The 60,948-nt window shown below is 44.9% G+C and overlaps 1 protein-coding gene across 1 annotated transcript; it reads right to left on the bottom strand.

Annotated features, from left to right (window-relative positions):
* Positions 1–1,047: 1,047 nt before the first annotated feature.
* On the bottom strand, positions 1,048–24,134 carry SLC5A9 (solute carrier family 5 member 9). Its single transcript, XM_010119536.2, has 14 exons — positions 24,006–24,134; positions 22,971–23,042; positions 20,405–20,509; positions 18,376–18,540; positions 16,090–16,195; positions 15,422–15,502; positions 14,453–14,658; positions 13,516–13,651; positions 12,535–12,642; positions 12,200–12,350; positions 10,902–11,070; positions 10,154–10,369; positions 3,913–4,060; positions 1,048–1,978 (listed from the first exon to the last, which is right to left on the bottom strand). The coding sequence occupies exons 1-14, from the start codon at positions 24,132–24,134 to the stop codon at positions 1,770–1,772; spliced, it is 2,001 nt and encodes a 666-aa protein (XP_010117838.2). The 3' UTR covers positions 1,048–1,769.
* Positions 24,135–60,948: the final 36,814 nt, after the last annotated feature.

Below are 60,948 nucleotides of genomic sequence, written 5' to 3'. Positions count from 1 at the left end.
AATTTTTCTTAGGGGAGAAAAATATTCTCAAACATTTAAAAAACTGCCCCAGGTTTCCTCATCCTGCTCCACATTGCTTTTCCTATGGCTTTAGTGGATGCGTGGTCTGCAAAAGCCAATAAATCCATTGAGCTAAGTGCTGCGGAGGGGCCGTGTGGCTCAGGAGCACTCGGCACCTCACTGCTGTAAGAGAGGAGGCGAGAGCCCTGCTATTTCTAAATACATTAGAAATGTGCCCGTTATTATTAGACATTTGTATTAATCACAGTTGGCAACTTGATTTCCGCTAAATGTTTTGAGGCACCCTCTGATCTGGGCACCACCTGCTCGCAATTGAACAGTGGAAGAGCAAGGCAGGAGCTGCAGCGTATGCCTCTTCCCATGGGGATGCACAGGCGACTGGTGAGGCTCAGATCTCCGTTAATCAAAGGAAATCTACTTTTTCCTCTTAGAAAAAGCAAATGCTTGTGTTGACTTGCATGAGCACAGTGCACACCCTGTCCTGCACGGCTGAGTCAGTCTTGTCCATCCAAACTGAGGATGAGCAGGGAAACCATGAACTGGGCTCCCTGTGCCAGGTAGGCACAGAGCCTTGTTTCTCTTCTCCTTACTGGATGATGACTCATTTTCTTCATCTTTATGGTGTTGTGCTTCACCACTTGCCCACACAGCCCATGCCTGGTGGTTTGGACTTGCCCCTTGGATGATGGAGTGGAGGAGTCAGTCTCTGTGGTCCTTCTCCAGATGACCATCGTAACCACTAGACAGCAATCCTAACAGCGAATACTGCCACCTCTCCCTGCAGAGGTGGTTTAAAAGGTCATGTCATCATGTCCATGCCACATTTCATGGTGGATCAGAGGGACCTGGACTTGCCCACAGAGGGCAACGTCCAGCCTTGGACCTGACTCAAGGAGGGATATTTCTTTTCCCTACCACAGCCAGGACAGCATGGTCCCAGGGAGACCTTTGTGCGTCAGTGGAGGATATATAATCGCAATAACCCAAAGTCAAAATTGGCTTTGTTACTAAGGCACCTTTATTGCTGGTAATGCTGTTAAGGGGCAGGATTGGCCCCATGAGTCAATAGCTCAGGCTGTTGCAAGACCCACTGTCACACAGCAGAGTGGGCAGGGTTGGGGGGCTTGGGGAATTGGGGGGAGGAAGCCCCTGTCCCCACTGCCAACATCAACTGCAGGGTAGGGGTGTCCAACACCAGTCCTGGGGTGGCTGTGGGAGCCAGGGGTGTTACTGCTGTGATCCCACACTAACCCCATCTGAATTTTGGCCATATATAAAAAAAAAAAAAACCAACCTGCAAGTAGTGCTTAAGTCTCCTTTCCCACACCAGTGTGAACCAGCACATCCTTCCCCTAAGAGCAGTGGTGCAAAGTCAGCCCTGACCCGGTGCGTGAGGGGAGTGCGGACCCAGCCATACCACAGTTGGGCTTTCCAAAGCCTTTGCTCCTGCTGGGCTCAGCTCTGCACCTTTAAAATTGAGCCCAGGTCTCCTGATTTGACCCACACGCTGTCCCACACATCCCCTGCATCCTGGATGTGACCAGTTTTGAGTCTTGGCCACACCTTATGGAGAAACCGAGCCCCACAGTCATTTCCAGCAAGCAGTGCCTCCGGGAAAGGGCTGTGCCAAGGCGTGCCGGTGCCTCCAGGGACCATCACGAGGGTCTCTGTCACCCGAGGCCTCCAGCTGAGGCGTGAAGATGAGGACCCCTGAGAGAAACCAAAGCCACATGATGCCTTACCCCACCTCAGCCGAAATATGCCCACAGAAAAACATTAATGGTCAGCAGGAGAATAGCATTAATATTGCAAACAGTCTTCCACAGGGGCTTTTCCTCGATGCTGGTGAGTCTCCGCTCCAGGGCAGCTCTCTCCTCCTGGGACAGGGTGGGCGCGGGGCCAGTGGACAGACCGCAGAACCACAAGTACAGCATTTTCCAGCAGGGAGGTTTGACTGCTGCAAGAGACAGACCAAAAAACAGGTGTTACCATCTGGCCAGGACTCTTCCCTCCCTCCTTGCACTAGTTTGGAGGTGCATTGACCAATCTGGAGTGGGGCTTGGGATGGGAGATGGGAAGGAAAGGGAAGAGAAAGCTCTGCCTTGGCCATGTAGAGTACAGCCTGATTACAGTTGGTTGATTGCAACACCAATCATTCATTAGTTAATTAACAGACCTCTTCCCCCTCCTCCCCAACCCAGCTTCCATCCACTTTCACAAATTCCTGACAGCATGATGGTCCATTTAGACATCTCCTCGCTTATTTCTCACACGTGACATGCCAGGTGAAGGATGTGTTTTAATTGTCAGCCCTGTGCTGTGTGTATTTCACTGGCTGTTCTTTCCAAATATAACCTTTTTTTGAAATACAGAATGTCATAAGGCCTTGAAAAAGGTGTTACCTGGAAAAAAAAAACAAAAAACCTCATTAAACTGTCAACTGCTGTGTTTCGCATTTCCTTTCCCATCATTACTAATTACCAAAATACCAAGACATTTGTTTATAAAAATCTGAGCTACTTGAGTGAACCAGGAATTGATAAGAAATAATAAATAATGATGAATGGCTACATTCAAGTGAAACCCAAACTTACTCTATTGGGAAAAAAAAAATTAAGAGATTTCTGCAGTTGTTCACTTCTCTTTAGCTTGGCTGTAATTGGAACCAGTGCCCTTTGGACGGACCAGCAAAAGGAGTGAAGAAATCCTGTGTTTGTGCCTCTCTTTTGAGTTTTTCTCCTCTGTAACCTTGGGAGGTTAAGCTCAAAACCAGAAAGCTGCATTTTTTAATGGATTTGCAGAATAAACCCTTGTCCACTCTGAAAAGAACTTGCCTATGCAGCATCTCCTGCTCCTGTTCTACCTCCTGATAGCTCTTTAATTTCATTTGACTCTTCGCCTTCCTTCTTATTAAATACCCTTCGTAGGATACAAAGCTACTTAAGCAATTTGGATCTGAGATTTAACCATGGCTTACATCCTATACTATTGGCATAATGCAAATGAGAAAACGGAGGCTTGCAGATTTATCCTAGGACATCCACAAAGTGCACACATCTGCTCCCAATGTCGTGGTGCCTTTGCACTGTGATGCTATTTTGATACAGTATGTTACAGCATCACTGAGTGAGTTTGGCCAGCAGAGCCCACGCAGGAGAAAGAAGAAGGCATCTCTACACATACACAGGGGTTTTACCTGCTAGCAATGATAAGGACAGGAAGGGATGCCACTTTTATGTGTTGAAAGTTGAAATTAGAGAGCCTGCTGTGACTTTCATAGCACTAGCAGTAGCTGCTCCTTTGGTTATGCCTGCAACAATGCCATGGAGCTTCTCCAGAGCATCTTGGTGAGACACACAAACAGACACAGGGTCATGGCACAAAGCCCCAGTGTCAATGGGGCGAGGAGCAGTGTCCCAACAGCACAAACCTCCACCCCCCAAGGGATGTTCATGTGTGACTGTTCACTCCCATCTAAGGAGTCCAGAACACCATTGAGCATCCAGGCCTGAACTGCTGAAATAACACTGTGGCTTTGGCAGGGCTGGACCAGAGTAGTTTGCATTGGTAAAGAACTTGTTGTAGGGAGGAGGAGGAAAAACTTTTAACTGAATGATGACTTTTCTTTGGGTTTTTTTAGGAATGGCAGCTCTTCTGAGCCATTCAGAGGATTGTGACATAAAGGTAGATGCTAGAAGGTATATTGGGAGGACCAAGAACCACAACACTTTTATTTGTCTCATCCTCATAACTGGTATATGTGTAAATACAAGCCCTAGCTCCAGTGAATGCAACAGATGGCCTCTCCCAAGCTTTAGAGGGACTTGCATGAGATCTTGGCTGTGCAGTTGCATGCACATGAGCGTGCCTGTTCACAGCCAGCCACCCTACCTGTCTCCTCCGTATTGCCCAAATCTGCGCTTTCGACCAAGTCACTTTCTCCGTTGGCTGGATTGATCTGTGCTGCTTCACTCTTGCAATTTTTCAGGTCAATGGCAGGTGCTTTTCTGTGTCTCGTCCACCACGTCAGGCAAGCGAGCTGCAAAGTGGGACACAGAGCAAACAGGTTATTGCCTGCCAGTCCCAAACTGGCATGCCACTCATCTGCCTCTTTGGGGAGGACAGATCCAAGATGGTACTGAGAGACCTGTTCTGGGGCGATGGTTGTTCTCCCACTTCCTCTCACCTCCCTTCTGCACTGATGCCCACACCTTGGGAAAGAAGGGTTACCATCCAGTTGAGGCTGAAAAGCTGAGAAAAAGCTAATTAATCTAGTTTCTTTCCTTCTATTTTTTTTTAATTAATCTGTTCCATCCTTGTCTCTTTTAGTAGACATTGAAGAAGCAGCTTCCTATTTGTGAGGCTAACTTGATTGACATGAAATAATGATGATCTGTGTCCAGCATGGCAGGCCTCCAACAGAGAAGGGTAATAAAGTCAATTAAAAAAAAAAAATTGCAGCCAAGATAACCCTGTCTGGATACAGTCAATCACAGACAGCAATTGTACCCTCAGCAAAGAAAGATCTGTTGGGTGTTGGCATGCTGATATGTGGCCATAGGGGCACAATGCAGATATGTGGCCACGGGAACACTGGTATCAGAGCAGCTCCTTCTCTGGGACATGGGGAGGGACTGGAGAATCTTCTGTCTCATCTCGGTTGTATTTTTATGAGAAAAGACAACCCAGTGTGAATATTAAACCCCACAGTTAGGACAAGCTCATATCAAAGCAGCAACCTGCACTTCCAAATGAGCTCAGCTCCGGGCTCTTTGTGAGAAAAGCAGCAGTTATTGTGTCTCTGCTCTGCGACTGCGAGTATGTGCTCAAGAAGCGCAACTGTGTGGACAGACAGAGCCAAGACAGTAAACATCAAGTCAAAATTTGGAGGGAGGACAATACCATACATTAGACCAACAGGTGTAGTTACAAGTAGAAAAAAAATGAGCTCTGGGCATACACTGTAAGACTTGCCCATCCAAACACCTTTTCTCTTTTGTGTTTGTTTGTTGATTTGTCTTTTTTAAATTTGTTTTTTAATTCCAGTTTTCTCTGTTGGGCCAATACAAGACATTACCTCTCTCTGCTGTCTTTCAGTGAAAGGACCATCGACAGCCATGAAGGATGATCAGTCCTGGAGAGACTGCTGTGGCTGCAATCTGCCCTGCTTTACCAAAGCAGGAGGTCTGAAAGTCTTGTCCACCCTGGGACATGAGTGCACAGGAGGCATTAATCTTGCAAATCTCACAAGTGGCCATTTCGCAGCTGTGGGGTTGGGTTAACCATCACAGGGTCTCAGGTCTTTGATTTTAAGCCAGGCCTGCTGTTTCTTTGCCTGACCATGGCATACCAAACAGCTCGGTGGCATCGGCACTTCCTAACCTCCACGTGCTCTGGCTGAGCCAGGCAGCAAGGACCAGGCTCATCAATCCCACTCAAGAGCAGCTGCCCAGGTCCACAGGCTGCCCTCCCGCTCCAGCCCGTCGGCTGCCCCGCAGAGCCGCAGGATGGGATGGCAGCAGCGAAGCCGCAGAGGTGACAACAGGTCAGGCAAAGTCACGCATTTGCTTGACGAGCGACTGCCTCCCTGCTCTGCCCGTATGGAAATGAACGTCTCAAACGGGTCACTTACAAAGTAACGTGAGTTTAATTTTTGAATTTTACGCACACAAATCTAGGCAGGAGTTTCCAGGTGACACAAAATGTTGCATAATTTCCAGAAGATTTATAGCTTTATTTAAATCATTTTCAACCAAGATGAGCATTGGGCAGGGCTAATCTTTCTTGTCACGATGTGCTAAATTGCTTTGATTTGATGATCCTCATCTTTCTCAAGGATTTTTTTTTTTTAATCACTTAAGAAATGTCACTGGAACATAGTGAAGTTTCAGAGTACTAAAAGATTTTCAAAACTTTTTTTTTCTTTTTCCTTCTCTCCACATGTGTCAGTGAATGACTGTCTCTTCACATTGCAGCAAAATCTGCAAGGGATGGACTCTACCTGGGGCTCAGACTCTGCCAGACAGGAGCAATTCCCACTTGAAAGCAGCATAGACACACAGGTAACCTCATCACATATCATCCCACTGACCCACCCAGGAGCTGGTGCTTTGACCATGGCCACATAAAGCAAACCAGAGCCCCTCAGTGAAGCATCATACCCATGCTCCAGCTTCAAGCTCCCCTGCGGTGGCTTTTGACTGGCTGAATTCCTTGAGGTCCCCCTTTCTCCTCTTTGCCATCGCCAGAGGACACGTGCTGGGGCAGACCAGCAGCATTTTGTGGCTGTGGAGGCCACCACGGGCTGTCTACAGACTCACAAAGGGATGGGGATGGAGGAGGCAGATGTTGGCACATGTTTTGCATGCCTGGAGAAAGCAAGCATAAATAAGGAGAACTGCTGATGAGGGAGCTGTGTTAGCGTAATTGACTTGGACCTTGCAAATGCTGCCTGAGGCTGCTGTGCCCAGGAGCAGGGGAGCAGGGAGTAGGTGCTTGGTGGGTCCCAAAGAGCCCTGTGGCTCTGGTTCCCATGGGAGCTGAGCACACTTTGCTGTCAGTGGCACTAAATGATGCTGCAAGAGCTTCACTGCAGCACCTCAGAATTGCACAGTGTGGGTTCAGGCCAGCCAAAGCGGGCTTGGCGCTCCTCCTTGGCTGTGCACCTAAAGAAGCCACTGAAGCCAGACCTCAGGACACAGGGAAAACACCCCCCGCTCCAGAGAACACCCAGTGAAATTGCCAATCCATCATCCTGTCTGTCTGGGTGAGTCCTGACCCCCGGGGAGGTGACTTGCTCGTGGAGCACCCCTGCTTGTGTGGGCTGCTCCTCTCCCTTTTCACCCTCGCATTCACCTTGGACAAGGGAGTTTGCAAGAACTCAGCAAAGTTTTCCTTTTGTGGTTTGTAAACTAGAATAAATCCTTCTGTTCCAAAATGCCATCTGGCACCTGACAGTTGTGTTTCAGCTTCACAGTCTCAAATTTAATTGTAAGCTCTTTTGCAGGATTTTCAAGGACGGCGTGACACAATATGGACTACCTACAATGAAGACATATGAACTCTGGAGCATACCAAACAAATTCCTTGCATACTTGTTTTCCAGCACAGCATCAATCACCACAGGGATGGGAGGGTGTCCAAAACAGCAGGAGAAAATGCTACAGCTTGCAGTTCTTGGATTGTAATTCATTTAAAGCCAGGCACTTTAGCTGTGCCACTGTAACATCAGATACAAAACTCTTCTCTCCTTTTGCCCATTTACTATCTGAAAGGCATTGAGATTCAATATTTAAAGTTGTCCGCTGTAGATCCTCAGCTGGTGTAAAGCAGCATAACTGTGCTCAACAGCTGCTCCTGGTCTTTGAAGGCAGTGGAGCTGTGCTGATTTACATCTGCTGAAGTGTGATCTATCACTGTATTTCCTTGGCTTTTTCTTTGGTGGCTTGTTTTTCTTTTCCTTTTGCTTGACAAAATAAATGGCGTAATTCCTAATCTTATATGGTGTGTTTCATCATTACATCTCAAAGCACTGCACAGCTAAGGGCTGGCAGAATGAGCCTCATGCGGTTTTTATGGGGAAAATATCTGAGGCTCATAAAGTGAATTGACTAACCCGTGGGGCTGGGAAGCATGAGAGCTTCAGAGATCCTCAGCCAGGACATCTTCTACCAGCCTCCCCCTCTCAGCCACTATCATGGGGACATACAGGCTCTTCACCATAGGTTTGCCCACTTGCATGCCAAAACCCAGAAATCTGAGATTGCTAATGGCCAAACACAAAGTTCAGGTGCTAGTTTCTACCCAGAGGGTTAAAGCCTGATATGTCCATCCTGATTTCTACCTCCTTCCCTTCCTTTCCCAAACCCTTCTGTCCTTGAGCCATCTCAGCACAGCCACAGACTATCTTGAGATAAGGAGACAAGCCCTGCTTGCAGGACACCATGAGAAACCATGCCACCAGGAGTGATGGTCCAAACCTACACCTGTGCTCATGTCTAGGGCATAAGTTGGGCTGAGTCTCACTGAGGAAAATTAAAAATTTTTGTTTTATTGCTGCCCACTCAGGTTCATGCCAGACAGGCAGCAACCCAGCAATGTTGGCATCTACCTCAGCTTAAAAGCCATGCCTTCGCTTTGGCTGTTCTCTGAAGAACAAGGTCAGACCTTTCCTGTTGAAATTACAGATAAATAGTAGAAACTGAATGGAAATCAGACTAAAACCAAATAGGGGCAGACACTCCCATTCCTACCAAGCTATGGGAAGAAGGAATTAGCTACCACTTACTGGCACAAATTTCCTGGCAGCCTATCTCATTTTCATTGTGGTGGGAACATACTGAGGGTGGAGGGGGCACATGGGAGTGGATGGCCATCACTGTCACCAGGTAGCTGATCCAGGTCTCTGTGTCCAGCCTCTCATCACCACAGTGAATATCATTAATTCATATTAATTTTCTTCAACAGAATCTCTTATACAGAGGTCAGCACTATGTGGGGTCCATAGCCTACGAAAAGGTTATTCTGAGCATCCCTCTTCAGAAAACTTACCCCCAAAAGCCCAGCCTGTGGCCAAAAGGCCAGCACTTCATGGAGCTCTCCTCCCTTGCTGGCTCTCCAGATGTACCTGGGGAGCCAACCACTACCCCTTGTCTTTTGTTCCCCTGACATAACTACACATAGTTGTTTCAGACAAAATCCTGTACTCCCTGACCATCCCATTGGCTTTCCTTCCTGGACCGCTTCCAGTCTGAATCCACCTTTTCTTTGAAGAGTGTGTCAAATCAGGTCCCTTAAGTCCAGCACCTATAAACTCACCTATTTTTACTGAAAATCTCCTCTAAGGAATTTCTTATGATCACAACCTCTCTTTCCCTGATGCTATTGTAGCAGGTCTTCATCCTGAACTTCCCCCTTAAAACATGCTTTCAATGTTTTTGTATCTCTGAGGTCAGACTAAAAAGCCTGCGGGCGCTGTGGCCAGTTTCTTCATTTCCTGAACTGTTGGTATGATGTTCGCTATTTACCAGTGCTACGTTAACGTATCTTATCTTGCTATTGCTGTGAGCAGGGAGCACTGCACATGTTTAGTTATCACAGGTCAGATGATGAGTGGGAACTCATTAAACCACAGTAATTAATTGCTGGCAACCATCTGGCCACCCCTGAGCAGTAGCGAACAACGTAAGCAGCAGAACTAATGGTGCCTCCTTGCCAGTATTTCTCTCTCCCATGTGGATCCTCTGATAGCTAATAAAAGCTGAGACTTTATCTCAAAGCAGACACAAAGGCAGCCTCTCTCTCTCCCTCTCCTCTATCTGAGCACCTGCTTTCACGTAATCTTTAGGAGCTCGGTATCTTTGACACCACTAACATTTAATCAAACATTGATGGAACTGGTTAATGCTTTACAAGTTATGAGGAAGCAACAGAAAGAAAATGCTATGATGGCATCACCCTCATTTCCTCATGCAGGAGGACAGGACAAAATAGGTCTTTTAAATCTACCCAGTAACTTTTGTCTGGAGGTAGATGGCAGGGTTTTATACTGACAGCTGCTTTAAAACTTGGGACTGGGAAAAGGTGCTTTAAGGTTTTATTATATAAAGCCTCCCAGCTCTGCACAATTTTAATGTGTTAAGTAAAAGAAAGTTGTGCCCGACTCACAGTTATTAAATGTAATTGAGATCACATTGGGACAAAATGTTATTTTCCTAAATGCCCATGTTGCAAAAGATATTAATCTTGTTTGCCTGCAAGATTGATGATGGCTCTGCTGAAAGAGGGTAGCTGTTACAATTAGATATATTTAATTCCTCCTCAGCAGTGCTCTGTAATATGATTTCACCTCCTTCCCCTCCTTTTCTTTCTATTCCAGTTACGATGGGCTGTGGTGTCTGCCCAGCTCTAGGCACAGCATGGGAACTCACACTCAATTTGAAGCACTCAGTGCCACAGGAAGCATTAACACTATGTGACCTGGGGAATAGAAAGCTGAGGAGCAAGGATTTGTTTGCAGCATATACATTACACTATTTCTGAAACATGGGAGGAAAATAAAAGGACAGATTTCTGAGATTTTTGGAAACCAAATGGGGGCTCTGAGAAAGGGTTACCCCTGCAAGTCACTTACCTTTTCTTCAGGGATCGGTGTGGTGCAGAGACTGATAACGACAATGACAATCGCAGTGAGGACACAGAGGATGAGGGCAAAGTAGAGGTAGTGCAAGTCCTTTAGCACAGCTGGTCTTCTGTCCTCCTCACCACAAGACGGTGTGCTATAAACAAATTCGATGATCATCCGAACAAGACCAACAGCTAGCCCAACCATGAGGCCCCAGAAAGCACCCTGAGAAAAGGCAAGCATAAAGAAAATGTTACTCCATGTTACCTTTGGTTAAAGTTTTCTCTTTTCTTTTCTGCTCTTTCTTAGACCAAGACCTTTTATGCCTGATGCAAACCCACACTGATATGCATCAAAGGAGGACGTTTTCAGGTAAAAAATCCTCATTTTCTCTTTCTATCCCTGCACATGGAACAGATAGCACACAGACAATGCAAAAGTCTCTTCCTAGCAACATGCCTCCAACTAGACTTCAATATATCATCTCGAAAACACAGAACAACTTTGCCTTTGGTGCTTTCAAATGAGACTGCCAACAAGTACCACTTGCAGTGGATTCTTGGAAGCAATCACACACACTAGAGACCGGGCTAAGATCCACTAATGCATGCCAGGGAAAGGCTGTCTAATCGTCACACTTTAGCTGGACTGGCTTTAAGTTTAAAGAGTCTCAAAGGCTGGGTAGCGAAGGGAGAATTTTTTATTTATTTTATCAAATTGAATGCATATATCAATTGGCTGTTGACACTCCACTTACAGGCTCATTAATCCTCTTGCAGAAGATTGCCAGGATGAAGAGAGCTGTGATCGGTGGGGCTAGATAGCTGGTTATGGACTGAATGTAGTCAAAGAGCTTGCCGCTGTTGGCTGACTGAATGATCGGGATCCAGAGAATACTGATGACTACAAGGATGAGGATAAAGACTCTGGAAGATGAGGATAAAATTAGATTAGCTCTGCAGGTGGTGGAGTCCACCTGAAAATCAAGTTTTACAGCAAAACACACTTCCAATTGCTCTCATAATTTCCTGAGAGAAAAATCCACAGATCACTCTCAAAAATAACCTTTTTCCTGTACACACAGAAAAAGAAAATGTTTATCTTCTAGAAAATCAATTCAACCAATGCCCAGAGCTAGCTTCACAAATTTCAGAGTGAGCTGAGCTAGGACTTGTCAGTCAACATGCATGAGAGATCCACAAGGGCATGGTGGCTGCCACCATGAACTGGATCAGTGCAAGCCCTTCAACTTGGCGTGTCCTTAAGAGTGATACATTCTTTGAAGGACTAGCTCTTGGATGCAGCAGAGAGACAGATCTTGTGGAAGTAATCTTTCTGCCACCTTTCCAAGCAGATGACACGCTCAGCCTCCTGCCTTTGCCAAATTCCGTTTCATTTGCTGCTTACTAAAACTGCTTCTGGGGTCTCAGGTGCATACCAAAACCCTCCTTCATCTTTACACTGCATAATGCTGAACAAGAGGTACGTTCCCTCTTGCTACTTTACAGTGGTAGAGTATGAGATCGCCCACAGCCTTCACCCATGCCACAACAAAGTTTAGAAACTTAATGCTTATGACTGGAGAGGAGAAGCACCACAAACAGGCAGAGTGCAGCTTAAATTCTGCTATAAGGAGGAGAACTTTATATGCCCCTGATATAATGCAGTACCAAAGCTTGCTGGCAAAGGGCACTGTAACTTATCAGAGAGATAGAGAGCTGGGTGGCCCTGAAAAAAAAAAAAAAAAAAAGGAGTAATTGCAATGTATCGCTCTTGTCTGATGCAAAACCAACATATTCTTAAAGACCTCCAGTGACAGTGACTCCAGAGCCCCTTTGATTTTTCTAAAAGTTACATTTAATGCAGTATTTATGTTAAGTTTAAAGAAGAGAGGGCTCAGGGATGAAGCTGGAAAATGTAATGCTCTTTCCCAGGATGCATTCCTGTTCTGTATTTTAAGCACCAGATTTTTCTTAGTGAGTTCAGACTGAAGGATGTAAATGCTGCCCTCAAAACAGATGATGAGAGCAATGAGACATAAAGAAATGTAAGGACCTGCCCACAATCATCAGCTCCTGCTCCGAAGCCTTTCTGCGAATCCGCTGCCAGATGTCTATAACGAAGAGAGTGCTGCTGCTGTTGAAAATTGAAGTGAGGGAACTCATCAAGGCTGCCATCATCACAGCGATCATCAAACCCCGGAGCCCTGGAGGAGCAAAAAAAAAATGAAGGAAAATCAGGAATAGATGTTTGGCCTTTCAGCAGTTGTTTTTCAACCCAATTTCTGGTAATGGCAGTGAGATTTCCTCATCCTTAGGGTGGATAAGAGCAGCCTGATCCCCCCATGCAGAGCATGGCTCAAGCCCAGCTCCACAATAAAGGTTTCTCACCATCAGGCATGAGTTCTATCACAAGTTTGGGGTAGGCAATGTTGGAACAACCCACTGCAGCTCCACAGACCCTTTTACAGATGTCTGGGTCCACACAGCCCACTTCATCTGTAGAAGACAGGAAAATGACAAGAAGTCAGTGTAAACCTCATTGAGTCATAGGTTGTTCAATTCAAAAGAACCAATTTTGATGCCGTGCCATATAAATTCAAAGGTGCAGCTGGAATACAGCTACAATGACTGGAGCTGAACATTTTACATTGTAAAATAAAGGTGAAACTTTGAGATGACATTTTGCAATTCTGTTAAGGGTACAGATATAACTCTCCTGGATGTTGCATAATTGTAATCCTTGATGACTTGCCGTTTGTGGGAACTGGACTGTTTCCACGAACCTGTCAGCTAGGTTACCAAGGATGTTGCAGGCTGACTTCCTTCTGTTTGAGGAAATCTGGGAGAGAGGCACTTGAGACACTTACACTTTCCTCCAGGAGCAGTCCTCCTAACTGGGGTATTCTTCCCAGGAAGTGGCATGCTCTGGAGAAACCAGCAATGAGAGCTCCTTGGAAGACAACAGGAGGGGAACACTTGTTCTTTCACAAGGGAGAGCTGTTTTGCATAATCCACCTAATACTCTCACCAAATACCTAATGAAATTAATCCATAGGACCTGAAGGACAACCTCATTGCTTTGTGTATTTCACCTCGCTGATTTCCTCCAAATAGACAATGTCCACAGCATGGAGCTGTATGACCCCAATGGCAAAATATGCACCATATGGATACTCCCAGTGACTTCTGCCACTGTGGGAGCACAGAAGGTGGAGGAAGGGCATGGAAACACCATTGCATAACAAGAATCTATATGAGTATGCCTGCAGGACAGCAGTTTCTGAGGTGTAGAAGTGCTGGCAGACCTGTGTGGGATTAGTGGTCATGGCAGATATAAAGCCCTGTGGCAAGGAACGTGGGAAGGCTTACCTGGGTAAAGAGCTCTGCTGATCATTCCTGGCATGACAATGAAAAACATAGGGAAGATTTTCAGATATCCTCCCAGCACCGATCCACCTTTGGCGTGGGAGAGGTTCTTGGCAGAGAGAGACCTCTGGACTATCACCTACAATCAGTGCAGAAAGGGAGCAGAGAGTAAAACAGAAGCACTACAGAGAGAGTAGGATCCATTCTCTCTCTGCCTTTCGTTCTCAGGGATGACTTTCATCCGACAGGATCCCAGGGTATTTTGCATGCCGATGGCAACTTTCCCATCTCGGTTGACTGCAGCCTGCTGCCACTGCTCAGAGCTCCTTGCACAGGCTACAGGAGAGGGCAGCGTGGAAATTTCCTTTACAGGAATCATTTCGCCCTTGACTGAAATGAAGCTACCTTGAGGACTGGAGACAGCAGCTGTAAGGCATCGAGAGACAAGGAATGAAGCAGATTGTAGGTGTTTTGGTAAAAGTTCCGTGGTGGGTTTTCATAATTATCCCATCTTAGAGTACAAAAGCACCGTGTCTTGAGAAACAAATACAGTTTTCCTTGTTTCTAGCTTGGAAAGGATTAAGAAACCTCCAGGAACACAAATGGGTTGTCTGGAGGTCTACAAAAGGTCATTGCAGAGCCAGAGCCAGATCCACATTTTCATATCCTTGTCATGCTAGCTGCATGAAGACCCCCGACACTCACCAGCCCACAGTGGGATAAAGAAGGAAGAAAATAACTTGGTGTCTCTGCACGAAGTGCACAAAATTAGCAGTTTGCTGAGAAGGAGGAAGGAGTGAGATATTCTGGTCTGGATCAGTAAAAAGGTAGTAACTCCTGCACAGTGAGACACAGTCATGTTTCAGCTCTAGATCTACAAACTGATGAGTAGACTGGAAATAACAGTGTGGTGGTTTGCCTGGAGAGGGAAAGACTTTACCTGGTCAGTGCACCAGCACCAAAGAGCCAGCACCGAGAGGCCAAATATTAGGCCAGGCCAAGGAATGTCTCCTGTGACTGGATCCCTGAACAAACGAAAGGCATCCACACGTGGGAGGTGACAGGTCGTGTTTGGGACTATGATCTTTGGTATTGCTGTGCTGTATTTCTCCTGAAGTCCTTCATACCAGCCAACTTTTTCAAATCCTGAAAACGAAATGTCAGTGACTTAAGGTCTGGTGCATCCTGCAAAGTTACTTCCTTCTCTAAGTCTCATGATTACTTTTCTTTTCTCCTGTCTTCCTCTCATCTCCTTTGTTTTCATTCCACCCTCGCTTTTGACAGTCAAGGTTTCCACAGGAGTCAGTTGGAATTTGCCCAGAGTCCTTGTGATTTTAACAGTGCATCCTGGAAGAGGATCAACGCAGGAAAATCTCCATAATCCTAATCCCCACAATGTCCACAGCACCTAGTCTTCGCTCATACACCCTCCAAGAGCTGGAGCAGGAATGTATGACATGAAACAAGATACCTCTATATTTCTGTTTGCCAAAAGGCTTAAAACAAAGATTGATGATGACCAGTCGCTTGTTACTTTTGTATTTTTTTATAATGCTCAGTTACACCCAGATGAATCCACAGTAACTCCCAAAGTCAACAGGGAAAGTCAGCAGAATTACTCTGAATTTACATGAGTAGAGTGAGAACTGAATTTGGCTCTGGAGACGCAGTGTTGCAAGCTCTTTAGTAAACTCAAACTGTCAAGGTGAAGTTATCTGAAACAATCACCTTCATACAGTTAGTGCGAAAGAGGAGGCAAGTCTGACGACCTGGCGAATGAGAATTGTGCTGGCACCGCTTCTGTCAGTGGTTAAAATTCATTTCTGCACCATACATGAAAGGGTGAGGTACCCTGCTAAGGTCTGACGGCCTTGGGATGATTAAACCTGTGTAGGTAAGTTCCCCTTACCTATGAACATGAGGACCAAAGCTCCCAGCACCATGATCAGGGTCTGCAACGCATCTGTGTATATCACAGCTGTTAAACCACCTGTCAGGAGAACCAGAGACAACACCCAGAGTGCATCACCATGTACAATGAAACAGGTACCTCACCTGGAAAAAAGGTTTTCCTTGGTCCCAGCCCTGTGATTTCAGGACAGCCTCACGGGGAGAAGTTGGCACTGAGCTGGTCCCTAGGACCCTATAGCTGTCACAAGCCTCCCATGAGGAATGGCTTGAAGGACCTATCCACGTCCATGAGAGGACTTGGAGGCAGCTCAACATCTTAATATCTAAAGATGCTAATGTTACAAAAGAGAAAAAAAAAAGGGCAAATATAGGCAGTGGTAGCTCTCTGCACAGAGGCAAATGAAAGCCTTTTGTTAGAAAGGCTTTTATTAGAAAATTCTCTAGAAAGCAACGATGTTGTGATATTGCCCCCATACCAGTTTCCCTTGGGCCAGGAGGGCAGAGGGGAATAGCCAGAGGTCTCCAATAGCTGGGAGTGACAGGGCAGGTACTACCAGCAACTAAGGGAATCTCCCCTTCAAACCAGGACCTGAATACTTTCACCTATGTAGGAAAGCAGCAACTTACATCCTAGGCATAATGTTTCTTTTAAAACCAGCTATTTACCAGCTATAGTGTAGACAGCAGTCACTGCTAGCAAGACCACGGTGGACAAGTAGAGGTTCCAGCCCAAAGAGATTTGGATGAACAATGCTCCGGAAAAAATGTCTGTCTGGAATAAAAAAAAAAAAAAAAACAACAAGGGCAGTCTGGCATTAGTAGTGCTTCGTGCAAGTGAAATCTAATAAAGCAGCCTGCAGCCCTCTGCGGCTGAAAGCATTGACGAGGGAGGACACCACGAAGGTGAAGTGGAAGACGAGGAGAGAGCATGGGACTGCTGGCTGTGAAACTTCTTGTTCTTGGTGCAAGGAAAATCTGTCCTCCAGTCAAAGCTCTCAGCATCTGGGAGCTGGGGCAGCAGGAGAGTCAAAATAAAGGTCCTATGACAAGGAACCAAAAAGTCATCAAAATAAAGACTATTTTATAGGCAGCCTTCATGGCATGTAGTCCTCATTGGCACAAAGGTATTGGTGGAAACCGTCACTCCTTTTGCTGACTGTGAAGACATCTTGGGGAGCAGGAGCCCATGTATCCACAGGAAAAGGGGGCAAATAGCAGAGACAAGGATCTTCCCAAGACTACATCTTGGTGGCCTAGTGATCAGAAGACACTCCTGCTTGAAAGACCCCTAAAACATCACTAATGTCTTGTGCTATGATTTGTTTATCTGAAAAGGTCAACAGCTTGCTTTTCTATTGAGGTAGCTCAGCATACTAGAATGACTCCAGAAAAACAGGTTATACCAGCTGAGGACCTCACTAGAAATATAGAAACCCCCATCGGCTTTGTTTTGTTTGGACCTACTGGCAGAGAAAGTGAAACCAGAAACTGGGTGAAACCTAGAATTATAAAGATAACATCAATCAAATGCAGAAGGTGATATGGGATATGTGCATGTTGGGAAATTAATTTGAAGGACATCTGTAAATGTGTGAGATACAGGTAAAGACATTTGCCAAGGGAGACAGAAGAGATGGCGCAAGATTTCTATTTGCTGTTCCTGAAATAAGCACCTTAAAAGCAAGCACCCAGTGCAGCTCCTGACGTCTGCAACCCTGAGACAGAACAACCACTGTCAGTACAGCACAGGAACCGCTGTGTCTTCTGGTTTTTGACTTCCAGCAGGAAATACAAACACCTCCGTAGCCATGCGGGATCAGAACTTTAACAACTCTGTATTGAGATCTCTGTTTTTCTTTGTAAGCAGGGAAGACTCTGCAATGCCCTAGTTGCTAACTTATGTTTGGGCAAAAAGCACATGGAGGAAAATCCTTCTTGTAACCAACTGCCTGCTGTCCAGCCAGCCGCTAAATGAGCTCTCTACAAACAATAGCACTGCTTAATAGAAAGCACCTGTCATGCCCATAAACTCCACCAGCCACATCCATCAGCCACGCGTGAATTAGCTGCACAGAGGAGAAACCACTGAGATGAAACAGCAATGACTGAGGCCAGGGTCCTGCTCTGAAAGGCACTGGCAAATACTGCTCTGCTGAAGGTCATTTTGAAAGATTGCTCTGTTTTCACCAAGTAAGTTGACTGTGTAGCTGTGTACATTGTGATGCTTTTGCAGGAGAGATCTTCCATTTACCCCTCATGTGCCAAATGCCTCTTTGCAAGACCTCACCCTGGGCAATGCTTCAATCCCACAGAGCAAAGCTCCTGGAGACAGTGGTGACAGCAATGGGTGAAATGACAAAGACCTGGCCATTAGCGGTAGAAATTTATACCTAATCCTGAAAACTCAGCTATAAGAATAGCAGAAAAAATAATCACTAGAACAATGCAGATTTATGATAATTTAAGAGAATTTCACTTCTACAAGTTGCAGCCAGCCAGATCCTCAGATGGGGTGTCCTGGTTTCGGCTAAGCCACAACATGGGGTAATGCTGCAGTTCCCCTGTCCATATTGCCTAAGGTTTGATCTGATAGAAGAGGAAGAGCAGGCAGACAGCCTGTGGTACTTACAGGTACAGCCTGTGGTACAGCCTTATGGTACTTACACTGTGTAGTAATTAGCTGCCGTATCATAGAATCATAGAATGGTTAGAGTTCCTTGTAAAGCTCTCACTGTGCATTGCTGTTTAATGAGGGCGCTCTCTTAGGACAGGTCTCCATGATCGGTACAGAGGCAGGTATTTACTTGAGCAAAGCAGCACACTAACACACTGCTGCTGTTTCTGCCAGCTGAGCTGGTCCTTTCAAGGACATCTAAGTGAGAAACCCTGCGTTGTAGCAGGATGACCTACCCCTGCCCTAGACACAAGGGTTGTGTTCAATTGGATACGTACGGATATCTTGGTGAATATATAGAGAATGAGGGACAGTACGGACATGTAGATTTGGATCCTCTGCCCTCCAAATCTCTTCTGCAGATATTCAGGCATGGTGACCACTCCTGCTGCGATGTACACAGGCACAAAGATCCAGCCGAGAGCCAAAAGTGCCCAGGTGGCCTGTTAAGGAGGCAGAGAAAATAAAGACACATGATTCAACATCCTTCTCCTCTTCTCTTTCAGTGGACAACCTAAGAAAGCAGAAGGGGACGGTGCCATGCAATATATTTGGCAAGCAGTCTGAGTTTTTCTCCATGCTCAGAAAATGAGATGAAAAATGGAGGAATTATTACAATTTAATTAAAAGCTTTTGAGGTTTTCCCCCAAAGCCCTGAGTCTCTCATAGGTGGCACATCCTGATCCATCTCATGACCTTTTGGGCAAGCTGATGTATTCCGTTGCTCTGGGTGTCTGAAAGATGGTTTTGTATTTGGTGGCCTTTGAAATCACTGATGCTGTGGCAGTGAAGAGTTAAGCGATACAGGGAAGGATGGAAGCATCTGTTTGTTGCTTGATTAGCAAGTGATGAGGCTGAGGCAGCAGACTATCCCTGCAGAGCATAAAAACAAGCAACAGCAAGACTCTGCCGGGATGTCCTCCTTGTAGGCTTATGCATATGTGCTTCTGCTGCTGGTAGGTAAAGGGGCAGTTCAGTTGCTTTGCCACAGGTGAAGGGTCTTTTGGAAGGTGTAAAGGCATCTCCCATCACATATTTCTTCTCTAAAAACCAGCAAAAGGCCAAACAGGAAATCTTAAATATAAATAAAAGCCACTGGATTATCAAACCTCATCTCCTGGCTGTCTCAGGACATTACCTTTCATCCAAGTACCTTACATTATTCCAGATTTTACTTTGATTGGTTATTTAAGTTATCAGAAATGAAACTGAACCCTGGGAGCAGAGATTCTGAATGATCAAGGAGAACAGCCATGGCTCCTGCAGTGGCAGAGATTGGCTTAGGTAGAAGATGCTTATATGATCCCTGCAGCTGAGTGATGTCCCATGCCAAAAGGAGAGAATAATGGCATAACTAAGGTCTCTTTCCAATCTGAAATAAATGAATCTGAACTCATGAAGTTAGATTTGCCCTGACATACAATCTTGTCTTCATTGCCTTCTAAAATGAATTGAATAGATTTACTTAAAGTACAGCGAAATTGGTATGTCCTACATGCACCAGGCTGAACACAGGCTCTGGTTTCTTCACAAAGGACTTGAAGATGATCTTAACGGTTTGGAAAAAAAACAATGCCGTGAATAGATATCCCAGGAAAGAGCTTCTGGTGGGTCCTGCGTGTGCTTGGCAAGTATGTGGCACTACTAGCAGCCTCTGCTGATATAGACAAGATACTTAGAGTTAGGTGAGTGATGTTTATCATGGTGCTGGCACTAGTCTCAGTCAGGACACAGTCCTGACCACTGCAGCTGGGAAATTTCATTAGTATCACACACAAAGGGCCTGGTTTTCATGCTCTGCGTGGTGTCAGTGGCAATTTTCCAGGCCACTTCCACAGGGAAGAATGAGACCTGCCTCTGCACCCAGATATTCACCCCAGAAATGTCACATTTGGGCAGCCAACAGGTGAATGCAGTGTTGCCAATTCTCATGGCTTTACACCAAATTTAGGAGCACATGCTTTTTTTTTTTTTTTTTTCAAACTCCTTGTACCCAGAATCCTGTGATTATCCAAGTATCTTTTCAGCATTCATTACCTTTTATTTTAATCTTGATGGGTGCAGACTAAAGCTTAAAAATATGGCTATGTGCTTCTGGGAAGGTCAAAGAGCTAATAATTGTAGTGGATTCCACTCAAACTAAAATGAAGATCTCATGTTTTTAAAGTTGTCTCAACGACTGAAGGCTTCTCTCCTGAGGCTTGAGAACTTGGAGTTGCCAATACTGTTAGAATCTGATTTTAGAAACAAACCTCCAGTCTCTTTGTAAGCAGTGACATCTTAGTTGACAATATAACGGGCTCTTACGTTCCACTCAAAGCCCCCAACAGCAAGGCCCCCAGCTGCTCCAGTGCCCGCCAGGCCGATGAATAACCCACTGCCCACGTTGCTTGACATCAGGGATGCTCCAATCTGAAACACATGGCACAGGCACAAAACCCAAGAAGTCACTTTGAGGAACTTCTGCATCATCCCAAGCATTTCCCCCAGCTCTCTCTTTCTCCAGGGCCTTGTTCTCCTCATAGGTAGGAAGCTGGGTGCTAATGGAGAGTTGGGCTTTCCTTCTCCTTTTAAATAAAACTATGCTTTATGTCTTAAAATGGATGTATCCGCTTCCTTCCACTGCCCCCCTCCAATGTACAGCTTAATCTCACAATCGAGGTTCACTTTGGCAATGGTTCTTCTGAAAGACACGCCTATTTCGGGGACAACAATGGGGTCAGTGGCAGCCCCAGATACCTCAGTGTCCATGAAATGTGATGGATTTCTCCAATCCCTTGTTACTCAGCCAGCAATGTGCCTTCTCCAACCTTGCTGACCCTTGCTTTACCTCTCCACATCTTGCTGACAGCCCCCTCTCTTTTAAGTCTTGCACTGAACATGCATGTGGTGGTTTACACAGCCATGGTAACAGGAGTGTTCTCTTGGAGCTCCTCCTAAGGGAGGAGATTGCCGAACCACAGCAGGACATGCAGACCTTTTGTGTTTAATGTCTACAACTAGGTTCAAAGATACTCAGCGCCGCAGTAGGCGGGAAAATGCCTCTGGTTAACTTTAACTGTAGCCATGGCTCATTGACACCCTAATTAGAAGAACGAAAGCTCCAAGGCACTTTTAACAGGGCAAAGACTATCTGACTTAATTACTGCTTTTATTTGGCATGAAGTCTCACCTCCTTTCTTTATGCCAACACCAAATCTCTTTCAGGGTCAAATGAGAAGTTACCCAAAGGACAAGTCTAGCCCTTTTGTCTCCAAAGAAAGTTTGCTTTTACCCACTTCGCCTACAAGGAGCTTTTTACCTCTGTAGGACTGTTAAATGTGAAATAAAAAATGATGGAATTTGATCTGCTTCTCGCCTCTGAGCAAGGTAAAACATTAATATGGTACTAACATCACACTGATTCCTGCCAACACCTCTGCCTTCTTGTCTAAGAAAACTCCTGATTAGAGAGCTGGCTGCTGCAACATGAATTTGCAACATCTCAAAAGATGTAAACAGTTTTCCTGATATCTATATCAGACATAGAAATACAGAAGACAGATTGCACAGGAAGAGCAATGTAATATCAGGATTTAGTTGAGGCTGCCTAACACATAGCAGAAATCTGTCACCCCTGTTAAAAAAAAAAAAAAAAAAAAAAAGAAACTGAAAACCTCTAAGCCAGTCTTGTACTCAAGGTGAAGGCCATGAGAAGCTGAGGCTACAGGAGTGCTGCAGAAGTAGAATCAGCTCTCTGACAAATAAAGCTGAAAAATTAACAGCATTAGAGGTTGCTTTGAACCTAGAGGGGTGAGTCAGAAGAGCCAAGCTGTACCCAGTAGACTCTGTGGCCACCTGTGGTTGGAGCCAAAAGCAATGAGATTGTTTTTAGGTTTGTTTGGGTTTTTTTCCTAAAAAAAAAAAAAAAAAAAAAAAAAAAAAAAAGAAAAGAAAAAGAAAAAGAACAATCTTGTAATTTTTCCTTTCCTAATTAGAGAAAATCATCATGCTAAGTTTTTCCATTGAATGTCACTTGGCCAAGACAGAAGTATAAAGAACATTGAAGAAATAACAGATTTTAGAAAGGTGTATGTGTCTCTGATGGAAAAGGTTGAAAATCTAGCCTAGTGAATTTATGGGCAATGTACAACCCAAGGAAAAAAAAAAAAAAAAAGAAAAAAATACAGTGTTTTGGTTGAGAAGTGCATTCCATTACCCACGACTCACTGGAGAGATATACGGTGCTAGAATCTGTCATTGGCTGAGAAGGATCTATATTCCTGTGGTGTTTTTATTTCTTTCAAACTTTATATTATCGTTATATGTACTTTTCACTCCCAATAAAAGGCGCCTTCAATAGATTTTTTTTTTCTTCATAGTGAAGATTTATAGTTCAGCGGTTTGAAGTTTATATCCTTTACATCGTTAGTCAATAATCTCAACTTTACTCTAAATAACAAGAGCTCAGAAAGTCTTGGGCTTTGGAATTATTTTTTTCTTCTCTAAATGCTTTCTTACTGGATAGCACATTCCTAGATTACCTAATAGTCTCTTGTCTTGGACACAACCATATCTTTGGTGAGCTGGGGCCAAATAGTTTCAAACCTGGCTAGGCAGTCAGCACTCCCGCATTTCCATCAATGTGAAAATTTTTATTGCTGACTTTAGCAGAGAAATTCAGAGTTGAAAAAACCTGAAGATGCTGAACTATCCTTTTGGCCTGGCAGCTCCACGGTGTAGCCCATTAGCAAAGCTGCATTCCTGGTGGATCCTCTTCATCTCAAGGCTACAGTCAAAACATGCATGGACTGGGTCACCTCACTAGACCTGCCCTCCTTTCATCTGGAATTGCTGTTGAACCATCAGAAACAGTGGGAAGTGTTTCACTCACAGGCCACCAAGTCATGGATCGTCCAGCAAGGAAATAGCCTCCAATGGTCCCCCGGCTTGCTCGTATCGAAGACTGGAAGCACAGGTTAAAGAAAAAGAAAAGAAAAAAAAAAAGTGTTTTCCTCCATTCATCCACCCTCAAGTCAGATTCAACGCCGGCCAGGCATCCTCTGATTGTCACCCCTGTGCCATGTTCTCCCTTATTTGGCTCTGAAGGCATTTGATAGGGATGCTGGGCAGTGAGGGGAAAAATGCTTCCTCTTAATGCATACCATCTTCAGAAGGTGCGTAGCCTTTCTTGGAGCTACAAACACATGCCTTCACGTGGCTGAGAGCAGCCAAACCACTAGATTTCTCAAAATTAGATGCCTTTCACATGGGCCCTGCTTTGGCCTGCGTCAGAGCTGTGCACTTCCTGCCTGTGCTGCTCTGAGTAGGGTGAGCCAGTTGACTGTAGTGACACCCAAGGGAGTAGGACTAGGGTGGTGCAAGAGGTTGCTGAAGGGATGTTTCAACGCCCTATTGCTTCTGCCTCTCTTTGTGCAGCTTTCTGACAGTCCAGCTTTGGAAAGAAGCTGCTTGTACCTATTTAATGACTTCTTCTTTAATGCATCCATTGGGAATGAGGAAAAAACACTTCAGCCAACTCTAAGATTGTAGGTCTCTGTGAAAGAAGCCTTCACAAAACAACATGAACAAATAATTAGGAAAAACCTTTCCAAAGATTTTTAAAGTCCTACTTCAGTCTTCTCCTCCTCAACCCCAGCTTTTCTCTTGCCCTTGCCCCCCTGCCTGCCCACAGTGCCGTGGGAGGTAAACATCATCCCCAGAAGAACCTCCAGGTTGTCCCCATGTGGGGGTGAGGGCTCACAGGAATATCATTGCCACCCCACAAACCTGGTCAGTAGGACATGGGATAACAGTGTGTGCAGAGTGCCCTTCACAGGGAAACACCTTTGTACCCAGGAGGGGTGCAGGAAAGACCAAAGGCTCTCCGCCTCAGGAGGACCTAAACCCAGCCATCTCAGGGACTCACCCATATCCCGACGGCGAGGACAAAGGCAAAGTATAAAACCACAACGATGATGTCTGCCACCCCAAAGGCCACTGCCGTGTCCCCCGGCAGTGTGGGGAGCTCCGTGCTGGCTGAGGTCGGCTGATTCATGGCTGCGAGCGAACTGCTGATGTTCTCTCTCACACTGGACTTTGGTGCACGTTGGCCTTCATCGCTTCCCTTGTAATAATTAACAGGGTGGAGAAGGTGTGAGTAGAGAGCAGGAGCCAGGCAGGACTGTGGCTAACATTTCCCAGCAGGAGATTTGGCTCCATGGTTCATCAGTGAGGACCTCCCATAGCTCTGTGAGGTGAGCATCCCTCCCAGCTGCTCCTGCATCCTTTTACCAGCATTCCCCTCTCCTGCTCATTTACCCATTGGCGACAGCCACTGGGATGGCAAATGGATAAGCATCAAATTGTCTTGTTCCCCTCCCTCTTTCACATCACTCTCTCCACAGCATCCTAGAGGGGAATGTTCCTCCTAAGAGGAGCTGCCATAGAGGGGAGTTGGTCTTTCTTCCTAGTGTGGGTGGTGAGAATATTGATTTGTGCAGGATGGGTGCAGTACCTGCACCCACCCCTCAGAGGTAGAACTAGCCACAGACAAGGGCACCGGTGCCCTTTCCCCACTTGGTCCAGCCATGTGCTTTCTCCATCCCGGTCCAGTGCTGCAGCTCAGGAAGACTCCACACTACAGAGAGGCTAACAGTCCTGGCAGATGGTCAGCATACAGGGAGCACGCCTTAAGTTTTACATTCGCTTTGCAGATAGCAACAGGGGGAAGTGCAGGGAGGAGACAGCTGAGTTTTCTTGGCAAGCTCTCCAGCAGGCACATGGCCAGCAGCAAAGTTTCTTGTGCAAAAAGCAGAGCAAATGCTAGGTTACCTGTGTGAGTTGGGAAAGCTGTTGTGGCAGCACAGATGCAGCTCCTGCTTGGGGCATGGGCAGGTAGGAGGGGGCTGTCCCCTACCACAGCAGCAAGCTGCAGGTCCTCCTCCCCATCCCACTGGCTGCCTGCTGCAGCAGAGTCATCTCCCAGCTGTGTGGGATGTCTTGCCCTTTTCCACCTCTTAATGTTGGGGCCAGGCAGGAGGTGCCTCAGCCTCCCTCTGCACCAGGGCTCAGCTCAGAGGCACCAGGAGGAGTCCAGGATGGTACCTGTGGGTGCTTCAGTTGATGGTTATAACCCAAGAGCCCGAAAAAGGCAGATGGGCAGAGACCTGGCTTCTCAGTGTGGTTCCTAATGATGCTAAAAGACATTCACGTCCCACTGATTTTGACTTCTGACATCACCCTCAAAGACACAGGGGCTTGTGACATCCATTTCCTCCTTAGCTTATAAACACGAACACCTCCAGACTATGGCTGACCCTGGGCACCCTCTGGAGATATCTCAGATATCTCTCCCTTCTCTCTGCTGGTTGAGGAAGAGCTACTTTTCTTCTTTCTGCTGAGTGCCCACAGTGCTGTGAATGCTCTTCTAAGACAGCATCAGTTCCCTGCCTCACTTTCCCCACCAGCAGTAGCATCAAAGAAATCACAAGTATGCTGGAGATGTTTCCTGAACACCTATGGAGGTGATGCTGCTGTAGCAGAAGACAGGGCAGCGGGCTGGGCTAGCAGGCAAAGGTAGAATCTATGACTGATGGCGCCTTGGGAGAGATTTGGTTTGGAGCTGCCACCTTAGCAGGCTCAGCAGAGCTCACCCTTGGGCCTGTCAGAAGAGAAGTCATGAAGGGCTTTAGCTGGGTGCTAAAAGAAAGAGGAGAACAGTTGGGACACACATACGGTGGTCCTGACTGTGGCACCAGCCACCAAAACTCATACTCCAACGTGGCTGCAAAGGTCCCTCTGTTACCTCTGTCTGCAGCTATCTTGTACCTGGGGGGACAGGACAGCTCAGCTGAGGGCACCAGCCTGCTCTGGAGACAAGGTGGGGACCCTCCAGCACCAGCCCAGCTCTACTTGACACCACCAGTCCTTTGAGCCAGGGCACAGGGTGTGGGTCACACCACCCCTCTGCTCCTTTGCCATCCATGGTCCACTCACCCCACAATATATCAGGTGGGACATTTTGAACTTAGGTGAGCTTTGTTTACTCTTGGTTTCAAGGGAGGTCACAAACCTCTCATTTTGTTTTATCCTCCTCTTCTTTTCTTCTGCTACCCACTTGCTCATTAATTGCATTGCTAAAGCAAGGCCCTCCTCCATCTCTGCTCCCTGGTCTGAGGCTCTCTGGGAGCGGTATCTCCCCGTAGCCTCATTATCCACAAGAGGCTTTTCAAGACTGAAATGGTTCAACAAGCTGAAGTACAGTTACCAGAAATTAAATATCTGGAAGCCTCAATTCCCTGGTGTAAACAGGCAGCTCTCCCTGCACAGAGCTGATTTACACTCACCCACACACTTTTCCCTCTTAACACCACAGTGCTTGAGAGCAAAAAGACAGTTGCCTCATCTTGAAATGCATCGCATTCCTGCCCAAGAAGCAGAGCCAGTATCTCCGGTCGTCCCAAATCAGGAATGCTGCTCCCCATGGGGAATCCAACCTAAACAACTTGCCCAACCCAGCCCTTCACCCCACCTTCCTAAGGTGCTGTACCAGCAACAATTAACACTTGCAAACACTTGAAAGCTTGCACCCCTAAAAAGTAAATACATCTAATAAGCCATTCCCAGCAGCGGTAGGCTATCAAGAGTCCATTGGACCCACTAAAATGAATTTGGTTTATGGTGGCAGGACCCTGTCAAGCGTTATTAGGCCGACTGGATCATCCCAAGTCGTAGTGGCCAACCTCATTGCTAGTCCAATTGGGTAGGGGCACAGTGGCTGCTCCTCGAACCCGGACCATACCTGGAGCACATCTGTGGTGATGCCCTTCGCTGCTCAGCAGTCTCGTGGCCCTCCTGCCCGCGGTCCCGTTCAGGTAGGAGTAGCTCCACTCCCCACTCCTCGGGGCTGGCCGCAGAGGTGTGCGTGGCCACCGTCCCTGCCCACAGCCAAGGGGATGACGCATGCCAGTGTCGTGTGACGCATGTCAGCATCGTGTGACGCTCGCCCTGGCTCCCAGCCCTGTGGCAGGAGCTCCGGGAGAGAAGTGTGGTGCGTGGTGTGAGGTGCACGGCTTGGCCGGGCCTCGGCAGCAGGGTAACGCTTATCTCCTGCTCCACATGCTCTTAAGTCAACATTGGCGGCCATCCACCCCCAGCAGACGTGGCGCTCCTCACCCTGGGAATGCATGGGGGAATTCACACACCCAGGAAACAAAGAAAATTCAACCGAGTTGACAAACACACAAGCAGCCATTGGAGTGAAAGGTGTTACAGCAGCATAAGCGTAGCAGGTGCAGCAGACAGATCTCTATTGATCTGGCAGGCACACTCATCTGCTCCCGCTTCTCCCAGGGACGTGGCCACGCACCTCAGGTGCTCTGGTTAACTGCTACAGCAAACACAACTTCCCCAGAAAGCAGAGCACCTCAAAGCCTCTCGGTCATGTAAGCAAAGCTGAATTTTGTTTCCCCAAAGCAAAGGGGCAGGTTGGCACATGCTTTGCATGTTGGTGGGAGTGGCTGTGGCAGAAGAAGCGCTGGGCACGGTGAGGAGGGGTGAGCTGGTGAGCACGTGGCACAAAGCTGTTGTGGGGTGTTGCCCATGGCATGAACAGGCACTGATGGAGGTGTTGGCTGCACTCAATGGGCACAGAGGGCTGAGCTGAGGAACACAGATCTCCATCTTCTCCCCATTCCCCTCCTGAGACATCGCTCCTCTGCCTCACAAAGAGATTTCTTCCTGGTGCATGCCTGGCTTCATGCAGTCTTTCTTTTGCCTTTATGAGGGCTGAGAGCAGGGTTAGCAAACAGGGGGCAGAAGAGAGCCTCTGGAGCTCAGACGGTGGGGCTGGGGCTACCTCATGTGCCTCATATCCTTGCCCGGAGATAGACCCACCAGCACCGAGCTCTGCAGCCATGGGCTCTCCCAGCACAGGCGGGATGCCCAGCAATGGTACGGGGCAGGCTGCAGAGCTGCAGCAGACCAGTAAAACAGCACAGTTTCAGCAGTACCCCAGAGCTGCAACTCACCTGCCAGAAGCCTCCTGCAGCACCATTAATATGCTCTCCTCTCCTTGCAGCAAAAGCGACAGGACGTTTAGTGTTGTCTTGTGGAGCGTGCTCCCTCACTCATGTCACAGCAGATGAGAATGAGCCCTTCAGGGACTGGAAATTGTAAGTGGTGTTTCAAAGTGTGCAGCTCAAAAAAAAAAAAAAAGTGCTGAAGAGCAAGTGTTTCTGGGGCAAAGGATGTTCGGTTAACTGACAGGCAATTATTTTCGCAAATGTTAACGAATAAATGGACTTCCTCTTCATTACAAAACCACTTCAGAGTCGTCAGCAAATAGCTCCAATGACAATTAGTGAATTTCTAAACGGATTGAGAAGTTGGCTTATATACAGATAACAATGCAATACGGCAAGGCGATAGCCAAGCCTCACTTCTCACCTTACCTTCTGGGGGGGATTTTTCTGTGTGCTGGATGGGCGAGGCATTCAGCTAACCATTATTTTCTGCTCAGCCCTTTCTCGGGGGGGAATGATTCTTGAATAAAATCCAGCAGTTTAATTTTGGTTTGATACAAATGGGCTTTAAACGTATTTCATGTTTAAAGGCAAGCTATTCAGCTCAGAGCCTGCCTGGGAGGTGCAGCCCAGTGGGGAGCAGGCAGGGGCGGTGGGAAGAGGAGCGGACCCCCTGGAAGCCACAGCCGTGCTACCACAGCTCTTTTCTTCCCTCTGCAGGCCACACTCTGATTTTCACTCCTGGACTGTCCCATAAACCTGCAGCAAGTCCATCACTTTATGTCTCCTTGCTTTTAAATTTTTTTTTTAACTTTTCTTTTTGTAACCCTAAGGTGAGTCAGGGATACCTGTGCTGAAGGCAGTGGTGTAAATGCCGTGCAGAGGAGCCAGGGAAGGTGCTGGTTTTGGTGGAAACCTCAGGTCCTCAGCAGACTCCTTTTGTGCACCCATGGCACCAAGGGGAAAGCTCACAGCTCTCTGCACTGGACTCGACTCCTGTCCACTCGCAGGGTGGGGGAGAGCCCTGCAGAGGATGTGTCGGCTCAGCCTCAGCCGCACAATGCTGGCGCAGAGGCAGGTGAGCTCACAGGGGATGTGCTTTGCTTGGGCTTTCCCCTCAGCAGGGAGCTACAAGCGTGGACATTTCCCAGCAAGTGGCACTGACCATCGCTTACCCTGCCCTCTCTGTCCTGAAGGTCACCTGTAGTGCCTGCCTGGGCACTGTGGACCCATGATCCTGTCACCTGTGTGCAGATTAAGGATAGCCTTGACGTGCAGGGCAGTTTCAAGGTAGCATATACTTTTTGCTGCACTTAACTGGGACAGTTGCTGAGAGGAGATGCCTTGGGCTAAGCATGGTGCTACCAAAGAGTCAGTCTAGGCTGAAGTGAACATTACCAAGAGTGAAGTCATCCCATCTGCCTTTAACCAGACAACTCATCTGGCATCCCAAACAAGGGTTTGCACCTCCCTGTCCAGCTGAGCTGCCAGGACTCCTCTGGTCACCCCATCCCTCCTCATGCTTCCTGCTGGGAAACTCCTGTGGCTGCTGGGAAGCCAAGGTGAGAAGCCACAGGAGGAGTTTCAAATCACACTTCCAGCTTGGTTGCCTAGAAAAATCATTTTAGGACCAAGTAGACTTAGGCTGGATAAAATATGTCACATTTACTGCATGACTTTTCTGACTAACAGCCAAACTTTGAAAGATATTAGCAAGGGTAAAACATTAACTGACAGAACAAGGACACTTGAGATGAAGGATGCTGTTCTTCCTTTAATTTACTCCCCTGTACAGCCTTGCAAAGATCTCAGCAGAGTAAGTGTCCTTATTGATGGATACACTATCCTTGTTAAGATGGGACAACATAGTTATTTACAGCTTTCATCATTGTCATGAAGGCACAAAGCAAACAGATATAACTAATGAAGATTTAGCTATTGTATAATGTCTTTGCCAACTCCCTGCAGAAGTCTGGGTAAAAGCCCTGGGAATAAGTATTTTTATAAAAGCATTTTTAATGAATTTAAGATATGGAGAGATCTACTTGTAGTTTGTATTGGGACTCTGGGTGTTGCTTTGCTGGAAAGATGGCTCAAGTTTGGAGAACAAATGAAATGATGGTCTGAGAAACACCAAGGAAGTGAAAGCCACGTAAGCCCTACAATCTGAGCTGTGAATTAGTGTGTTCATGATGCTCCTCAATGAAGCTGTTGTGAGCTGTGACCATTAGCTACCACCAGCAAGGTGAAGATTTGGTAGTAATGAATCAAGAAGTGAAAGAGACGGAGGAGTTGCAGTAAGAACACATCCACCTCTTTTTATCCTCTCCAGATGCCTCTGACAGAATACCTATCTCTGTTTCCCGGTATGACCTCGAACAACCCTTTTACAGATCACATAGTGGGGAAGAAAAAAGTCTTTGCTGAATGATTTTGATGTGCACTCTGTAAAAAACAAACAAACAAACAAACAAAAAAACAACAAAAAAAAACCAAACAAAAAAAAACCCCAACCAAACACAAAAAAACCACCAAACCAACCAACCAAAAAAAAACCCCAAATAAACAAACAAACAAAAAAAAACACACCAGCACACTCTACACACAACTAAAAAGTGATCCAATGTGTTTAAATTTTCACTGTGTGACTCATTTGAAGAGAAAATGCCCCATGACAAAACCACAGATATCAACAGCCTGGATGTTTTGGAACTGCGGATTCAGACAGGTATCAGCAGCTTTGATCCATCTCCGCTTGGTGACTATTTAAAAAAAAAAAAAAAATAAAAAAAAAAAGTCAGGGAAAAAAAAACAGCAAGGCAGAATTAGATCCTTCATTTTAGAATTAGAAGGCCAGGTGAGGACATTTTCCTTTTTGACAAGTTCATCAATGTTTGGGGGTTTGGCGGTTGTTCTCACCAGGAGGTGAAGTCTGGTACAAACCTGCTTGTTCAGAAATACTGAAGCCCAACAGAAGGAATCAAAGAAAGGTTTCTTCCTGGCTGGCATTTTTTCCCAGAGCTCAGCAGGGCTTTTATTAAAGTTACAAGGCCTTCCCATGATCTTCTGTGCTCCCGCTTTCCCTCCCTCATACTCAGCTCCCTCACTCAGTGTCTGTTCCCATGTCTGCAACAGGGTCCCAGGGAAAACATCGCTACCAGCCTGGTTTGGCTGCTGACCCTCCCTTGGATGCAGTCTTGAGAGTCTGGGGCAGCAGCTCCTCTTGCTCCAATGAGTGGTCTACGAACAGACCCGATTTCTTTTCACATCCAGACTCAATGAAAGACAATTATAGTTCATTGCGACTTTCCTGCAGTCACTATGTTACGGACTCTCATGGAACTGGAAATGAAATTCACATCTTTTGAGTCAAGCTCTACAGCTGCAAGACCCCCTTTTTAGCTTCAGCAAGAGCTTTCTACAAAGCTGTGGATCCATTTCTAGCTGGAACACTTTTCAAAGGAAACTGGGCAGATAAGAAGAATTTTTGAAGGATGCTGCATTTCCTTTGACTAGTTGATAAAATAATGTCAAAAAGCTCTAAGGATGAAGAATGTATGTGAAGAGAGTACAGTCTTCAGAATTACTATCCCTAAGGAAAAGAACCCGGAAGGAAGGCTGAGCCAAAATGGTTGCTGAAAGAATGAAGAGAGGAGGAAAAATGGGGAAGAAAAAAAAAAAAAAAAATGAAAACAGACTTAATAGTTTGTTACAGTTTGTGGAGACTGAGGAAACAAAGTCTGGAACTGAAGGAGTTGTCAGGCAGTGATATAGGGTTACACTTCCTCCACACAGAGCCTGCAGTGTTGGCTTGATTAGGCAAAAGAACTTGGGATCACTACAGAGAAAGCTGCCTTGCTCCCTGTCAACTTGCAAAAGCTAATCAGCATCCCAAAATGACAGCTCCCTCCAGGGTTGAGATTTCTTAAAACAAAACTAAAATAAAAAAAAAAAATCTCTTTGGTCCAATTTCAAACCCAGCTGCACAAAAAAGAAAGAAAGAAATTAGAAGGAGATAGAAAGACTACGACATTCTCCAGCAACACCCCCAAAGCTAATCTTCACCATGGTAATAATAATAATAACTGATGTGACTCCCATACCTTAGTTGAGCAGTTTGTATCCTGAGGAACACATCAGACTTGATAAACTACTGCCATCAACCTGCACAGTGTGATGAGACTTAGCGTGGGAGGATGCTGCTGTTTCGCGATGCCCTGGAGAAGCTGAGGACAAAACATGATAAACAGCCCCATGCAGAGCTGGATTTCCAGGGGAGGGTTTTGAGTATGGGGAAAGGGAATCATCCAGTTTGGGACACTGGCCAGGACACGAGAAATAATGCCCTCGTTCTTGGCCAAGGCATCAGTGGAGTTTGTTTACTGCCAATTCCAAGCCTTAAAAATTCTTGAGTCGGGGGCCAAAATTGAAGGATATTGGCTTAGATACCATGATGATTTTTTTTTTTTTCTTTTTTAGTAATGAACCTTTTTTCTTCCTTCTGGTTTCTGATCCTTGAGGGTACGTTTTTATACTTCTCTCCACCACAGGGAGTTCTAGCAGTGAGTCTCATATTTGCATGAGATTTGGGATGCTTTCTGCAGTCCTGTGACTCCAGAAACTGCGACTTCAGGGAAAACAATAAAAATCAACAGTTCCACGGGAGAATTGCCAATGCTGGTGCTCAGATGAAACCCTGCTCTTACACTGCTGCCCACTCCTAGCACAGTGTCTGTTCTCTGATGTGCAGCCTTCCAAGCTGCAACTCCAAGGGCAGGTCTTCAAAAAGACCCCAAGAAACAAGCTCTTCTGCGAGCAATTAAACTGCTTTCCTCTGGATGTACATCCTAGGATAGGTGGATCCAGTGTTGGAGGAAGCTGTGAGGTCATGCACAGCTGTTCTGGTGGTTCGAGTATAGCACTGCTGTGGATTCTTTTGTGGCTAATAAGGTTTAAAGCTTACACTCAAGTTTTTTCTTTGTCAGTGGGACTAATAGGGTCTTTCTTCTCTGCTCCACCACTTATTTTCATGAACCTTGTGAGGACTTCATATACCCAAAACTATTAGTTCTTTACCACGTTTAGTTGGTGTTACTAATGGATCCACTAGGATGTGATGCTCGCAAGGACCAATGCACTCCTGCCACCTCCTCCCTGTGATCACCCCAGGAAATCCCCCTTCCAAATTCCGGGAAATAAATTACTCGGATGACTTGTGGCAGTATCTGTGACTTTTCGCCTCCCACCTACAAGAGTCTTGCACGCAGGGAAGGCAGGAACGGCGTCACAGGGCCTGGCGCTGTCTGGGACATTTGCACACCTATTAGCTTTGTACCATAACCCAAAGCAGAAGGGGTGATGTGTTGGGCTGTACGCAGAGGGGACGGATGCCTGCTGGCAGGTCACACAAGAGGCCATGCCTGGCCACTGTGTTACGTGATGTACCTGACAAGGTCCGAGATAAGAGGGCCAGCTGCAGCACAGGGCTGCAGGCAGGGAGAGGGTGTTTCCAGCCCAAATAGCACCGGGAACCCACTGATCACGCTGTGAGGGACAGCAAGTATTCACACCATAGACCTTGGACCCATCTGACTCCTATCTTTTTTTGGCAAATATAGAGCAGAACAGCTCTGAAGTTGCACAATTCAATTAAAAAACAAAACCAAACCCCGACTCGTCAGACACCCAAGCTCTTAGTAACCACTTCACTTTTTGCTAACTTGCTTTTCTGTGCCTAAGTGACCAGAAAACAGCAGAAATGTAATAACAGATTGCTTCCCACCTCTTCCCCGCCTCCCCAAGGCAGGTTTAATATCTTTCCAGAAAAAAAAAAAAAAATTAGTCTCCAATAAATCATCAAGTTAATTTACTGCAGCACTTAAACCCTGCTTGTCCTTCAGTCTCTGCTATCGTGGGATTGATTCACCCCCGCACACCTTGAAACGAGGTCCCGTTAGCTCCGGCAGCTCCTCACCATCCCTCCCGCACCGCTTCGCGTGGGAAGCTGGCAGCTCCCGCCGCAGACCCCTGGTCCCCAGGGATGCCCACAGGCTCGGCACCAGCCAGGGGAAGGTGGCCGGTAGCCCAGCGTTGGCTGTTGGGCTCCGGCAAGGCGCAGTTACCAGCAGATGGCAGCTGGAGATCGCGGAGGTGCTGCTCCACAGCGGCTCGGAGGGAAATTTGGGGTTTCTCTGGCCTGACAAATACTAGGTGACCTTGGCACAAGCGTGGCCTCACCACCGAGCAGGGGTGTGACCTTTCTGCTTTTCACCCTGAGAAAAACACACAGGGAGCCCCAGCAAGGACCGAGAGAAGATGCTAGGAAGGACACTGTGCTTATTTTTCCATGCATAGGAAAAAAAGAAAAAGAAAAAAAAAAAAAGATAAATCAACCAATGCACAGACCATGTCTCTCTTCCCTCCACCTCAAGTTTAACCTCTCAAGCCATAGAGTCACTTAAACCTCATTTTCTAACCTCCCACCTCAGACCTGTTCAAGTAGGTCCCAGCCAGTCCCCAAATGCATTTTAGGCAGAGCAACTCAGACCCAAGGAGCAATCCCTGAACACAAATGCTCCCCCTCCACAACAAAGCCTCACCCACAACACATCACACTGCTGGGCTGCAGCAGTTCCCCACTGCACCAGACCCAGAAGCAAGCATTAATCTGTTGTTATCACTTACTCCTTTCATTTTTAGGCCCCACTGCTCAAAAAGGTCCCTCCATCCGAGTCTGTCCTTGCAAGAAGAACATCTCACTGCACCATGCCACAACTCCTGCTCCACATCCTCTTCTGAGATGCCCTTGTTCTTGTTCTTTTCTCTCTTCTCCTTTCTCTTCCTCCTCCTCTTTCTCCCAGCTGATGGCCCAGGTGTGCTGTCCCATAGAAGGGAGAGATGCAAATCCCAGCTCACACAGAGCAGCTGTGGGAAGCAATCAACCCCACCTGTTCACCCAGAGGAGCTTGCTTTGAGGAGCTGCAGAAGTGAGAGGATCCACCCATTCCCTGATGCATTGACTAAATGATTGTTCTTCTGTCAAGAGGTCATGATGGGCTCTGCTAATGCAACTGCTTGGGTTACCCTCTCAGGCCAGGCAATGGGAATGCTTTATATTAAAATACATAAAATTCCCAGAGATACACCATCAGCTTACAAAAGTCCCCTCTTGCCCAAAGGCCAGATCCAGACCCGATCTCAGGGTGTAAGGAAGCACTGTGCATCAGCTGGGCCATCACACAGCCATGTAAGACAAAGAGTGGGTGGCAAGTCTCACCAGGGTGACTTCTGGGGAGCCTTCAGCACAGCTGAATCTGGGTCCACTGTCCCCCTAAGCAGTGTGTTACCTCCAGGAGGATACTTTCTGTCCTGGCTCCTTGCAGCCTTCCACAGGCAGCAAAAAGGTGACTCACACACAGAAGCTTTTCTTGGCAAGAACAGAAAATGGAAATATCATTTTTCCTCCTCCTTGCCCCCAACCCCCAACCCCCAAAGCTTCAGTTCTGCAGAAACCAATGGGGCCAAAAAAGGAACTAGACAACACATCAAGCACTACCAATTTAATCCAGCCCCAGTTCCTCATTTACCAACATCAGCCTCCTATCCAAGCTTTCTTTGGCTTTCATCTCTTCTTTTATCTGTGTGCTGTCTCTGGTTTGCCCCTTCTGTTTGCTACTGCTTTGATCTCTTGAACCTCTGTAATCCAGAGCCGAATCCATGATTGCTTATGCTGAAGAGTTTGCACTTTTTCCTGTTGTTACACTCTTTAAATTCTTTCTTCTTTTCTCCCCTGAAACTTCAGGCAGATTCCTTCTGTGCAGCAAATCGGCATTTTAGATGTCCAGCCTGGGCAAGTGAGCCTTTTACGCTTCCACAGATGGTTGGACCTTTGCCTCCCTGTGCTGCGGGGTTTTGGTTTCTTCCATCACAGCATAGTACCAGTTCCCACTGTGCATGCTAAGGGCTGTACCTGGTTTGTGGAGGTCTCCAAGAGCCCCAGGGTTAATCACAGAGGTTTGCCTATGCCATGTTATCCAGTTCGTAAGTGGCACAGAGAAGGTCTACTATTATAGAATCATAGAATTGTTTAGGCTGGAAAAGACCCTTATGATCATTGGCTTCAACCATTAACCTAACACTGCCAAGCCCACCACTAAACCATGTCCCTAAGCACCACATCTACACATTCTTAAATACCTCCAGGGATGGTGACTCCACCACTTTCTGGGGCAGCCTGTTCCAATGCTTGATAACCCTTTCAGTGAAGAAATATTTCCTAATATCCAACCTAAACCTCCCCTGACTCAACTTGAGGCCATTCCTCTTGTCCTATCACTTGTTACTTGGGAGAAGAGACTGACCTCGCTTCCACTATAACCTCCTTTCAGGTAGTTGTAGAGAGCAATAAGGTCTCCCCTCAGCCTCCTTTTCTCCAGGCTAAACAACCCCAGTTCCCTCAGCTGCTCCTCATAAGAGTTGTTCTCCAGACTTTCTCCAGCTTTGTTGTTCTTCTTTGGACACTCTCCAACACCTCAATGTCTTTCCTGTAGTGAGGGGCCCAAAACTGAACACAGTATTCAAGGTGCGGCCTCACCAGTGCTGAGTACATGAGGATGATCACTGCTTTAGTCCTGCAGGCCATACTATTTCTGATACAAACCAGGATGCTATTGGCCCTGTTGGCCACCTGGGCACACCACTGGCTCATATTCAGCCAGCTGTCAACCAACACACTCAGGTCTTTTTCCGCAAGGCAGCTTTCCAGCCACTCTTCCTCAAACCTGTAGAGCTGCAGGGGCTGTTTGAGACCCAAGTGCAGGACCTGGCACTTTGCCTTACAGAACATCTACAACTGGCCTCAGCCCATCGATCCAGCCTGTCCAGATCCTTCTGTAGAGCCTTCCTTCCCTCAAGCAGATTAATACTCCCTCCCAACTTGGTGTCATTCCATGAATAGTTCTATCAGATAAGCATGGGAGACACTGTGGCAACTCAGTCTGTGAGCAAACTCATTTTGTTTCAGCTATTTTCTGATCCAAAAGCTGGATGGTGATTCTTTATTTCATTGCGTATAGTGGGAAGAGGAAAAATATACAACAGCAGAAGGATGAACAGAGGATTTTAAGAAAGTTTTGCTATTCCCAGGTAGGGATGTAGCCATCAAGCAGTTTCCATTTCCTTTCCCATCCTGGGGGGCGCAGGAGCACTGCACTAACCATGTGAATTCCATGTGAATGGCACTCCTAGCTTGCTTGCTCAAAAAGCAGCCCCTCATGTTGTTCACTGGTAGTTTTAGAATAGCTATGTTCAATGAAAGTGCCCTCATTTTTAGTTGAAAATGTGGGAGAAGGGAAACATGAGAAAACATGGTTGTGCCTTGAACTTCCTAATTCTTCACCATAAGGGCCAGTGTCAGGGCAGAGACTGTCTGAGGTCTCCCTTGTGGCCCCTGGGTGATGTAGACCCAGTCAAAAAGGAGCAGTGAGTCACACTGCACTGAACTTTCTGTCCCAGTTTTCAGTGGTAAAGACTTGTCTGAGACCAGCCATTTCCTCTCACAGAATCATAGAATCATGGAATAGTTTGGGTTGGGAGGGACATTTAAAGGCCATCCAGTCCAACCCCTCTGCAAGAAGTAGGGACATCTCCAACCAGATCAGGTTGCTCAGAGCCCCGTCCAACCTGGCCTTGAATGTTTCCAGGGATGGGGCATCCACCACCTCTCTGGGCAACCTGTTCCAGTGTTTCACCACCCTCAGTGTAAAAATTTTGTTCCTTATATCCAGTCTGAATCTACCTCCCTCTATTTTAAAACCATTACCCTTTGTCCTATCACAACAGGCCCTGCTGAAGAGTTTCTCCCCATTCTTCTTATAAGTCCCTTTTAGGTACTGGAAGAGCCACTGCAGGGTGGGGGCTCTTCTGCCCCAGACCCACCGCATTGCTGCTGGTGCAAAGTGCTGCTTGGCTTCATCTCAGGATCAGGGGGTGGCAGCTGAAGCAGCAAGATCTGCCTCACCCTTACAACCAGCTGTCCCAGGCTAAGGGCCCTGCTGCCTCTCCTCAGGCTGATTTCTTTTGAAAGCAAAGCACATAACATCAGGCCAATGTTTATTTTCCCCTTAAATTAGGGTGGCTTGATTTTAATTGAGAGATCTGTCAGAATAAGTCACGTTTGTGCAGCTGTCATCAGAAATGCATACTTGGGTTTTTTGTTTTTCTTTTTTCTTTTTCTTTTTTTCTTCTTTTTTTTTCACTTTTTTCTTTTTCCTTTGCTTTTTATTTTTCCTTATTTTTTTTTCTCTTTTTCTTTTTTCTTTTTTAAATTTTTTTCCTTTACTTCTTTCTCTTTCCTTTCTTCTTTTTTTTCTTTCTCTCTCCTTCCTTCCTTCTTTCTTTCTGCTTTCATTCCTTTCTTTCTTCTTTCTTTCTGCCTTCATTCCTTCCTTTCTCACTTCCCTTCCTCCTTTCTTTCCTTCATAGATCAACTTGCTTAATGCAACCCTTTCAAGACTAAGCTGCCCCACTTACAGACAAGAAACAGGACAAAAGGGGAATAATTCCCAGGGGAGCTCTAGGGGACCGAGCTGAAGTGGAGGTGTCACCTTCCTCTGAGGCCAGCCCTGACCCCACATCTGATGTATGAAAAGGATGCTGTCCTTCACCTTCCCCTGCTCATGGTGATCCGGCGCATTTGTACTCATATACTGGGATGCACGCTAGTGGAGCTGGGCAACCTGTGCATGGTCCCCTCCAGAGAAAGGGCTGCAGGGTACAGTCTGACACAACTCATGTCTCACAAAAAGTTTTCCGCTGCTGTGGCCCAGACTTCCCTTATAATACATGGAGTTTGGGAAGCCACATGCTGAAGGAAGGCTCCAGCTCCGTATCATTCCCAGACACAGAGCTGAACAGCACAGTTCTGTATCAGGGTTCTGATGGAGAGTGGTCCTGGATGTGTGACACTGGGAACAGCTCTGAAAACCCAACAGGGAGAGGGGTCTTGCTGATGTCCTGTAACCTCTCTAACTCCTTGCTTTATATCAAAGAAGTCTACCTTACACTGTGGAAACCAACCAGGGAGATACAGCCCCACCTGATCCTTTTTCTCATTAGGAGCAGCTGGAAGAAGACAGTAGCCTGAGAAACTGGCTGACCTTCTTGATGTGTTCAGCTGTCTAGCCTTATATTTGTCCTTTAAATAACTTGCCAAAAAAAAAAAAAAAAAACAAGCCCAAAACAACTGATCAGCAGGAAAAAAGAGCCCAAACAAAACAAGAGAGACTTCCGTTTCCAGCCTTGCCCTTCTGCAGTGGCAGGTCTGAAGTAGTTTAATCTAAACCAGGCTTCAGCAATTGCTGGGGAAAGCAATGTCCGTGGTGGGTATTTAGGGACTGGGGCTCGCCTGCCGTACACTGTCCAGGGGTTTATTACCTGCTGAAAAAGGTTAATGTGCTTCAGGTGCTATGTGATGTCCAGATGTCATGGCAGAAGCAGCTTGGAGAGTGCTGGTGATAGAAATGCTGCTTGGTGAAGGCAGAGACATTAGTACCAAATGTGATATTCAGTCCCAGCTCATCTATTAATAGGAAAACACAGGAATGGCCAAACCAAAGGTCCACCCAGCCCAATACCCTGTCTATGATAGCCAGCTGTAGTAGCTGCTTAAGGAAGGGTGTTAGAACAGGGCACACAGACCGTGGCTCAAGGCCAGTGATTTGTGGTGCTGGGATTTCCGGAGCCAGACATAGTGTCTTTGTATTTAATAGCCCCCGGTGAATTTTGCTTCCAGGAATTTATCCAGCTACTTTTAAATCCCTTTGTATCCACAGTTTCCTGTGGCAAGCAGCTTCACAGCTTAACAACACTTATTGTTTGGTGTTGCCCGTTTTTTCATACCCTGAGGCTGGGTGAGTTTCCTATGTTGGATGCCACTCAGGATTAGCCCCGGATCCAGCTCACATACGAGAAATGGGTGGGTGGGTGGATGGAGTCTGAAATAATGTGGCTGTTGTGATCAGATGAGCAATTATCAGTAGGCCACAAGTAGGATGTGTTTTAGGAGCCGAGACACAGCTCCTCACCTGCCTGGCTGTTAACAGGTCACATGTTGCTGTCTGGATTATGGAAAAAGTGAGTTTTCAAGAGTGAATAGAAACAGGAGAATATGGGCACGATCTGGGTAGTGAATGAAGGACAGCATGGGAGAAAATGTGCTTGTCAGATCAGTAGAGAACAATGTGATGAAAGCGACATTCCTCATCAGGAAAGTGGAAATTGTGTTAGAACAGCTTTATGCCCAGCTCAGGTAAGTAAAAGAGAGTTGTGGGCAGTGATTTGTACGTGAAGACTTAGAAGCAAGACTTTAAAGTAGGAAATCCAGAGAGAAAGGATACAGCACCCACTGTTGCAGCATATGAGGAGGCTGATTTCTCCACAGAGGTCAGACCTGGCAGACATAGCTGTCCCTTTCATTTGAAAACTGATAAGTTTGTGGGTAAACCCCACCAAGTGGCTAGGCATTTGCAAGGTAGAATAGCTGTGTTTAAATTAGGTCACCCAAGAAGTTCATCTTATCAAAGTCACCTGCATCATTTCCACCCTAATCAGGAACAGTAGCTGATGGGAATTGTTCAGCAAGCTATGGCTCAGGCATGAGGGATTTAGAAATTATTCTGAAATCCACATATGGTAAAAGCGTCACAGTGCTTTATTTCCCCAACAACACAACTGACAGAGCAGAAGTGGGAATGTTTTCTACTTAGAGTCCAATTTCCAGAATTGCTCAGCTCCCATTTAGGTAACAAAGTCATTGGCCAGATGTGGGAAAGAGCCAGTGGAAGGGTTGGTGCTGAGCAATTGTATGTCGCCCTTCCTTGAAAGAGAGATTCAAAGCCTTCTCAGCTGTCTGGCAGCCTTGTCCAAGGGCTATTTATGGACCCAGAGCCAGTTTAAAAGTCGCATGGTTGACCTCAGGCACACGATAGATGGTCAGCACATTTTTCTGGGGAAGTGGAGTGCAATTCAAGATTTCTTGTAACTTTTTTTTTGTGTTCACCTGACACACATGCTCCAATGACAGTGAAAGATGAGAAAATAATATGGGCTTGATAAATGACCTAAAGAAAGTTTCCAATCTGCAGCAGTTCCCATTATTCTTCTTATTCTTGGCATCAGCACAGTTATAGCAATCTTCTCTCTGTCCCCCACCCCCGCCACACAAGCTCTACTCCCCCTTAACAGTTTTTTTTTTTTCCTGTCAAATTCACAAGAGTGGCACCTGGGAGCATTTTGACCAAAGGGAAATTGACTGAGCAAAGTTTCCTCTTTTCAAATACTTTTTCTTAAGGGACTGGAATGAATGAGAATCATAGTCATAACATGGCTAAACAGTCTTTGTTTAACTTAATGCAATATAATAACCTAAGTGTTGCTCCTTGCTGTGACATCCTTTTTCCATTTGCTTAATTTTCACCACAAACACACGCTGTTAATAAGCTGCTGAGAAAATACAGCTCTTGTGACAAAATCCAGAAACTGAGACCCTGCATGGTGTGTTAGATACACAACTCTTATTTGGACTGGCAAGTGGCACTGAAATTGGTACAGCAAAATAGATCCATTTTTCTTGCTGCCAAATGTGATGGACAGATGAAAAGGGAGGGATGGAGAAGTGCATGGCAACAAGCAGAGGACAAGTAAAATAAAATCCCTGACAGAAAGTAACACATGAGTTAGAATGGACATGGGATTGCCAGCAGGGAAATGCAGGATGCAGGGTGCTTTGTCAACAGTCGAAGTTAAAATAAACGTCACACTGGCACTGAAAACTGCAAGATTAAACTCCTCCTGGTGATTTATAATTTAAGAGAGAAAAAAGCAGACAGACACCCAGTGGCTGGGCTCAAAAGAAAAAAACTCCTATTGACTGTAGTGGGTTTTGGAGCAGGTCCAGCGCAGTAAAGGTTCAAATCTGATCTCTGGAGTCAGAGAGTGTTTGGCCACTGATTTTAATCAGCAGAATCAGGCTCTTAATCAAAGTTTGTTTTACATTTCCTGCTTTTTTAGTTGCTTTGTAGCAAATCTGGAAGTCATACTTGTTTTCTGGGGGCTAAGTGAAAGTAAATAAAGACTGCCATTAAATTTGTGATATCTTTAAATTAAAACAGAATTTCATTAAGGAATATGACTAAACCTTTCCCTTTCATTTTCCCAGAACAGCCCAATGCTTTAGAAAAGCCTGAAATAAATTCTGGTTTTGTACAACAATATTTTGAAAGTTTCACAAATTGTCCTGAAGATTGTTGGGGAAGGGAGTTGTCCCTAAAAAAATATGCAAAAGTCTGTCTTACTAAGTGAAAGCTGTAAAATGCTGTGTGCTTGCTTTTTCTGCAAGGACAGAATGAAGAACAATAAAAAAAAAATTCAACTTTGGCCACTCTAACCCTTTCTAAGAGTCTCAAGCATGTTTTAAACAACAAGATCAGTGTTTGTGGAAGATGTGTTCAACACATTATTACCTTTGTAGAAAAGTAAATGTCTTACAGCGGTGTCCACCTCTGCAGGAGTGGATGGTTCATAAGCATACAGAAAAGAAAATAGAAAAATACTGTTGAGGCTTTCCAAATTCTGGATGTGACTGTCCCAGGGCTCTGCTGCTCCTCAGGTTGCTCTATTAGCCCTGGACAACTTGACATTGGCATTAGAGCCAAAACAAAGTTTGCTTGTTTAATGTGCTTCCTTTGGGAATACTTGACTAGCAAAAGAATGGGAGGGAGCCAAAGGTAAACTTCAGCCTTAGCCAAGTGACCTACCAGGGATGGTGAATTCAGGTATATTTTATTTGGTTATTGATAGGTTTACTCTTTTATTTATTTATTGGATGAGTGAGTTTTATTTTCAGTGAGATACTCTGAAAGCTGGAGCTTCAGCAGGTGACACTCGAGCTATTTTTAAAAGCACAAAGAGGAATCTTTGGTCACCAAGTCATGGCAATGTCACACAGAGATGTGATCTTCTTTCCTGATTCCCATCCCTCTTCTAACCAGCTATGTGCAAGTAACCATTTAGTGACCCCTGTGAACATTTTGGTACAAGTTTAGCAGAAGGGGAAGTAGAACTACTTCCATACTACAAATTTATTTTAAGTCCAATGAACAAAGTAACATTGCAGTGCTAAGGAGAAACTGCAACCCACAGAGAGAAATAGACTTTACTGCGTTTCTGTAAAAAGTCTCTAAAACCATGCAGATTTCAAAACTCAAAGGCCTATGACTTATCAAAAGAAAAAATGCACTAAATTTCTTTTCATACGATAAGTAAAAAAACATTATTTTGTTTGTGCTTAGTTTTCTGTAGCCTGACTGTAGATTTCTGCAGAATCTCTTCTTTCTCTCTACTAAAAAGAAATAAAATGGATGATTAAAAGTTTCCAGTGTTTCAGAAGCTATTATCAGGCTTTGTCAAAGAGCTCCTGGGCAGTTCAAAGGGATGTCTGAAGGGATTACAGCTCTTTCTTGTTAGCGGGATCCTCTGCATAGAGACCTAGCTCAACAAAACTGAGTCAGAGTCATGGTTTTGTGAGCAGAGTCCTTTCTAAGAGTCAGGAGAAAAATCCTTCTCCGTGCCGTGCTCCTTCGTGGTTCTGACTTCTGTGTAGAACTATAGACAAAAGTCTGTGGAGCAGAAATTTCTGGTGGACAAGAGCCAACATATGGAGCAAGTATTGTTCTGGCCCAGAGACCATGGCTGTGATCATCAAGGAGAGGAATAACTAACTCAGTGGGATAGTTAGAAATCACAGAGCTGAGATGGGAAGGTGTCTTAACACCAGCACTAGGAAAAGAAAGAAAAGCTAAAGACATAAAAGAAGGTAAAAGATTTTCCCTGCCTTTAAAAAAAAAAAAAAAAGTCCTTATAGCAGTTGCTCTAATGCATAAACATTAGGAAAAACCTCTAGAAAAGATTTCTACTTTGAAGAAGGGAGACATCTTCATCATTTGAAGTAGTTCCTTGCTGCTGCAGACGAGAAGTCAGCACAGCTACAATGTCTTACAAGCCTTTGGTTCAAAGGACAAAACTACTCAGGAGAGTATGGGAAAGATTGCCCACATAAGCTACAAGTGGAGAGAAACATGAATCACACAGATAAATAAAAACTCCAAGCAGAGATACTCACAAATGTAGCAATGTCCATCTCTGTGAGATTGGGATTAGATCACACATTAATTGCAATTTTTTTTTTGTCATTAAAAATACTTTTGGAGCAGGCTTTGTGTAACAGCAGCACCACTGAAAAATGTCTTTATACTTTTCTATATATGTGTATAAATATTAAACTGCCTTCTTTTCAGACGCGCCACTGAACTCTGCACTTGTTTGGATGTTGAACCTGGAAACTTCTCAAAAGTTTTGCGTAAGGATAATTCATGAGTTAAAGCCCAAATTGAAATGCCATGTTACAACTTGTAGAAATGTTAGACAAATATAATGACCATATTTTCCAGTTACCTAATACCCACTCAAAATATAAAACCCAAAAGAACGGAATTGTTTTCATTGCTGTTAACCAGACAATATCACTCCAAGTAAATATAGTATGTGATGAAACCAATTTAAATATTGTCCAAGTATTTAACACTGTAAATATTAGACTTAACACTCCATAAAAACAGGCTTTGATGATGCAGGCTGACAAAAGGAGACTAGTTAATTGCAGATTACATCATGGCTAGGACAGCATCACTGCTAGGACAGCCATGATAAATGTGAGGTGCAAAGTAAATCTAATAAAATAAAAATAGTCTCTGTTCAGTGTTCACCTTTATCAATTTTGCTAACCTTTCTTAGCAAAGATGGGGGAAAAATGTAGTCGCAGGTAAAGGAGTATCCAGGGATCAATGCATTCATGAAGCTTGCATTTAGGGCCAGATTCAGTAAAAGACCCAAATCTGTGTTTGACTTCTAGGATGTGTTTATGTCCCTTTCACTACAATGGGACTCATATGTATTTCTGACATTTGCCTGTGGTGGGAAGCTTTCTTGAGTCAGGGTCTGAAGTCTGCTAAATGTACTGTAGGTTTTGCAAGGGATAACCACATGTGGTATTCCTGTGGTGAGGAAACAAAGGTCTAAAGCTTTTGGTCATTGATAACTTAAGTGGGTTTATTAAACTTCTGAGCTCAGGTAACTATGCTGAAAATGGGGATAATTTCCTGGCATTGCAGGTCTGTGCTTCCTCTCACAGCAAACCTGAATCCTTGTGTGTCTACCAACTTGAGTTAATCTTCATTGATATCTGCCCAGATATTAATGTCAAGATGGATTCTGTCCTGTGTTTTAAGGCAGCCAGTCAGAGGATGTACTAGGATGTCCCCAAAGCCTGGAGGTGGGATATTTCTGCACGGGGTTAGCTTCAGATCTGTATTAGCAGGAGATACAGCTTCCAGGTGAAGCCTGGCTTCTTGCTTGCAGTCCTGAGTGATATGGAGGCACCACTCGACCACCCTCTCCCCTCCACCAAGGGCTGCCAAAAGTGCCATACAGAGGACTGCATTCTCACTTGCCCAAGAGAACAGACGTGCAGTTTAATGGACAACAAAAAATGTATTGATTTCCTGGAGAGGGTAGCGAATAACTCCTTGTAAGATCACAGCTGCTGTGACAAAGTATCTTGAGGGGTAGTCATTTATTGTTGAAATCACTGAGGGTGCTTCTGGTGGCTGATGCTAACAACAAGTGGTTGCCACCATATTTTGGACATAAAGCGTGCATATCTCCCAGAATGCTGTTTCCCTCTCTTATTTAATGGATTTTTTTTCTCTGTTTCTGCTCCATATAAGCCGAGTTCCTGTACTTTCTACAACATCCTTCAGCGCCTAGAAAAACAACTAGAAATGCTGATGCTGGAAAGAGCCTCATGCTAACAAAAGATCTGGTCCCAAAGTGGCTCATGCGGTCTGTTAATGTGTCAGAGTCGTATCAAAATAATGATATTATGTAGAATAAGTGAGTCCCGCTGTCGATGTTGACATTCTTGAGCCACAAAAGGACAAAAGAGAGATAACTTAGGATGACGGGGATTTGTGCAAGCCCAGCTACATTGGCTGACTTTGTATTTGCATTACACATGGAGGTGGTTACCTGCAGATATGCAGTGGTTTGGGTAAGTTCATCTTGAGCTGATGGACATCATTACTTTGCCAGCAAAGCTTTTAACTGAGGTCTGCACCTGAGATAAAAACTGTTCCTCAGGCCAAGAGCACACTGGTCACAAGTGCAGGTAGGAATGGGATGCAGGCACCCCTCCAGCTTCCCTTGTTTCCACTGTATTTGTCTTTCTTAATTAACCCTGCACCATGTTACTGACCCAAAGACATGGCAACAGCACTGTTGAGAACTGCAGGGATTAAAATATTTGCGTTATAATGCCTCAGCCGTGAGATCACAAATGCCCTTATGCTCTATTTTGTTATGCGGGGTTGATAATGGAGGCTGATAAAACTCCCACTTTCTCTCTGCATCCAAGTGAGCTAATGTGTCTGGGCTCGTGAGATTCTGGCAGGCAGGCAAAGCAACAGCACAAAGTCCCGTATCTCGGATGTAATCAAATAATGAGGCTGTTTGAGGACATTACTTGTTAACATATTAGCAGGTACCAGGGGTAAGTGAGTGTTTATTTAGTCTTGGTGTAAAAGCATGTCTAAAATGATTTATGCCGGAAGCTGTTTCACAGCAAACAGGCTGCTTTCATGAAAGCAGGTCAATCACCATCTCCCGTCTGCCCTCATAAATCATATTCAGGTGCTAATGTAGCCAAAAGGTTTATATAACCTGCACAATCGGTGTGGAGGGCTGGTGGGTACAGTAATAGCCTGCCTGTGTAAATGCCTTCTGCACCTAAAGGCTGATATTTGGAGGGAGTCAAATGATTGATTTAAAAAAGAAAGAAAATAAATAAACTGCCATGACAAATAACAAAGTGTATGTACAGTTTTCCAGCCACAATTTACATACACGGGAGTAACTTGCCACTGTCCAGATCTGCTGCTGGGACTGTTTTCACATCAAGATAGCTTCCATACATACAGTCTAACAGAAAGTAGACCATTATTTTAATGTAATAATGACAGATACCAGAAGCACAGCACCATAAACAGAGATTGACTTTCTATGTTCCCAAAATTTCTCTAGTTAAAGGTCAGTGTCACATTTCCAACCTCTTTTTCATGCTGGTGGAGTACTCCTTTGAGAGATGATGTAGGTGTGGAAGGACCTCCTGGACCTACATCCAAAACACAGTTTCATCAAGTTCCATCTTGAAAAGTGCCACAGATGTTTGGTGGGGTGGGGTTTTTGTTGGGTTTTTGTTTGTTTTTTTTTAAAAGAGTAGAATAGAATAGAATAGAATAGAATAGAATAGAATAGAATAGAATAGAATAGAATAGAATAGAATAGAATAGACTAATTTCAGTTGGAAGAGAATTACAATTATCATGTAGTTCAACTGCTGACCACTTCAGGTCTGACCAAAAGTTAAAGTATGTTATTAAGGGCATTCTCCAAATGCCTCTTAAACACTGACAGGCACAGGGCATCAACTACCGCTCTAGGAAGCCTGTTCCAGTGTTTGACCACCCTCTTCATAAAGAAATGCTTCCTAATGTCCAGTTTAAACCTTCCTGGTGCAGCTTTGAACCATTCCCATGCATCCTATCATTGTATACCAGGGAGAAGAGATCTGATGTTTGCTTCTTCGTCCTCCCTCCTCTTGTTGTAGATTGTTAAAAGACTGCATTTCCCTTCTTCCCAGTTTTCAGCCTGAACTTATTCATGGCCATTTTATATTTACAGCCAGATTTTGTCCCATTCTTCATGTCCTCTTTCCTATGCCAACATTGTCCTTTGGTTTAAATAGCTTTTCTCTCCCACATGTATTTATCACTGGATAAGTTTCTAGCTTGGGTCTCAGACCACAGAGCACATAACTCCCATAATATGGCGTGATCTAGAACTTGTGTTCCACTTTCTTTAGACAAAAATTTTATAATTTTAGTTCATATCAGTCAATAGCATCTTCTATCAACCTTCAGTGGTTCATATGAAACAAGGGAAACAATATGTCACATAAGCCAATTAGGACTGGTCTTACAGTGGTACATATCCTGGAGTAGCACCAGTAGCACATGCCTTCTATTCACAAAGCTGCAGCTGTCTCTTTTGCTAACACATTAATCAGATGGTAAATTCGCTAGCACTGTTAATGCCAGAGAAAAAAAAAGGTTACAAAACATAGTAACATAATATTTTTATTTGGGGACAGTATTTTGTGAATACAAGTGGCAAATGTATTTGTTTTGAGGAGTGATATCATATTACTTGTTTGCTGAAAGTGTTTGGAGACTTATTGATGGAGCATGAAGCCCAGACTGCAGGTAATGACTGTGTTGCTAGGACTTCAACAGTTAATTGCTCTTCATTATTTGTTTCTTATGAGTCATATTCTGCCATTATGAAGTCAGAAAGCATTAGGAATTGAACAAGAAAACAGAAAGGGATACTGTGCAACATAAATAATCAGTCATGTGCAAAGATCAGTGAATAGTTGGTATGATCATATTGAAGGTAACAAATATTGTTAAAAATTAATATCTGGTGACTAGATGTGAGTAAGAAACAAATTTGTGAGACTATTCAATAATAAACAAGTATTTCTGTGACTGGCAAAGCTAAGGAAGATGCACTCTATGCATTTGTGTCTTTTTAACATTCTCTCCCTATCATAATAACCCACTTTTTGTTCTTGGTAACCACCTCCTCCAAGGCTATGGATAACTGAGCTTTTTGTATATGCTGCACTTCTTACAAAATCAAACTAAAAAGGATTAAGTAAGTCCTGACTGTAAAACAGCTCACTGGGACTTAAGAAGGTTGAGTTTGTTTGATGTGCATCTACAATGCATGCGGTAGTTTGAGTTACAAACACTGCATGTTGATAACAATCCCTGTGTTATATCCTCTTTGGTTAATTGCAGGGGTTCCTCTAGTTCTAACCCACTGCCCTGGGCAGAGACATTGTCTTAAATATTCTTCTCAAGTTTCTTTGAGTTGCATGTTAATTAGGGTTTGACCTTGGTTGGGTGATGGTTTGACTTGTTGGCTATCATGAGATGGACACCAACTCTCCACTGCTCTATTCTCTACTCCTCCAAAAACTTGCTGTGTAACATTGGGCAAGTCTTCATGCTCTTCCAGCTTGCTCTGTTTAGCTTGAAGTTCTTTGTCACTGAGGTTTGTGTCTGGCTGTAGACAATGGCTAACACTCAGCATGAGGATTGAGGGCCTCAAACTACACAATTCCAGTATAAAAACCAAATTTACAATAAGACTGTTTATTACACATAATAGACCAGCTTAACTGTGTCAGTCTCATTCTGAGAATCTCATTTAGGCATCAATGCCATCACCATAGGATGTAGATAGTCTTTCAAGAATCAAGTAAAGATTATACACATGAGCTGATTTTTAATTCTTTTAATCCAAGTCATGCACATATTGAGGCATTTTTCTATGGCAATTTATTTCAATTTTCTTCCTTTCTCCAACATCTACTTATTGACTTGTCACCTGTCATTTAGACAATCAATGTGATTTTGAATTCTGACTTAAGAATAAATATGATAGGAGACATAATTAATATACCTATTGCCAATGATTAGACAGGTTTAACCTGATTAGCCAGCTAGCAACACACATACAGAGAAGAATACTAAAAAGTGCCTTTTGGTATGACTATTAAAACATAGAATTAATCATCAGCCTAACAGGAATCACTTGTTACTTATCAGTCCTAGGAAGGGAAATACATATTACGGAATGGCACAGAAGATGGAACTCCCTTAGAAGACTTTTAAATGCTGGTTTGCCTAAATAAAATACAAATTTATATACTTGCCATGTTGTTCCCAAGACGTTGTTGTGAGGCACAATACTGTTTTACCTGTACAAAAGAAGAGAGTAAAAGTAGGTATTAGCTTCCCAAGACTTGTTCAGGTCAATTAATAGTCAAACTGACTTCATTAGACTTTATTTACCTCTTGATACACAATCAGACTAGAAAATAAGCTGTTCTGTTCCCTATGCCACACTTGCCTGCTTGTGGATATATGAATGTGGACTAAGGAAGAGATTAACTTCATTACAGGAGAAAACAGCCTTATTAAAGTCTGACTAACTCTGTGTTCCAAGTAATCCAAGGAGGATCCTGCCACCATGGAGAAATTCCAAACTGAATACATGAAAAAAGTCAAATACCAGGAATTTTCAAACCGAAGTGGAGAATTGGAGGTTAGTCATGTGCGAACCCTACAGTGTGAGCTGTCACTTTTGGAGCACCTCTCCTTTGAGAACAGGCTGAGAGAGCTGGGGCTGTTCTGTCTGAAGAAGAGAAGGCTCCAGGGAGACCTGATAGTGGCCTTCCAGTATCTAAAGGAGGCTTATAAGAAAGATGGGGAAAAACTCTTTAGCAGGATCTGTTGTGATAGGATGAGGGGTAATGATTTTAAAATAGAGGAAGGGAGATTCAGACTTGACATAAGGAAGATATTTTTTATGCTGAGGGTGGTGGAACAGGTTGCCCAGAGAGGTGGTGGATGCCCCATCCCAGGAAACATTCAAGGCCAGGTTATATGAGGCCCTGAGCAACCTGATCTGGTTGGAGATGTCCCTGCTTCTTGCAGGGGGGTTGGACTAGATGGCCTTTAAAGGTCCTTTCCAACCCAAACCATTCTATGATTCCATGATTCTACCTTTAGGACCGTGGCTGCTGCTCTCTGTTTCCTGCCCAAAGCCCCCAGGCTGGGCTGTCTCCCACCTCAGTCAGCCTGAATTGCCTGTCGTTGAGATGAGTTTCACAGTTATTCTAGTCATGATGCCTAAGATATAACTCTCTCTCTCAGTATGGGACAGTTCATGGCAGGATTCCTCTAACCTAACTGTAGTAATTTCAAAGTTTGGTTTCTGGACTATGCCATTTATAGAGAATCTCATTGCAAGAATGGAGAGAGATTGGCATCTTCAGTTCTGATTCATCTGTCATGTCCAAGATAGCTGAGATGAATGGAAGAGATATTCTGCAATGACCTTAAATGAGATACCTGTTGATTAAAAGACTGAAGGGATAGGAAACAAATTTCACCCTTTCACTGCAGAATTAAAAGCCAAATTACTCAACTCATAAAACAGATCCACTGAATAACCCTGCTGCCTAAACCCCTGTGATAGCCTTTCCTCAAGGTCATAAGATGAATGGAGGGTAATGTTTAACATAGATAGGAAGAGAAAACAGCAGAAAGCACAATGTGGTGCTGGGAAAGGCAGAAACAATATCTCCCTGGTACCACAAAACAGGATTGCAGAGACCATGGAGACACATCCTGCATGCCTTGGGAGAAGACGCAGGTAAAGGTCAGGAACAATAGAAGCAAATGCTCACTCATTTCCTTACTACAGTTTTGTTACTGCCCATGTGTGAAAAAAACCACTACTGAGTGGCTAGCCAGGCAGCAGTCAGAAGTTTTTTCAATCTATAATAGCACTCATCCATTAACCATAAATAATCTATATTTATTTGAGGAGTCCCTAACAAAGCCATGTGTACACTGCACAGAGCATTAGACTATCAAGGTATAAACTATTTAAAGCAGCCGGTGTTTGAATTGTCATTTTTTAAGTTTAACATTATGTTGTTTCAATATCTAAAGCCTCGTTCCCAATGCAGTAAAAATGCAAAACACATTGAGAGAAAATGTAAAACATACTAACTTGATTATTATGAGTGCTCTGGATTGTGTCACAATTTACTATTAATTTAGACCGCATTCCAGTGGCTTCTCCCTTCCCTCTGCATTCTGGACCAATCTGTCAGAGAAATACAACACCGATTAAATAAAAAATATATATGTGCATATATATATATTTTAAAGCCTGCTGCTTGGAGGAAATGTTTTGGATATGCAGTTTAGGGAGAGTTGTTTTCCATTAGCAACTTGAAATGATGGGCTGATTTTGAGGGTCATTTGCATAATGAGTTTCTTCTGGGCATTGGGGACATCCACACGGTCAATTCTACGAATTCTACGAATCATGGGCTTAATGGTGAGGTTTGTCCCAGCTCCGCCCACCCATGACGAAGACCCAAATGATGGTTAAATCCCCTCATTGAGAAATTGTTGCAGCCAGAACCAATTTCTGCTTTGGGAGAGGAGGAACAGCCTTGTGGTTACAGCTCCAGAATACGGCTCAGCAAAACCAGGTTGTGTTTCTGCCTCTTTTATAGACTTCCTGTGTGACCTTGGGCGAATCACTTACTCTTTTCCACCTGTAAAGTGAAGAAAATGAATTTTCCTATTTTCTCAGCCTATGAACATAAATTTTGTTGGGTAAGGGTAATCTTAGCTTGTGTTGTGACAGCACCAGGCACAATGGGATCCTTGTCTTAATAGAACTATTGTGAACTTAATATCGATTTAGGGCATTTTGACATCACTTTGTCCAAAGCAGATTTTGAAAGGTTTTTTTTTTTTCTCTATAATCAGACTTTTCTGAGATTCTTGGGGTGTTTTGCCACTTTTCTAGCCACATAGCATGCAATCAGGATGGCAAGCATTAAAGTGGCAACAAGTCTTCCCAGTCATCTCTGATGCTCTTTTGCAAAGCCGAAAAGCCAAGCATCTTTTATAAACTTCACAGACAGATTTTATCTCCTACTAGAAAATGGCTCAGAATTCACCCTACATAACAAAAGGACTATGTCATGGTTTAGCTCCACCAGAACAGTGGACAGATCATTCTCAATCTGTGAGGTTTTGATGAACTTGTTTTTTGTGCTCAGTGGTGGTAGTAAATTTTGGGCAAGCAATTTGGGATCCAGACTCTTTGTAGCTGGACAGCACAGCTGCAACATCTCTGTCCAGTCTGTACCCAGAGGGAACCATAAACGCCCAGCTGAGCACTGCCACTTCTGGTTTCTTGGTTTTGGGAGAAGAGCACGTCTCTAAGGGAGGACATTAGCTCTCCAAGTCCCTGTCAGTTTGCAGGGGACAAAAGTTTGATGGATTAAGTAAGAAAGAAAGAAAAACTTTGTGATGTGTGCTAGGCAAATCCCATAGGTACATCTCCTGAATAGCAGAAGTTTCCAAAAGCCTCCCAGGCTGATCTAAATGCTGAGTCCTGACACCAATGGGTGCAAAGTTTGGCAAATATGGGGCAGGGATTTGTGAAAATTCTTCCCTTGCTGAGTGGTTTTGCTTTAACAATGACCTCTTCTTTCTCCAGAGACACAGGCTTTTTGTGTGTTGATGTTCAGCTACTCCTCCCAATAATAAACCCCCCCAAAGTGTGGGGTTTGCTCTGGAAAGACTGGAGCTGGGTTCCAGTCTGATAACTCAAAGTTATTAGCTACGTATCCTTGTGTATCCTTGCCATTGTCTGCACTTTCTTGAGGTCTCGAAGCTAGGAAACTCATCACCCTAAGTGACTGCCGTAGCCTCCAACAGAGCAGAGTACCTCCAGTAGGACTCAACCCTGCTGATCTTTTCCACTGACTGGAGAGGGAGCCTAATGCAGGTGTTTCAGTTAAACTTATACAATCCAGATGTAAATCCAGTGGCAAGTCCCTCGGGATCAGACATGTCTGGAAATGAACATTATTGAGCTGATAAGATTTCTGAGCATTTTTTTCCACAGGAAACCCACTGATTTTCATCTCTGAGTTTGGCATCCAAGCTCCCTAAGGCTCCTGGAGAGGCATACCTTGGATTGCCTGTGACAAGATATGAACAAGAGAGCTCAGGCTGACATGAAGAGCCAGACTGGAATGGCAGTTAGGAAGGAAAAAAAATACTCTATTCTTTACTGTCGACTTTGAAAATGTGTTCAGGAAAGGATTACAATGTCAAGATTGTAATATCGGTTGCATAAGAGTCGCTGTTTGGAGGCAATCGCTATTTGGAGAAAAAAACTGAGAGAAGAGGCCATTCACTTCATTCCTGCCGATACACCAAATAAAAAGGGATCAGCTAAACCACAGACAAGCCCCTTTTTTGCTTTTGTAGCTGTTCATTTTTTCCATCAGAGCTCACACCACGGAGCTAAAACTCAGTAATGAAAACCTTTCTTGCAGCCCATGGCTTTGCAGTGCCCTAGGACAGAATGAGACTGAGGTGAAATGGAGTCGATCCTCGATTCTCTAAACTGCAGCAAGGACACATGATGGTCTGAGCTTTAATCTTCATGCAGATGAAACTGATGTAGTGGGTCTGGTTTCCGGGCTGATGTTTCTCATCGCTCAGTTATTGAGAGCCTGACAGGAAGCAGAGAAATATTATCAATTCCCACTGCTCCGGACCATCAGTCTTGCTCTGCTGGCATACCTGACAGCTCAGAAATTATCAGGTAGCAGCTGCTTTTTGATTTCTTCTATTATCTCTAATCCACTGTCTCATGAAATGGTTTGTTAATGCTTTAAGGACATCCCAGCGAGGGGAGTGTGGTTTCCCCTCTAACCAGTAGGTAGAGCCAGCAAGCCTTGCATTGTGTCGCAGGTTCATGGCAATTTCACAGAAACCGGGATAAACGGACAGTTTCCTCTCTCCCTTCCTCCCCCAGAGAAAGTACCGAGTCTCACAGTAATCCTAAAAGCCCGTGTCAGGAATGAAGCATTTCACAGTCAGAAAATACTTGCACAGGTGACCTTCTGTAATGGAGATTTCAGCATAGCTCAAAAGACTGAGTGAGACCAAGTGACAGGAATCTCATTGTATATAAACAAGTATCCAAATTGTGCTAGCTCTGAATTTGGCTTTTTTGTAGGATAACAGAAAATAAAAACAAGCAACATCTTGCTGCTTTCCACAAGCATATTCCTTTCCACCCCCATCGCAAGGGGTGGTGGCTGCAGGCAAGGCTGCTCTGGCCAGGTTTGAAGCCATGATGCACTTCTTTCTTCCTCTCCACTGCAATCATGACTTTGAGTCATTATCTCCTTTCTTTAGCATTTAAAAGAGTAAATAAGGTGGTGTGTCCTAGAGGCTCTTTTGGTCAGTGTGCTCCACACCAAAGGCAGCAGAGATTCATGCTGGCCACCACCTGTGCTTCAGTGCTCCACTGTCTCATGGTCAGGGACATGGCCTTAAACAATGTGTTTTACGAAAGAGTACCCTTCAGCTTAGATTACACATTGTGTTATAACTAAAACAAAACATAAATAATTCTACAGAGAGCATTTATATATAAATTATATATAATTTCTCATGATAGCATATGTACACAAACATCTTTGATTATTTTTATGAAACCTTAGACTGTTCCATTTCAGCCTGTAATCACTTTGTATAATTTAATTTTAATATAATTAATGACCATAGGTCTAATTTCTTGTTTCGGAAATATAACTGACATTATTATCTACCTATGCTTTTTATATAAAACATGTAGTCACTCTTTTTCCCCCAGGGCTTTTAGAAAACCTTTTGAGTTGTTCTCCAATCCAATTTCTAGGCTTTCTCAGCACAGTCATTTATCTCTGATAGGCATAGTTTTTCAGAAAGAGGTCAAGGATGGTGAAAGTTGCTATCACATCACAAGAGTTGATAGTGCTACTTTCCCCTCAATGCTTTCTTTTGCTTGCCTTGCAAGGCCTCTTTCAGTTCCCTTGACCCTGCTGCCCCGCTCCTTTCTACTGATACAAGAGAATTAATAATAGAGCTCCGGTTTTCACTGGAGCTGTGCAGATGCTGGGATATGGCAGTAAAACACACAAGCGTACGCTCACAACAGCTAACCCCTCCACCTCCTAAAATCCATTTTCCTTGAGGCCTTTGATCTGGGGCAGGTGGGAAAGAAAGCAAAAATCCTCTGGGAGAATTACACTAGCAGTGCCTTCCTAGGTGGCATCGCCGCTTCCTTGGGACTCCCTGTGCCTTTAATGGCTCCTTTGTGCCGATGCGCATCAGACCACCAAGGCATTTACCCAAAGGCTGTGGTTAGAATAAAAAGTAACATTGCGCTTCTTCTTTCTGAAGGCCAGATTCATTTCAGTCACACAGCAGTTCATGCACAGGCAGACAGGGAATGAGACAGCAGGTTGGGGGAAAAAGTGATTTTCTCATCTCTTTCTCTGTTTTGTGGGAACAGCCATGGCTCTTTACATAAGCCTGCACTCCCTCTCCCCAACGTGGACTCCCAGTCTCCTTAAACCACTTGATAAATCCCCTTTACATTCACCTTCCAAAATCCACTCGCAAAGAAAAATAGCTCATCCCTTTGCACATCATGAAATGATGCCATTTCATCCTGGCATCAAAAACCAGGATGAAATAAACATCCAACCCTGCTCCTGGACATTTTCTGCTATTGCTGTTGTGTCTTGCCAGGACTGCGAAAGTGCTGGTAAATCTTCCCATAATTTGCAGAGATTACATGCTGGACAGATGATATGGTTGGTAATTAGCTAATTGGGACACCTGAAGGAGACCTCTACTGTACTTCTGCACCTAAGTTTCAAGGACTGATGAAAAAACTCATACCTAGCCCTGTGTCAGTTTTGTGCAGGAGAGGTCAAAGAACCGTGGAAGTTCCTCCCCTGTCTTGTGAAGAACCTAAAAAAAAAGCAGAAGTCTCCAAAACTAGCAGTTTGCATCTGATGGACGTAAGAGAAAAATGATTAGGTTGTACAAACTCATTGTGCATGTTCTGCTCCATCAGTGGCCTCAGATAGAAGGAAACTCTAATTGCAGCTGAGCAGGGAATAACCAGATGCTTCTATGGAAATGGTCTGCTGTCTGGAGTGGAGGCTCATAGAGAAGACAAGCACCTTCTTATCCTTGATTCCTCTTTCCATCCTCTCAACCCCCTTTTGGCAGCAGAAGCAGCAACCCACAGCCCAAGGGACCTCCCTCTGCTTTTCTGTCCTACTCACCCTCACATCCTGTTCCTGCCCCCTTCTCCTCTCCCCGTCAGCCTGGTACTCATCCACAGAGCACTGCAATGCAGCTGTGCCAATTTCATGGAAAAGCCTGGAGCCAGTAGTGCAGGACACGTTCAAGCTAAAGAGACTGCTTTTCTCCACCAGTGAATGCTTCCAGACTACATGGAGTAGTGTCCCAGGCAGAAAGTCTGCTGAGTGTGCCTCAAGCAGTGCAAAGACTGTTTCAAACCAAAGGCAGAAATATGACTATCAGGTCAGTCTGACCCCTATCCAGCTGCCTTGCTTTAAAGAAAAATACCGGTGCGTTATTCCACCACTTTTCCTGAGTCTCCCAGAAACCCTTTACATTGAAGGCTGCAGACACAAGCGCTGAAGCACTGGGTGTCCGAGGCAGCGTCCGAGTGGAATTTCGATTTACAGCTGCAGTGACTTTGGAAAAGTCATTGTATTTTTTAAACAAAAGAAGGAAACAGAAAAGAGAAATAGCAAGGGTTGATGATGTATCTCCATACGATCTCTGTGATAAATTCTTAGTATGGGTCAGAGAAGCACGTACAGACTGAATAGAAAAAAATATGCTGGAACTCATGATCGTTAGGCTGACTTGGAGGAAATACTCATTGACTTCTCAAATCTCATGCATCTGTGAGTGAAGTATTGAAATCGGAAATTGAGAGGGATTCCTTTCCCCAGCTACCATTCTTAGACAACACTACTTGGTTGTGTAACCCCCTGAAGACATTAAAATGTCTTTCCCTTCCTGTAAGAAAAGATTTTCTCTTCCTTCCCTTAAGACATTAATTACAGGGTCACTGACTTTGGCAGATTACTTGCTAAATTGAGTTGCATCCTGATATCCTATATTTTATTGTGATGACCACCCACCTTGACAGCCATTTGGGCTTGACCTGAGATTATCCAACACTGAAATCATGACTTTTTAAAGGGAGAGGATTAATGGTTGCTTTAAAGTGATCTAAGATCATCGAAGAAAGCCACAAACACACATGTTTTTCCAGCAAGTGTCTCCTCACGGGCCCCAGTGATGGACCATAGCAAAGCAATGGAGAGCCGTGAGCCTCAAATCAGGTCAGCATCTACACTGTACAGAAACTACCAAACCAAGGAATGGCACTCATACCCCACCCACCTAACCCAGGTAGGGGCAGCAGAAGGAGCTCAGGTTTGTCTCCTCAGAACAGTTGGTTCATAGGAAGGAAGACACAGAAGCTGGCCCCTAGATTCTTAAGTCTGTTTCTCCTTCTTTGCTTTCACTGCTTGGCCTCTGGTTGTGTGGAACGTGGATACAGTGCCATTCACTGGATTTCCATAAACTCTGATTCTTCCACTGAGTCTTCGAAGTGCAGCCCGTTATCAAACTGAAACAAGTTCTCTGGCATTTGAAAACTGAGAGATTTTTGTAAAAAAAACCCAACTGTTCAGCTTGTGTTTTGAAGTTGATGATAGACAATCTCATAATTTAGTAGCTACCACAACAATGTGAGTTAATACAGAAATTTACCCTTCCCAATGCCCAGTGGAAAAGAAGTCGCAGAGGAGCTTTTTATTGTCCCACCTGTAGGGAGGGGCTGAAACCCCTGTTGCACCCCAGACCTGGTGGAGACAACCCCTGGCTGCAGTTTTCGGTTGGCATGGTGTCCTTGCAGAGTTGTGGGTCTGGGTGAAGCATTCCTTCATCAATAGGCACCATTTATCACCATGATGCGGCTCGGTTCCAACAGCGACAGAAAGAAAACACTGGCAATGTTTTCATTAAAAGGTACAAAAGATTTGCAGTGTAGCTGACAGAGGCCATATGTGACCTGCTTAGTGTTCAGCCGGGCTGATAAAGAGCAAAAGGAGTGTCCTGTGAAGGTAAAGCTATACCTCACCTTAATGAACAGCAACTCAGGGTAGGAGGTGGGAGAGGATGATCAGATTTCCTCTGACCTGGAGTTCAACTTCTTCAGATGCAACCAAGAGTGGCTGAGATAGCAAGGTAGCTCAGCATAAAGGGGGTGAGAAGACGGGGGGGACGACGACAGGGGGACGGGGGACGGGACGGACACGCTCTTTTTTTCCTTCCTTAATGGAAAAGCTTGGCCTGGGGCTGTTCACAAGCTACCAGCAGCAACAATGATCTGCATGCAAAATGCTGTGGTTTGCATGTCACAGCAAAACCCTACCAAAGCACCCTACTGATTGGCATCAGTACACCGATGTCCCCTGCTTCCACACACATGGACATGCAGAGAGAGACACATGAACACACACAGAGTCCCCTCTGCTAGGGCTAGACAAACTAGCACCTCAATGAGATGAATACAGAGGCCGAAACATGTTTCACGTTCATGGAAACACTGTGTTTTTCGCAGAAAACTTAATTTCTTTTGAAGCCAGCCCTCTTGGATGAGCTCTTTCTGCCCTTTGGTAAATCCAAGCTCATGAAAGAAGCCAGTATGAATCAACCTGCGTAAGACCATTTTGGAGGTGTGCAGGTGCAAGACCCACCCACTCTCACCAGCCAGCTTTGCATGTCCACTTTGCACAAATGTGACAGCCAGAGCAGTGGCCATCAGCAGGACCACTGACGTCTTGACAGACAAAGCAAGTCCTCTCTTAACTTGGGCTCTGTCAAGAGTCTGGAGAGCTGCATCTCATCTTCTACTTTTATCTCCAGGACACACAGAAGTGCTAAGAGACTGTGGGGAGAAACTGGGACTGTTTCTCACAGTAAGGAGTCTGGTCTTCTTTAACCTGAGTCAAGACAAGGTGCCCATCAGTTCTGTTAATCTCACTGCTGATCTTCCCATCTCCCTGCTGCGTGCACCTGCTGCATTTTGCCTGACTTTTCTTAGGTACACAGTGTTTCATCTTTGTCACCTTTTATTTCATTCTAGTGTTCTCAGCTGCTACAGTGACACCAATAAAAAATCTTACTGAAGCAGCGTAGGAGAGGTGGTGTGTGTAATCATACCAGGTGTATGAGAATAGGGAAACAGACCTTGATCTTGTTTCACGCTGTTGAAAAACACTTGAATAAATCCAAACATTTCCTCAGAGTTAAACTGGAGGTCAGGGATAGAGGAAGAGGCTCGAAGTTGCTTCACTCCCTGTAGACCTGAGATCAGAGTAAACCACAGCTAGGTTGTAATGCCAGCCACGGACACACAGTGGGTCTGGGGTGGCACGTGGCGGTGCTCAGTCCAGCCGGACCAGAGGCTGCAGCCTCTGTGGCTGGAGACACGCGGGGGCTAATTCACCTGCCAGCTGCTGGGGCCCTGCGTACAGCACTGCTGCACGGAAAATACTGCAATCACCATATCAATTAGGGAAATGAACCACAGTGAAGACTTGAATGTCCCCACAGCTGAAAGGTCAATATAAATAATTATATTAAAAAACTGTTATTTATTTTTTCTTCAAGTAGCAGCCCTTCACAGTCCCGTGGCTCTGTGGCTGGAATATGGTTTCACAGAACTCATATGGGTGCTTGTTTGGGTGTGTAGGGGGGAAGATGTATGTTACAGCATTCCGCTACGCTCTCGCTGTATACCACACGCTACTTGCCTTGCTCCTGCCCTTTGCTCGCCTCCTTCACTGCCCCGTATGTGCAAAGGAGGCTTTGTAGAGCTGGCAGGGTCAGTGATTAATTACACAAAGATAAACAGAGTTAATATTCTTCCTGGATAGAACTAATTACTCAAGTGTTTGCTTTTATAAACCTCAGATTGATTGTCTCAGGGACAAATCAGTCTAATTGAAAAGACCGTTTGTTTTCAAAAAAGGAAAAATAACACGTTTGTGCCTCCTGGGTTTTGGGAGGCTTTTTCCCCCTCTCCTTTTCAAGGAAATGGAGGCAG

Source organism: Chlamydotis macqueenii, chromosome 8, assembly GCF_036417535.1.
Source record: "Chlamydotis macqueenii isolate bChlMac1 chromosome 8, bChlMac1.mat, whole genome shotgun sequence".
NCBI classification, from domain to species: domain Eukaryota; kingdom Metazoa; phylum Chordata; class Aves; order Otidiformes; family Otididae; genus Chlamydotis; species Chlamydotis macqueenii.
Note: the sequence above shows the minus strand (reverse complement) of the source record. Positions and strands in the feature narration are given on the sequence as shown.

Excerpts from the sequence above, each read along its gene's own strand:
- SLC5A9 (XM_010119536.2), bottom strand. The coding sequence starts at position 24,134 with ATGAATCAGCCGACCTCAGCCAGCACGGAGCTCCCCACACTGCCGGGG. Across the intron at positions 23,043-24,005 it reads TCCTCGCCGTCGGGATATGG|TCTTCGATACGAGCAAGCCG; the intron begins GTGAGTCCCTGA and ends CTGTGCTTCCAG. Across the intron at positions 11,071-12,199 it reads GAGCTGATGATTGTGGGCAG|AGTCTTTATCCTCATCCTTG; the intron begins GTCCTTACATTT and ends CTCATCTTCCAG.